This window comes from Salvelinus fontinalis, chromosome 3 (assembly GCF_029448725.1).
Source record: "Salvelinus fontinalis isolate EN_2023a chromosome 3, ASM2944872v1, whole genome shotgun sequence".
Lineage (NCBI taxonomy): Eukaryota > Metazoa > Chordata > Actinopteri > Salmoniformes > Salmonidae > Salvelinus > Salvelinus fontinalis.
In genome coordinates this window covers 60,982,028-61,054,116 of record NC_074667.1, presented here as the reverse complement: position 1 = coordinate 61,054,116, position 72,089 = coordinate 60,982,028, and the positions used below count along the sequence as shown (strand labels likewise).

The 72,089-nt window shown below is 45.7% G+C and overlaps 3 protein-coding genes and 1 pseudogene across 3 annotated transcripts in view; 2 read left to right on the top strand and 2 right to left on the bottom strand.

The window, feature by feature from the left end:
- The window catches only part of LOC129851257 (transportin-2), a 22,446-nt gene extending 6,806 nt beyond the window's left edge, over nucleotides 1-15,640 (top strand). The window contains exons 11-24 of the mRNA XM_055917672.1: nucleotides 956-1,127; nucleotides 1,428-1,580; nucleotides 1,693-1,918; nucleotides 2,178-2,349; nucleotides 3,172-3,366; nucleotides 4,497-4,655; nucleotides 10,249-10,336; nucleotides 10,495-10,593; nucleotides 10,873-10,968; nucleotides 11,509-11,584; nucleotides 11,693-11,792; nucleotides 12,976-13,050; nucleotides 15,184-15,316; nucleotides 15,498-15,640. Of these exons, the coding sequence (XP_055773647.1) occupies nucleotides 956-1,127; nucleotides 1,428-1,580; nucleotides 1,693-1,918; nucleotides 2,178-2,349; nucleotides 3,172-3,366; nucleotides 4,497-4,655; nucleotides 10,249-10,336; nucleotides 10,495-10,593; nucleotides 10,873-10,968; nucleotides 11,509-11,584; nucleotides 11,693-11,792; nucleotides 12,976-13,050; nucleotides 15,184-15,291 (1,719 nt within the window). The 3' untranslated portion in view covers nucleotides 15,292-15,316; nucleotides 15,498-15,640. The remainder of the gene's footprint in view (nucleotides 1-955; nucleotides 1,128-1,427; nucleotides 1,581-1,692; nucleotides 1,919-2,177; nucleotides 2,350-3,171; nucleotides 3,367-4,496; nucleotides 4,656-10,248; nucleotides 10,337-10,494; nucleotides 10,594-10,872; nucleotides 10,969-11,508; nucleotides 11,585-11,692; nucleotides 11,793-12,975; nucleotides 13,051-15,183; nucleotides 15,317-15,497) is intronic.
- Nucleotides 15,641-31,460: 15,820 nt separating this feature from the next.
- On the bottom strand, nucleotides 31,461-53,782 carry LOC129851256 (Na(+)/H(+) exchange regulatory cofactor NHE-RF2-like). The gene is made up of 6 exons (XM_055917671.1): nucleotides 53,092-53,782; nucleotides 50,168-50,473; nucleotides 33,745-33,954; nucleotides 32,609-32,762; nucleotides 32,228-32,448; nucleotides 31,461-31,635 (listed from the first exon to the last, which is right to left on the bottom strand). The coding sequence occupies exons 1-6, from the start codon at nucleotides 53,296-53,298 to the stop codon at nucleotides 31,474-31,476; spliced, it is 1,260 nt and encodes a 419-aa protein (XP_055773646.1). The 5' UTR covers nucleotides 53,299-53,782; the 3' UTR covers nucleotides 31,461-31,473.
- Nucleotides 53,783-66,784: 13,002 nt separating this feature from the next.
- Nucleotides 66,785-70,496, top strand: LOC129851573 (uncharacterized; annotated as a pseudogene).
- A 1,538-nt stretch (nucleotides 70,497-72,034) lies between these two features.
- LOC129851255 (alpha-2-macroglobulin-like) overlaps nucleotides 72,035-72,089 on the bottom strand; it is a 13,448-nt gene continuing 13,393 nt past the window's right edge. The window contains exon 37 of the mRNA XM_055917669.1: nucleotides 72,035-72,067. The gene's annotated coding sequence lies outside the window, so the exon portion shown is untranslated. The remainder of the gene's footprint in view (nucleotides 72,068-72,089) is intronic.

Sequence of the window (72,089 nt, the reverse complement as noted above, 5' to 3'; positions counted from 1 at the left end):
ACAACTAGAAAGAACCATGACTTAACGTTCCCTCCCTCCTCCCCCATCTTCCCTCCTCTCTCACTCTTTCCCCCCATCTTCCCTCCTCTCTCACTCTTTCCCCCCATCTTTCCTCCTCTCTCACTCTTTCCCCCCATCTTTCCTCCTCTCTCACTCTTTCCCCCCCATCTTTCCTCCTCTCTCACTCTTTCCCCCCATCTTTCCTCCTCTCTCACTCTTTCCCCCCCATCTTTCCTCCTCTCTCACTCTTTCCCCCCCATCTTTCCTCCTCTCTCACTCTTTCCCCCCCATCTTTCCTCCTCTCTCACTCTTTCCCCCCCATCTTTCCTCCTCTCTCACTCTTTCCCCGCCATCTTTCCTCCTCTCTCACTCTTTCCCCGCCATCTTTCCTCCTCTCTCACTCTTTCCCCCCCATCTTTCCTCCTCTCTCACTCTTTCCCCCCCATCTTTCCTCCTCTCTCACTCTTTCCCCCCCATCTTTCCTCCTCTCTCACTCTTTCCCCCCCATCTTTCCTCCTCTCTCACTCTTTCCCCCCCATCTTTCCTCCTCTCTCACTCTTTCCCCCCCATCTTTCCTCCTCTCTCACTCTTTCCCCCCCATCTTTCCTCCTCTCTCACTCTTTCCCCCCCATCTTTCCTCCTCTCTCACTCTTTCCCCCCCATCTTTCCTCCTCTCTCACTCTTTCCCCCCCATCTTTCCTCCTCTCTCACTCTTTCCCCCCCATCTTTCCTCCTCTCTCACTCTTTCCCCCCATCTTTCCTCCTCTCTCACTCTTTCCCCCCCATCTTTCCTCCTCTCTCACTCTTTCCCCCCCATCTTTCCTCCTCTCTCACTCTTTCCCCCCCATCTTTCCTCCTCTCTCACTCTTTCCCCCCCATCTTTCCTCCTCTCTCACTCTTTCCCCCCCATCTTTCCTCCTCTCTCACTCTTTCCCCCCCATCTTTCCTCCTCCAGGGAGATGTAGAGGAGGAGGATGACACCGTACCAGACAGTGAGCAGGACATCAAGCCTCGCTTCCACAAGTCACGCACCGTCACCCTGCAACACGAGGGAGGAGAGGGGGAGGAGGGGGAGGATCACGACGATGACGATGACGACGATGACACGCTCTCCGACTGGAACCTGCGTGAGTGGTTGAGGGATTGTGTGACAGCTCAGCTGACCAATCAGAGCCAGGGAAATGGGACTGGCAGCCAATCCCGCCAAGAGAGAAGATTTAGGGCCAGTGTTCTCAGTTGATGTTACTGATTACCCATGAAGACACACTCACACACCTGGTCTAAATCAGTCACTGTTTAACTAGCAGTGTAGGAATTGTTTTAACCTCTGTTTCTCTCTCTCTCTATTTCTCTCTATTTCTCTCTCTCTCTATTTCTCTCTCTCTGTTTTTCTCTCTCGTCTCTCTCTCTGTTTTTCTCTCTAACAGGGAAGTGTTCGGCGGCAGCGTTAGACGTGTTAGCTAACGTGTTTCGTGATGAGCTCCTCCCCCACCTGCTGCCCCTGCTGAAGGGCCTGTTGTTCCACCCAGACTGGGTCGTCAAGGAGTCGGGAATACTGGTGCTGGGGGCTATCGCTGAGGGTAACCCCTGACCTCCGACCCCTGACCTCCGACCCCTGACCTCCATCCTTTTTTATTTACTTAATGGAAGTAAAAGCATGTTAGTCACCCCCCCCCCCTCCTCTCTCCTCAGGTTGTATGCAGGGCATGGTTCCCTACCTACCAGAGTTGATGCCTCACCTCATCCAGTGTCTCTGTGATAAGAAGGCCCTGGTGCGTTCCATCGCCTGCTGGACTCTGTCCCGCTACGCCCACTGGGTGGTCAGCCAGCCCCCTGACTCCCACCTCAAACCCCTCATGACTGAACTCCTCAAGAGGATCCTGGACGGGAACAAGAGGGTTCAGGAGGCCGCCTGCAGGTGTGGGGGAGGGAGCGGCTGGTGGGGAGGGAGGGAGAGGTGGGGGTGTGTGTGGGAGGGAGCGGCTGGTGGGGAGGGAGGGAGAGGTGGGGAGAGAGTGGTGGGGGAGGGTTTTTGAATGAATAAAGATGTTGAACTGAAATTTAAGGTCTTGATGAGATACGGCAATGAATGAATGTTTCCTGCTCTCTCTCCCTCTGCCCCCTCCCCTTTCTCCCTCCCTCCTCTCTCCTCCCTCCCTCTCCACCCTCCCTCTCAGTGCGTTTGCTACCTTAGAGGAGGAGGCCTGTACAGAGCTGGTTCCCTATCTGAGCTTCATTCTGGATACTCTGGTCTTCGCCTTTGGAAAATACCAACACAAGAACCTGCTCATACTGTACGACGCTATAGGAACGCTGGCCGACTCTGTAGGACACCACCTCAACCAACCGGTTAGTACGTAGTTAGGCTAGATAAACACCCCTTCTAGTTACCCTCAGTTTCCCTTTCGGAGGACGGTAGTTAGTGTTCGGAGGACGGTAGTTAGGCTAGATATACACCCCTTCTAGTTACCCTCAGTTTCCCTTTCGGAGGACGGTAGGTAGGTAGTGTTTGGAGGACGGTAGGTAGGTAGTGTTTGGAGGACGGTAGGTAGGTAGTGTTCGGAGGACGGTAGGTAGGTAGTGTTCGGAGGACGGTAGGTAGGTAGTGTTCGGAGGACGGTAGGTAGGTAGTGTTCGGAGGACGGTAGGTAGGTAGTGTTCGGAGGACGGTAGGTAGGTAGTGTTTGGAGGACGGTAGGTAGGTAGTGTTTGGAGGACGGTAGGTAGGTAGTGTTCGGAGGACGGTAGGTAGGTAGTGTTTGGAGGACGGTAGGTAGGTAGTGTTCGGAGGACGGTAGGTAGGTAGTGTTTGGAGGACGGTAGGTAGGTAGTGTTTGGAGGACGGTAGGTAGGTAGTGTTTGGAGGACGGTAGGTAGGTAGTGTTTGGAGGACGGTAGGTAGGTAGTGTTTGGAGGACGGTAGGTAGGTAGTGTTCGGAGGACGGTAGGTAGGTAGTGTTTGGAGGACGGTAGGTAGGTAGTGTTCGGAGGACGGTAGGTAGGTAGTGTTTGGAGGACGGTAGGTAGGTAGTGTTCGGAGGACGGTAGGTAGGTAGTGTTCGGCTCATTTGTTTATATTTTTTCTATGACTCTGTTCCTGTTTTTGTTTTTTAAAAGTTTTAACCATCTCTCCTCTCTTTTCCTCCCCGTCTCTCTCTCTCTCTCCTCTAGGAGTACATAGAGAAGCTGATGCCTCCTCTCATAGCCAAGTGGAATGAGCTGAAGGATGAAGATAAGGACCTGTTTCCTCTGTTAGAGTGTCTGTCCTCTGTCGCTACAGCCCTCCAGAGTGGCTTCCTGCCCTACTGTGAGCCAGTCTACCAGCGCTGTGTTACACTGGTGCAGAAAACACTGGCTCAGGCTATGGTGAGACACACACACACACACACACACACACACACACACACACACACACACACACACACACACATATATGACAAAAAGTATGTGGACACCTACTCGTCGAACATCTCATTCCACAATCATGGGCATTAATATGGAGTTGGTACCCCCTTTGCTGCTATAACAGACTCCACTCTTCTGGGAAGGCTTTCCACTAGATGTTGGAACATTGCTGCAGGGACTTGCTTCCATTCACCCACAAGCATATTAGTGAGATCAGGCTCTGATATTGGACGATTAGGCCTGGCTCACAGTCGGCGTTCCAACTCATCCTAAAGGTGTTCGATGGGGTTGAGGTCAGGGCTCTGTGCAGACCAGTCAAGTTCTTCTACGCTGATCTTGACAAACCATTTCTGTATGGACCTCGCTTTGTGCACGGAGACATTGTCATACTGAAACAAGAAAGGGTCTTCCCCAAACGTGTTGCCACATAATTAGAAGCACAGAATTGTCTAGAATGTCATTGTATGCTGTAGCATTGAGATTTCCCTCCACTGGAACTAAGGGGCCCGAACCATGAAAACAGCCCCAGACCATTATTCTTCCTCCACCAAACTTTACAGTTATCACTATGCAGCATCCTATGATGGTGCCATTTTGAAAGTCTCTGAGCTCCTCAGTAAGGTCTGCACCTGTCAGCAACGGGTGTGACTGAAATGTCCAAAATCCACTCATGTGAAGGGGTGTCCACATACTTTTGTATTTACAGTGTCAAAGACGCACAGTTATCATCAGTGATTTAAAGATTGAGTGGTTTTTGATCTTAACTCTCTCTCCCCCTCTCCTCCCCCCATATGTATTAACTCTCTCTCTCCCCCCCTCAGATGTATTAACTCTCTCTCTACCCCTCTCCTCCCCCCCAGATGTATTAACTCTCTCTCTCCCCCTCTCCTCCCCCCAGATGTATTAACCCCCCCCCCCCCCCCCAGATGTATTAACCTTCTCCTCCCCTCCAGATGTATTAACTCTCTCTCTCCCCCTCTCCTTCCCCCAGATGTATTAACCCCCCCCCCCCCCCCCCCCCCCCAGATGTATTAACCTTCTCCTCCCCTCCAGATGTATTAACTCTCTCTCTCCCCCTCTCCTTCCCCCAGATGTACAGCCAACAGCCGGACCAGTACGAGGCTCCTGATAAGGACTTTATGATCGTGGCCCTGGACCTCCTCAGTGGTCTGGCTGAGGGCCTGGGGGTCCACGTTGATCAGCTGGTGGCCCGGAGCAACATCATGACACTACTGTTTCAGTGCATGCAGGTACGGGGGGTGTGTTTTCAGTGTTAACTCTACCTTTGTGTGAATGTCTAGGTCAGTGGTCACCAAGCGGTCAATCTCCATTTTGGGTCAGTCTTAGTGGAGGGGGCGGAGCTGTCTCCCTTTTTGGTGGAGGGGGCGGAGCCATCAGTCTTAGTGGAGGGGGCAGGCTGAGGGAGGGTCAGTCTTAGTGGAGGGGGCAGGCTGAGGGAGGGTCAGTTTTAGTGGAGGGGGCAGGCTGAGGGATGGTCAGTTTTAGTGGAGGGGGCAGGCTGAGGGAGGGTCAGTCTTAGTGGAGGGGGCAGGCTGAGGGAGGGTCAGTCTTAGTGGAGGGGGCAGGCTGAGGGAGGGTCAGTCTTAGTGGAGGGGGCAGGCTGAGGGAGGGTCAGTCTTAGTGGAGGGGGCAGGCTGAGGGAGGGTCAGTTTTAGTGGAGGGGGCAGGCTGAGGGAGGGTCAGTCTTAGTGGAGGGGGCAGGCTGAGGGAGGGTCAGTCTTAGTGGAGGGGGCAGGCTGAGGGAGGGTCAGTCTTAGTGGAGGGGGCAGGCTGAGGGAGGGTCAGTCTTAGTGGAGGGGGCAGGCTGAGGGAGGGTCAGTCTTAGTGGAGGGGGCAGGCTGAGGGAGGGTCAGTCTTAGTGGAGGGGGCAGGCTGAGGGAGGGTCAGTTTTAGTGGAGGGGGCAGGCTGAGGGAGGGTCAGTCTTAGTGGAGGGGGCAGGCTGAGGGAGGGTCAGTCTTAGTGGAGGGGGCAGGCTGAGGGAGGGTCAGTCTTAGTGGAGGGGGCAGGCTGAGGGAGGGTCAGTTTTAGTGGAGGGGGCAGGCTGAGGGAGGGTCAGTCTTAGTGGAGGGGGCAGGCTGAGGGAGGGTCAGTCTTAGTGGAGGGGGCAGGCTGAGGGAGGGTCAGTCTTAGTGGAGGGGGCAGGCTGAGGGATGGTCAGTTTTAGTGGAGGGGGCAGGCTGAGGGATGGTCAGTTTTAGTGGAGGGGGCAGGCTGAGGGAGGGTCAGTCTTAGTGGAGGGGGCAGGCTGAGGGAGGGTCAGTCTTAGTGGAGGGGGCAGGCTGAGGGAGGGTCAGTCTTAGTGGAGGGGGCAGGCTGAGGGAGGGTCAGTCTTAGTGGAGGGGGCAGGCTGAGGGAGGGTCAGTTTTAGTGGAGGGGGCAGGCTGAGGGAGGGTCAGTCTTAGTGGAGGGGGCAGGCTGAGGGAGGGTCAGTCTTAGTGGAGGGGGCAGGCTGAGGGAGGGTCAGTTTTAGTGGAGGGGGCAGGCTGAGGGAGGGTCAGTCTTAGTGGAGGGGGCAGGCTGAGGGAGGGTCAGTCTTAGTGGAGGGGGCAGGCTGAGGGAGGGTCAGTCTTAGTGGAGGGGGCAGGCTGAGGGAGGGTCAGTTTTAGTGGAGGGGGCAGGCTGAGGGAGGGTCAGTCTTAGTGGAGGGGGCAGGCTGAGGGAGGGTCAGTCTTAGTGGAGGGGGCAGGCTGAGGGAGGGTCAGTTTTAGTGGAGGGGGCAGGCTGAGGGAGGGTCAGTCTTAGTGGAGGGGGCAGGCTGAGGGAGGGTCAGTCTTAGTGGAGGGGGCAGGCTGAGGGAGGGTCAGTCTTAGTGGAGGGGGCAGGCTGAGGGAGGGTCAGTCTTAGTGGAGGGGGAAGGCTGAGGGAGGGTCAGTTTTAGTGGAGGGGGCAGGCTGAGGGAGGGTCAGTCTTAGTGGAGGGGGCAGGCTGAGGGAGGGTCAGTCTTAGTGGAGGGGGCAGGCTGAGGGAGGGTCAGTCTTAGTGGAGGGGGCAGGCTGAGGGAGGGTCAGTTTTTGTGGAGGGGGAAGGCTGAGGGAGGGTCAGTTTTTGTGGAGGGGGCAGGCTGAGGGAGGGTCAGTTTTTGTGGAGGGGGCAGGCTGAGGGAAGGTCAGTTTTAGTGGAGGGGGCAGGCTGAGGGATGGTCAGTTTTAGTGGAGGGGGCAGGCTGAGGGATGGTCAGTTTTAGTGGAGGGGGCAGGCTGAGGGATGGTCAGTGACCAAATACAGGCCAGTCAGTCCAATAGAATAAAGAACATCATTTCAGTTTAAGGTCACTCAGCTGTGCCTCACAAGTAATACAATGTTTATTATGATGTGGATGATGGTGTTTATTACCAGTGGATCATATCCTTCTGAAATGGTCTGAGTAGAACTACAGGGTGACTCAACCACAGCCAGTATGCAGTGATAATGTACTGGGCCTGTAGACTACTGCCCTCATTACTACACAGCTGGTTTTAATTGGTTCTGGGCCTGTAGCCTACTGCTCTCATTACTACACAGCTGGTTTTAATTGGTTCTGGGCCTCTAGCCTACTGCCCTCATTACTACACAGCTGGTTTTAATTGGTTCTGGGCCTGTAGCCTACTGCCCTCATTACTACACAGCTGGTTTTAATTGGTTCTGGGCCTGTAGCCTACTGCCCTCATTACTACACAGCTGGTTTTAATTGGTTCTGGGCCTGTAGCCTACTGCCCTCATTACTACACAGCTGGTTTTAATTGGGTCTGGGCCTGTAGCCTACTGCCCTCATTACTACACAGCTGGTTTTAATTGGGTCTGGGCCTGTAGCCTACTGCCCTCATTACTACACAGCTGGTTTTAATTGGGTCTGGGCCTGTAGCCTACTGCCCTCATTACTACACAGCTGGTTTTAATTGGGTCTGGGCCTGTAGCCTACTGCCCTCATTACTACACAGCTGGTTTTAATTGGTTCTGGGCCTGTAGCCTACTGCCCTCATTACTACACAGCTGGTTTTAATTGGTTCTGGGCCTGTAGCCTACTGCCCTCATTACTACACAGCTGGTTTTAATTGGTTCTGGGCCTGTAGCCTACTGCCCTCATTACTACACAGCTGGTTTTAATTGGTTCTGGGCCTGTAGCCTACTGCCCTCATTACTACACAGCTGGTTTTAATTGGTTCTGGGCCTGTAGCCTACTGCCCTCATTACTACACAGCTGGTTTTAATTGGTTCTGGGCCTGTAGCCTACTGCCCTCATTACTACACAGCTGGTTTTAATTGGTTCTGGGCCTGTAGCCTACTGCCCTCATTACTACACAGCTGGTTTTAATTGGTTCTGGGCCTGTAGCCTACTGCCCTCATTACTACACAGCTGGTTTTAATTGGTTCTGGGCCTGTAGCCTACTGCCCTCATTACTACACAGCTGGTTTGAATTGGTTCTGGGCCTGTAGCCTATTGCCCTCATTACTACACAGCTGGTTTTAATTGGTTCTGGGCCTGTAGCCTACTGCCCTCATTACTACACAGCTGGTTTTAATTGGATCTGGGCCTGTAGCCTACTACCCTCATTACTACACAGCTGGTTTTAATTGGTTCTGGGCCTGTAGCCTACTGCCCTCATTACTACACAGCTGGTTTTAATTGGTTCTGGGCCTGTAGCCTACTGCCCTCATTACTACACAGCTGGTTTTAATTGGTTCTGGGCCTGTAGCCTACTGCCCTCATTACTACACAGCTGGTTTTAATTGGTTCTGGGCCTCTAGCCTACTGGACAACCCTCATTACTACACAGCTGGTTTTAATTGGTTCTGGGCCTGTAGCCTACTGCCCTCATTACTACACAGCTGGTTTTAATTGGTTCTGGGCCTGTAGCCTACTGCCCTCATTACTACACAGCTGGTTTTAATTGGTTCTGGGCCTGTAGCCTACTGGACAACCCTCATTACTACACAGCTGGTTTTAATTGGTTCTGGGCCTGTAGCCTACTGCCCTCATTACTACACAGCTGGTTTTAATTGGTTCATGTTGCATAGGCTTATGTTTCAGTCATGTTTATAATGATACAATAATCTGACTGGTAGATCTCCTGATCTTGACTCAGAGGTTTGGGATCCACTGGTCCATCTAGTGTGTGTGTGTGTGGTAACAGACGCTGGCTGTATTTGATTGTATATAACCATTTCGTGTCATATATATCTATATATATATCTATGTAGACCATGTAGTTAACACACACATGTTATATCTCTATATAGACCATGTAGTTAACATGTTGTATCTCTATATAGACCATGTAGTTAACATGTTGTATCTCTATATAGACCATGTAGTTAACATGTTGTATCTCTATATAGACCATGTAGTTAACATGTTGTATCTCTATATAGACCATGTAGTTAACATGTTGTATCTCTATATAGACCATGTAGTTAACATGTTGTATCTCTATATAGACCATGTAGTTAACATGTTGTATCTCTATATAGACCATGTAGTTAACATGTTGTATCTCTATATAGACCATGTAGTTAACATGTTGTATCTCTATATAGACCATGTAGTTAACATGTTGTATCTCTATATAGACCATGTAGTTAACATGTTGTATCTCTATATAGACCATGTAGTTAACATGTTGTATCTCTATATAGACCATGTAGTTAACATGTTGTATCTCTATATAGACCATGTAGTTAACATGTTGTATCTCTTTATAGACCATGTAGTTAACACACACATGTTGTATCTCTATATAGACCATGTAGTTAACACACACATGTTGTATCTCTATATAAACCATGTAGTTAACATGTTGTATCTCTATATAGACCATGTAGTTAACATGTTGTATCTCTATATAGACCATGTAGTTAACACGTTGTATCTCTATATAGACCATGTAGTTAACATGTTGTATCTCTATATAGACCATGTAGTTAACATGTTGTATCTCTATATAGACCATGTAGTTAACATGTTGTATCTCTATATAGACCATGTAGTTAACATGTTGTATCTCTATATAGACCATGTAGTTAACATGTTGTATCTCTATATAGACCATGTAGTTAACATGTTGTATCTCTATATAGACCATGTAGTTAACACGTTGTATCTCTATATAGACCATGTAGTTAACATGTTGTATCTCTATATAGACCATGTAGTTAACATGTTGTATCTCTATATAGACCATGTAGTTAACACGTTGTATCTCTATATAGACCATGTAGTTAACATGTTGTATCTCTATATAGACCATGTAGTTAACATGTTGTATCTCTATATAGACCATGTAGTTAACATGTTGTATCTCTATATAGACCATGTAGTTAACATGTTGTATCTCTATATAGACCATGTAGTTAACATGTTGTATCTCTATATAGACCATGTAGTTAACATGTTGTATCTCTATATAGACCATGTAGTTAACACGTTGTATCTCTATATAGACCATGTAGTTAACATGTTGTATCTCTATATAGACCATGTAGTTAACACGTTGTATCTCTATATAGACCATGTAGTTAACATGTTGTATCTCTATATAGACCATGTAGTTAACACGTTGTATCTCTATATAGACCATGTAGTTAACATGTTGTATCTCTATATAGACCATGTAGTTAACATGTTGTATCTCTATATAGACCATGTAGTTAACATGTTGTATCTCTATATAGACCATGTAGTTAACATGTTGTATCTCTTTATAGACCATGTAGTTAACATGTTATATCTCTATATAGACCATGTAGTTAACACACACATGTTGTATCTCTATATAGACCATGTAGTTTACATGGTCTATATAGAGATATAACATGTTGTTAACACACACATGTTGTATCTCCAGGACACCATGCCAGAGGTGAGGCAGAGCTCCTTCGCCCTGCTGGGTGATCTGACCAAGGCCTGCTTCCCTCATGTTAAACCCTGCATCGGTAACCACCTATACGATCTCTCTCTTCATCTCTCTCTTCTCCTACTAACTGTGTAACTACCAGTCTATCATACTCCTTATGTTATGTACCGTCCTCCCTCTCTCTTCCCCTTGGCTTTCTCTCAATGTGTGTGTGTGTGTGTGTGTGTGTGTCCCCAGCTGAGTTCATGCCTATCCTAGGGACCAACCTGAACCCAGAGTTCATCTCTGTGTGTAACAACGCTACCTGGGCCATTGGAGAGATATGCATGCAGATGGGTGAGTCTTTCTGCGTGTAGGTTTGTACACGCAGATAATATGTACATGTGAGAGATGATTTATAATTACTTAGAATAATCATCCGTAAAAAAAAAAAATGTTGTTCTTTAATAAACAAAGCAATTGTCAGTTTCGATGCTGCTAGCATGAGTTATCTTAATGATATATTTCTCTGCTTTGGTTCTCTCTGTCTCCCCCCATCTGTCTCCATCTCTGTCTCCCCCCCCATCTGTCTCCATCTATGTCTCCATCTCTGTCTCTGTCTCCATCTGTCTGTAGGTGTAGAGATGCAGCCCTATGTGTCTCTGGTCCTGAACCAGCTGGTAGAGATCATCAACAGACCCAACACACCCAAGACCCTGCTGGAGAACACCGGTACACACACATACTGAACACCGGTACACGCACATACTGAACACCGGTACGCGCACATACTGAACACCGGTACGCGCACATACTGAACACCGGTACGCGCACATACTGAACACCGGTACGCGCACATACTGAACACCGGTACGCGCACATACTGAACACCGGTACGCGCACATACTGAACACCGGTACGCGCACATACTGAACACCGGTACGCGCACATACTGAACACCGGTACGCGCACATACTGAACACCGGTACGCGCACATACTGAACACCGGTACGCGCACATACTGAACACCGGTACGCGCACATACTGAACACCGGTACGCGCACATACTGAACACATGCGCAATCATTGGGTTTGTTTGACATTGTAGCTGATGCATTTTGGGTAAACTGTGACTGACTCATCTACAAATAATAATGAGCAGTTATTTATGATACAAAGTGATTTGTACATCAGCGTACAGGCCCAACTAGGCCCAACTGTACCTGCTGGGTGTTTGTACACATGAGTGAGGCTCCTCCCATTTTCTTCCAGCCATTACGATTGGTCGCCTGGGCTACGTGTGTCCTCAGGAGGTGGCTCCGATGCTCCAGCAGTTCATCAGACCGTGGTGAGTCTGTCACACATTTGACGAGACGTCTAGTCCTTCACGTCACTGATAATTATCAACATGTTTAGATTGCCTGGTATGTGACGCGGTGGTGTGTGTGTGTGACAGGTGTACGTCCTTACGGAACATCCGTGACAACGAGGAGAAAGACTCCGCCTTCAGAGGGATCTGCATGATGATTGGTGTAAACCCTGGGGGAGTGGTCCAGGTAAGAGGGAGGGACCTGCATGATGATTGGTGTAAACCCTGGAGGGAGTGGTCCAGGTAAAAGGGAGGGACCTGTATGATGATTGGTGTAAGCCCTGGGGGGAGTGGTCCAGGTAAGAGGGAGGGACCTGCATGATGATTGGTGTAAACCCTGGGGGAGTGGTACAGGTAAGAGGAAGGGAGATGGATGATGATTGGTGTAAACCCTGGGGGAGTGGTCTATATTCTACAGGACTATGCAGAACTAGGCTATATCCTACAGGACTATGCAGAACTAGGTTATATCCTACAGGACTAGGCTATATCCTACAGGACTATGCAGAACTAGGCTATATCCTACAGAACCAGGCTATATCCTACAGGACTAGGCTGTATCCTACAGGACTATGCAGAACTAGGTTATATCCTACAGGACTACGCAGAACTAGGTTATATCCTACAGAACTATGCAGAACTAGGCTATATCCTACAGGACTACGCAGAACTAGGTTATATCCTACAGGACTAGGCTATATCCTACAGGACTATGCAGAACTAGGTTATATCCTACAGGACTACGCAGAACTAGGTTATATCCTACAGGACTACGCAGAACTAGGTTATATCCTACAGGACTATGCAGAACTAGGTTATATCCTACAGGACTACGCAGAACTAGGTTATATCCTACAGGACTATGCAGAACTAGGCTATATCCTATAGGACTATGCAGAACTAGGCTATATCCTACAGGACTAGGTTATATCCTACAGGACTAGGCTATATCCTACAGGACTAGGCTATATCCTACAGGACTAGGCTATATCCTACAGGACTAGGTTATATCCTACAGGACTAGGCTATATCCTACAGGACTAGGCTATATCCTACAGGACTAGGCTATATCCTACAGGACTAGGCTATATCCTACAGGACTAGGCTATATCCTACAGGACTACGCACGTTATTTTGGTGTGTTTGATATTGCCTGTCGGGTGCTGAATTGCTGCGACCATGTCTGGCAAGTGAGCTGCGTCACACACCTAAAATCACATTGTAGCACTGCGGTTGGGTTTGGGACCAGGTGTTGGGAGTCAGACAGGAAGTCAGCAGCAGGGGTTGTGGTATGAAGAGAGCAGACCTCTACATGGAGACACAGTCCTTCTGTAGGGTGAAGTAACATCACAGAATGTGTCTCTCTGCAGGACTTTATCTTCTTCTGTGATGCCGTGGCGTCCTGGGTCAGCCCTAAGGAGGACCTGAGAGACATGTTCTACAAGGTGTGTGGAGGACCCAGCTCTCTCTGTCCCAAGTGGCACCTTGTTCCCTTCATCTGCACTGCTGTCGTGTACTATGGAAGGGGAGAGGCTGCCAATTAGGACGTGTCCTGGGAAAAGCTTTGCTTGGCCCAGATCCTTACTAATATCTGTGTGTGTGTGTGGGGACTGTATGATAGTGGGATGTTAACTTCTAGTTCCTCCCAATCCCGGATCCGGGAGCACCCCCCACAGTAAAAAAGCTGACTAGCATAGCCTAGCATAGCGTCACAAGTAAATACTAGCATCTAAATATCATTAAATCACAAGTCCAAGACACCAGATGAAAGATGCAGATCTTGTGAATCCAGCCATCATTTCTGATTTTTACAATGTTTTACAGGGAAGACATAATATGTAAATCTATTAGCTAACCACGTTAGCAAAAGACACCACTTTTTTTACTCCACCAGTTTTTTACTCCATCAGTAGCTATCACTAATTCGACTAAATAAAGATATATATATAGCCACTAACCAAGAAACAACTTCATAAGATGACAGTCTGATAACATATTTATGGTATAGCATATGTTTTTTTAGAGAAATTTGCATTTTTCAGGTATAAATCATAGTTTACCATTGCAGCCACTATCACAAAACTCACCAAAGCGACTAGAATAACTACAGAGAGCAACGTGTATTACCTAATTACTCATCATAAAACATTTCTTAAAAATACACAGCGTACAGCAATTGAAAGACACAGATCTTGTGAATCCAGACAATATTTCATATTTTCTAAGTGTTTTACAGCGAAAACACAATATATCGTTATATTAGCATACCACATGAGCTAACATCACCCCAGCATTGATTCAAGGCAAAAAGAGCGACAACGTTATCACCACCAAAATATATTAATTTTTTCACTAACCTTCTCAGAATTCTTCAGATGACAGTCCTGTAACATCATATTACACAATGCATATAGAGTTTGTTCGAAAATGTGCATATTTAGCATCACAAATCGTGGTTATGCAATGTAATCTGTCAAAACATGGCATGCATTCTGGCCGGCGCCATCTTGGAAAGGCACCTAAGTTTACGATTATTTATCGATTAGATTGACTAAAAAAATACAGGTTGGACAGCTAATGAAAGATGCATTGGTTATTAATGCAACCGCTGATTTAGATTAACGTTACTAGACATACAGTGTGCGTTACAGCCAGACTAGTGCCGCAATAATGGCCGACAAATGCGTTTACATTTTTCCACAAATACGGAATAAAATCATAAATAGCTCTTACTTTTGGACGAGCTTCCATCAGAATCTTGGGCAAGGTGTCCTTTCTCCAAAAGAATCGTTGCTTTGTTGTAAAATGTCCTCTTCAACTTCGGAACTAGCAGCTAACAATAGCTACGTGGCACACACATGTCCAAATCCTCAAAGCGCAATACTACGAGAATTCCGAAAATAGCAATATACTCGCATAAACTGATATAAATCGGTTTAAAATAACTTCGTTATGATGTTTCTAACACCTATATCGAATTAAATCACAGACGGGTATATCTTAGGCCGATAACAGGAGCTTTTGAGCATGCCATTCTGATGTCCTCTCTTGCGCCTTGACGAGGGTCCAAAAGAACGGACATGTCACTCCATGGCCTTTTATGAACTCTGTGAAATACGTAGAGACTCCATTCCACTTCTCATTGGTTACTGACATCCAGGGGAAGGCGGGTGCAGTTCATTTCGATCCATAGGGCACACACAGAGCTTTAAACTGATCTGAGAACAGAGACTATTTTTCTTACCTTCACATTTCCTGTCATGATTTTCGCTGTAGAAAGAGTTCTGGTTCACCCACAGACATAATTCAAACGGTTTTAGAAACTAGAGATTGTTTTCTATCCAATAGTTATAATAATATGCATTTTGTACGAGCAAGAATTGAGTACGAGGCAGTTTAATTTGGAAATGTAAAAAAAGAAATAGTGCTAACAGCTCCCCCTATTGACAAACATAATAGCAGATAATTATTTCAGACATATTGTTTCTGTTGTCATTTCTTTGTTGAGTAATCAAGGTATTTTCTCCTCTGTCTTCCCCTTTCTCTCTCTCCTCTTTCTTGCCCCCCCCCCCCCCCAGATCCTCCATGGTTTTAAGGACCAGGTAGGAGAGGAGAACTGGCAGCAGTTCTCAGAACAGTTTCCCCCCCAGCTGAAGGAGAGACTGTCTGCCTGCTACGGCGTGTAGAACCCCACCCCTAACCTAACGGCAGGTACACACTCACTTTAAATATGACCATTCCAATGTTATTTATGGCACTCCCTGGTTGTGATCCTCATCCAGAAATCTCTCTCGCTCTCCCCCTCCTTCCCTCTCCCCCTCCTTCCCTCTCCCCCTCCTTCCCTCTCTCTCTCCCCCTCTTCCCCTCCTTCCCTCTCTCCCTCCCTCTCCAGGTGAGCCAGTAGTAGAGGAGGAAGGTGAAAAGGAATCTCATCCATCTGTGTTAATGCCCTGAACTGATCTGGGGGGAGGGGGAGAGGGACCCATCACGCCATTGGCCGCTCCCCCTGACGGACGGCCCCCACGCCCTATGTATTTCTCCATAGCGGGAGGGTGGGCGGGACTTGGGGAGGGACAGGGGGACACCTCTAGATGAAAGATTAAGGGGACCCAACCAACACAGAGAAACCAACTAAGGTAGGGACAGATAGGGGGGGGTACCTACATTCAGAAGGAAAAGGTTCCAATACAGAAACAGGTAGGGACAGATAGAGAATGGAGAGTGAGGGAAAGAGAGAGGTAGGTAGGGGCCAGCTAGACTGCAGTAGAGAGAGGTAGGTAGGGGCCAGCTAGACTGCAGTAGAGAGAGGTAGGTAGGGGCCAGCTAGACTGCAGTAGAGAGAGGTAGGTAGGGGCCAGCTAGACTGCAGTAGAGAGAGGTAGGTAGGGGCCAGCTAGATTGCAGTAGAGGGGTGGGTAGGGGCCAGCTAGACTACAGTAGAGGGAAAGAGAGACTTAACAGATTTTTTAAAAATCAGATTGTAGAAAAAATACACCACACAGAGAGCCATAGACAGAGAGACAGGCACTCCCACAGTAAGACACACACACTTGCAATACCTAGAGCTTTGTGTAGATGGCGCTGTTAAACTAGTCAGACATACTCAGACACTACCAGTAAGGGATTAACAGTCAGTGAGGGACAGACAGCGTGTTGGGGACAGACAGCGTGTTGGGGACAGACAGGTAGGTGTCTAGCCTCTGTTGATTTCTGGGAGATGTCTCTTTTTTCTGGGGTAAAGGATATTCTATATGAATGAAAATTCATCCTGTTATTACTAGATCACTGGTTCCCTGCTGATCTCCTCCAACAAGCATGCTTTGTTTCTGTCCTTTTCCCTAAGGAATGCTTTCTTCATATTACTATCGTGAGAGAATTCTCATGTTCTCTTCTAGATAGACAGGGGATAACTAACCTCTTGGTTCATACGAGTCACCATTATAAGAGGGAGAGAAATAGGGTTTAAATAATACCTGTTATTCTTACGTAAGGTTAGGAAACTACAGATTACAGCCTCAAGATCACGTCTCTAGTTGTACCTGTTTGTGTGTCGTGTCTGAGTTTGTTTACCTATTGTTTACCGTACATGACACTGTTGATTGTTTTAATAAGGTAACGATTTAACACTTGACTCCTCCCACCCCATTGTCCTCCACCTGTAAACTGTGACCAACTGTGTGTGTTGCCATAGTGATATCTTGAGGAAAGAGATTAAACCCATAATTGTTTATCCTGATAACGTGTTACAAGAGGTCCATCTTTTGTTGCTTTTTGTTTATTTTTTTTATTTGCTGCTACTATTTTTTTGTTTCCATGGTGAGCTTAAATGAACACAAACAAAACATTGTTTATTTTTAGTTTTGTGGTTTTGCACTTTTTATTTTTTATTTTTGTATTAAGGATGTTTTTAACCTTCCCTCATAAAGGACATCTGAATTCTAACGTCCGTGTTCTATTGTTGTTCAGTGTAAAGTGTCTCTTGTTGTTCAGTGTAAAGTGTCTCTTTCTTACTGGCAAATAAAAAGTAGGAAAACTAATGGCAAATAAAAAGTAGGAAAACTAATGGCAAATAAAAAGTAGGAAAACTAATGGCAAATAAAACGTTTGTGAAACTGCGAGTAATCCGCACTTTTACAACGACTGACTGTGTGCTGACTGTGTGTGGGCACATGTTTGTATTTCCTAGGGAAAGGAGGTTGTAGCTGGAACTAGCCTACTGTGTGTGTCTGTGTGAGAATAGTGATGTTATCCTTTTACTATTCTTCACTTTGTTCCAAGATAAGAGCACAATATCCCTCCAGCAGGACAGCGGAGCCAGGACTCATACAGACAGATGGCAAACACAGAATTCCAACAGCCTACGTCCCAAATGCCACTCTGTCCCCTATATATATATTCCTCATAGGGCTCTGGTCAAAAGTAGTGACTTTTAAAGGGAATAGTGCCATTTTGGACACCGGCATAGAGTTGGATAGAGGGTGCACTTGAACAGAAACTGTTATTGAGAATGTGCCCGCGAGCCAACTTTATGTACAGTATAGACAGCTGTGAGGTTGTCAGCAGTTTGAGGCCAGGATTCAATCCGATCGCCCCTTTTTCGGCTAAGCACCTTTTTAAAGGCAATGTTCCCACGTTCGCGGAGACCGCATTCACGGTAAACGCTGCTTATGTCAGCTCATTTGGAAATGACCTTTTAAATGTCATGAGGCAGATCTATAAAGGATTTGAATGAATCCCAGCCTTAGTGTCATTAAAGGGGACGTTCAGTATTTTGGCTTTTGGCTTTTAAAGTTAGCTGAAGTTTTTAGTGGCTGTTTGAAAGAAAATGAAACCAGGGATTTCAGTTTCTCCTGAACCATTGTTCCTCACCCTGAAAGTATTCAATCTAACATTAAGTTGTAAAATCCTGAACTTCCCCTTTAATATCCATATCTCAACTTTAGTGAATTTGGACACATTTTGCACAGATAGATGTATAGATGACTGACTGACCAGGACTGTGATCATAGAAGCGATAAACTAATCAATGTATCATTCAACAAAGACAATCTACATCTCCCCCATTCTGCTATCTCTATTTCTATCATTTTAGATTTTAGATTTTCATGTTTTTGTATCCATTTAAATTTATTTAAAGATGTTTTTTTTGTCAGGTTTCAATGTTCTGCAGTAGATCGTTTGGACTCGTTATGATATTGTGATGACTTAATTGGTTAATTAATAAATGCAATCATCAAGTGTCTTTAGTAAATGAGGGCTCTAACTTAGGAACTTATAGAACTTAAGGCTTATTGAGGGAGGGAAGGCAGAGGGAGGAAGGGAAGGCAGAGGGAGGAAGGGAAGGCAGAGGGAGGAAGGGAAGGCAGGGGGAAGAAGGGAAGACAGGGAGGGAAGGCAGAGGGAGGAAGGGAAGGCAGAGGGAGGAAGGGAAGGCAGGGGGAAGAAGGGAAGACAGGGAGGGAAGGCAGAGGGAGGACAGAGGAAGGGAAGGCAGAGGGAGGAAGGGAAGGCTGTAGAAACAAGCATGTTCTTCATGTTCTGCAGAATGACTCTGATGTGCTCCAGTATTTCAATGGACTGCTGCTCTATGTCAATCTCTACAAACATTCAACTCATTTCTTTGTGGAAATAAATACATCAAGTTTCTTCTTCTTCCAATCTTTCCAACTGTCGCCTCCTTGTTATGTTAATGTCATAACCTTTGAACTGCGGCTGCATAAAACCTGTCGTGCGTCCCAGTCTGCACCCTATTCCCTATACAGTGCCCTACTGTTGACCAGGGTCCATAGGGCTCTGAAAGTAGTGCAGCAAAAAGGTAATAAGGTGCATTTAGGACGCTACCCTGTCTATTTTTCCACGCCGGGTGAATGTGAGCCATGACAGATGTCTGTTGTGTGTCACTGTTTTACAGGAAAGGAGAGAAGGGAAAAATGAGTGTGTCAGAGACGGAGAAAGACACTTTAGTCATGTTCCAGACCTCATTAATTTGGTAATGATGTCATATCCTGTCTGGGAACACAGACAGCAGTTTCCTGTACACAGAGAACTACGACATACCTGTGTGTTTGTGTGTGAGAGAGAAACTCTGTAGCTCAGTTAGAGAGCATGGTGGTAGAGCATGACGCTTACAACAGAAGGATAGTGGGTTCGATACATAAAATGTATGCATGACTGTAAGTGGCTTTGGATAAAAGCGTCTGCTAAATGGCATCTATTATTGAGGGACAGTAATGGACCTCCAGCACATAGAACACCCCCGGGCAATGTCATTTAGCCACTGTGAACATGAGAGACACACCCACACTGTTCACATGTGGGCTATGTCCCATTGCTACAGGGGACAGGGTTACACCTCACACCACACCAGCATCAATGAGAGGGGAAAGGAAACGTAATGGTTGATTATATGATACAGCATCAGGTGTTTCCAGGTATAGGTTAATATGAGGTGTCCAGGTATAGGTTAATATGAGGTTGCTAGGTCCAGGTATAGGTTAATATGAGGTGTCCAGGTATAGGTTAATATGAGGTTGCTAGGTCCAGGTATAGGTTAATATGAGGTGTCCAGGTATAGGTTAATATGAGGTTGCCAGGTCCAGGTATAGGTTAATATTAGGGTGCAAGGTATAGGTTAATATGAGGTTGCCAGGTATTGGTTAATATGAGGTTGCCAGGTTCAGGAATAGGTTAATATGAGGTTGTCAGTTCCAGATATAGGCTGATATGAGGTTGCCAGGTCCAGGTATAGGTTAATATGAGGTTGCCAGGTCCAGGTATAGGTTAATATGAGGTTGCTAGGTCCAGGTATAGGTTAATATGAGGTTGCCAGGTCCAGGTATAGGTTAATATGAGGTTGCTAGGTCCAGGTATAGGTTAATATGAGGTTGCTAGGTCCAGGTATAGGTTAAAATGAGGTTGTCAGGTCCAGATATAGGCTGATATGAGGTTGCCAGGTCCAGGTATAGGTTAATATGAGGTTTCCAGGTAAAGTTTAATATGAGGTGTCCAGGTATAGGTTAATATGAGGTGTCCAGGTATAGGTTAATACGAGGTTGCCTGGTCCAAGTATAGGTTAATATAAGGTTGCCAGGTATAGGTTAATATGAGTTTACCAGGTATAGGTTAATATGAGTTTGCCAGGTCCAGGTATAGGTTAATATGAGGTGTCCAGGTATAGGTTAATATGAGGTGTCCAGGTATAGGTTAATACGAGGTTGCCTGGTCCAAGTATAGGTTAATATAAGGTTGCCAGGTATAGGTTAATATGAGGTGTCCAGGTATAGGTTAATATGAGGTTGCTAGGTCCAGATATAGGTTAAAATGAGGTTGTCAGGTCCAGATATAGGCTGATATGAGGTTGCCAGGTCCAGGTATAGGTTAATATGAGGTTGCCAGGTCCAGGTATAGGTTAATATGAGGTTGCCAGGTCCAGGTAGTGTCCCCCTCAGATTGTATGCTATGCTTGCTGTATCAGGTGTTGCCAGGTTCAGGTAGCCTACAGGCTAATATGAGGTTGCCAGGTTTCAGGTATTCTCCCCCCCAGCCACTGAAAATCCCTGACAGACTGTGTGATACAGTATCAGGTTTCCAGGTCTGGGTAGCTGAATGGGTATGAATGAATGAGTTGCCAGATATTCCTACTGTATCAGGTTTACAGGTTTACAGGTTCTGTGTAGAGTTTCCCCCCCAGCCATTGGAAATCCCTGGCAATGTGATTGAGTTCATAATGTCCCAGAATCACTTCACCAGGAACCCCCCTGGCTACAGGTAACAGTCTCACTGTGTGTATATGTGTGTGTCAGATGAGGCTGGTAGGAGGAGCTATTGGAGGACGTGCTCATTGTAATGGCTGGAATGGAGTAAATGGAACGATATACAACACGTCAAACGTATGGAAACCACATGATGGACTCCGTTCCATTTACGTTCCTATAGCTCCTCCCACCAGCCTCCACTAGTGTGTGTGTGTGTGTGTGTGTGTGTGTGTGTGTGTGTGTGTGTGTGTGTGTCAATCGCCTAACCACAGACTATCGCTGCAGCGCAGCACCAGGATACCCTGCAGTAACCCTATCGTCTAAGCACAGCCTGGACGTGCCAAAATATGCCCTTTCTCCCTCCTTCCACTAAATGTACTCCTGCAGATGAAGAATGTTTCGGGCTATTCGTCACAATACGAAGCAATTCCGAGGGCGCTATGCGTCGTGGTCCGTTCACCGGTAAGGGCGCGTAGCCGCTTGGCATTCCAGCACTGAGAAGAAAGGGCTAAAGTTACTGGGGAGTAAATTGCTACTACATTGAACAATATCATTCACATCCCAATATATTCAACTAGATTTAAGGTGCTCTACAAAGTGTGGTATTTAGACCTAGTAATGTTAAAAAGCTACCACATCTCTGGTTATAGGACACTTACCGCGGTGAAGGGTTTTGTAAATGGGAAAAAAAATCCTGAACACTATTTACAATTTTTTAATTTTGACCTTGTTTTACTCCGTTTTTCTCGCGCTCTTTGGTGGCTCTGATGAAGGTTTTCGGTTAACCCGTCTATGACTGCAAGCGGGGCTGGAGCTGCTAATGTGTGTGCGAACAAAGGCAACGACAGCGCGCTCTGACAGGAAAGGGAATTCATTTTTATTGACGTCAGAGGCATAGGTCCTCCTTTCTCCGGAGAGATAGAGAGCGAGAGAAAGAGTATGTGTGTGTGTGTGTGTGTGTGTGTGTGTGTGTGTCCACAGCCAAACCAAATAAGAGATAAGTCAAGGAAACACCATAGTGAGGCTAAAGTCACTGTACAACTCCCCCCCCCCCCCTCTGTACAACTTTACCCCGTCCCACTCTCTCTATTCAATTTCAATTCAAGGGTCTTTATTGGCATGGAAAACATATGTTAACGTTGCCAAAGCAAATATAGGTTGCCCTTTTCTTGTGGCAACAGGTCACAAATCTTGCTGCTGTGATGGCACACTGTGGTATTTCACCCAGTAGATATGGGAGTTTATAAAAAATACAATCCTAAACTTATTTTCACAGCCCAAGCTCGTTTTTTTTCAGTTCCCAGTTGTCTTGAACGCACTAAAATCAGAGATTTCCCAGTTCCAAGTTTCTAGTTGTTTTGAATGCGGCAGAAGTCGAGCTGGATTGACAGCATGGCCAATGTATTCAACCTTCTCTGGCCCATGGTGTTGGGTGTGAATGTTTATCCCTTTAAACTTGGAAAAGAGACCCTTTCAGACAGATGTTTAAACCCTTAAACCCAGACTTGGACCACACAGCCTCTCCACCGAACAGCAGGCAGGGGAAACAAAATAGTGATTGCTTTGCAACGCTTGCAGGTAGCCATTGATTCCTTCCAAACCACTCATTGTTGAATTCAGACTTGTTGTATAATGTTTATGTCCAATGGCCGATGAGCACCGATACGTTTTATCGATAATTTCTCTTCATATGACAAGGATTGAAAAGGATTTGCCAGTAGGTTGTCGATGTGATTCATGATGATGACTGCTTGTCTAGCTCGCCAGCTAAGACTGTGAATGTATGATGTTGTCATGATCAGCCCAATCAAAGCTACAGTAGATATAATGTGAGTTGACATCATTTTATCTGTGACCAATGACCTTGAGCCTTCTTGGAAGGGCACTTCTAATGTAAATCTATGGCAGCACCCAAGGGAGCTTGAATTGCCTAGCTCTCCCTGCCAAATTAGTGTCCCCATGAACTTAGTGTCCCCATGAGTGACAGAACACTGAGCCAATCAAGGTGCAACTATAGAGACGATAACTAACCCCTACGCTCTGTATATTCCGCTGCTGCCCCTCCACCACAGACAGCACTGAGCCAATCACGGTGCAACTATAGAGACGATAACTAACCCCTACGCTCTGTATATTCCGCTGCTGCCCCTCCACCACAGACAGCACTGAGCCAATCACGGTGCAACTACAGAGACGATAACTAACCCCTACGCTCTGTATATTCCGCTGGCTGCCCCTCCACCACAGACAGCACTGAGCCAATCACGGTGCAACTATAGAGACGATAACTAACCCCTACGCTCTGTATATTCCGCTGCTGCCCCTCCACCACAGACAGCACTGAGCCAATCACGGTGCAACTATAGAGACGATAACTAACCCCTACGCTCTGTATATTCCGCTGCTGCCCCTCCACCACAGACAGCACTGAGCCAATCACGGTGCAACTATAGAGACGATAACTAACCCCTACGCTCTGTATATTCCGCTGGCTGCCCCTCCACCACAGACAGCACTGAGCCAATCACGGTGCAACTATAGAGACGATAACTAACCCCTACGCTCTGTATATTCCGCTGGCTGCCCCTCCACCACAGACAGCACTGAGCCAATCACGGTGCAACTATAGAGACGATAACTAACCCCTATGCTCTGTATATTCCGCTGGCTGCCCCTCCACCACAGACAGCACTGAGCCAATCACGGTGCAACTATAGAGACGATAACTAACCCCTACGCTCTGTATATTCCGCTGCTGCCCCTCCACCACAGACAGCACTGAGCCAATCACGGTGCAACTATAGAGACGATAACTAACCCCTACGCTCTGTATATTCCGCTGGCTGCCCCTCCACCACAGACAGCACTGAGCCAATCACGGTGCAACTATAGAGACGATAACTAACCCCTACGCTCTGTATATTCCGCTGCTGCCCCTCCACCACAGACAGCACTGAGCCAATCACGGTGCAACTATAGAGACGATAACTAACCCCTACGCTCTGTATATTCCGCTGCTGCCCCTCCACCACAGACAGCACTGAGCCAATCACGGTGCAACTATAGAGACGATAACTAACCCCTACGCTCTGTATATTCCGCTGCTGCCCCTCCACCACAGACAGCACTGAGCCAATCACGGTGCAACTACAGAGACGATAACTAACCCCTACGCTCTGTATATTCCGCTGGCTGCCCCTCCACCACAGACAGCACTGAGCCAATCACGGTGCAACTATAGAGACGATAACTAACCCCTATGCTCTGTATATTCCGCTGCTGCCCCTCCACCACAGACAGCACTGAGCCAATCACGGTGCAACTATAGAGACGATAACTAACCCCTACGCTCTGTATATTCCGCTGCTGCCCCTCCACCACAGACAGCACTGAGCCAATCACGGTGCAACTATAGAGACGATAACTAACCCCTACGCTCTGTATATTCCGCTGCTGCCCCTCCACCACAGACAGCACTGAGCCAATCACGGTGCAACTATAGAGACGATAACTAACCCCTACGCTCTGTATATTCCGCTGGCTGCCCCTCCACCACAGACAGCACTGAGCCAATCACGGTGCAACTATAGAGACGATAACTAACCCCTACGCTCTGTATATTCCGCTGGCTGCCCCTCCACCACAGACAGCACTGAGCCAATCACGGTGCAACTATAGAGACGATAACTAACCCCTACGCTCTGTATATTCCGCTGCTGCCCCTCCACCACAGACAGCACTGAGCCAATCACGGTGCAACTACAGAGACGATAACTAACCCCTACGCTCTGTATATTCCGCTGCTGCCCCTCCACCACAGACAGCACTGAGCCAATCACGGTGCAACTATAGAGACGATAACTAACCCCTACGCTCTGTATATTCCGCTGCTGCCCCTCCACCACAGACAGCACTGAGCCAATCACGGTGCAACTATAGAGACGATAACTAACCCCTACGCTCTGTATATTCCGCTGCTGCCCCTCCACCACAGACAGCACTGAGCCAATCACGGTGCAACTATAGAGACGATAACTAACCCCTACGCTCTGTATATTCCGCTGCTGCCCCTCCACCACAGACAGCACTGAGCCAATCACGGTGCAACTATAGAGACGATAACTAACCCCTACGCTCTGTAAATTCCGCTGCTGCCCCTCCACCACAGACAGCACTGAGCCAATCACGGTGCAACTACAGAGACGATAACTAACCCCTACGCTCTGTATATTCCGCTGCTGCCCCTCCACCACAGACAGCACTGAGCCAATCACGGTGCAACTATAGAGACGATAACTAACCCCTACGCTCTGTATATTCCGCTGCTGCCCCTCCACCACAGACAGCACTGAGCCAATCACGGTGCAACTATAGAGACGATAACTAACCCCTACGCTCTGTATATTCCGCTGCTGCCCCTCCACCACAGACAGCACTGAGCCAATCACGGTGCAACTATAGAGACGATAACTAACCCCTACGCTCTGTATATTCCGCTGCTGCCCCTCCACCACAGACAGCACTGAGCCAATCACGGTGCAACTATAGAGACGATAACTAACCCCTACGCTCTGTATATTCCGCTGCTGCCCCTCCACCACAGACAGCACTGAGCCAATCACGGTGCAACTATAGAGACGATAACTAACCCCTACGCTCTGTATATTCCGCTGCTGCCCCTCCACCACAGACAGCACTGAGCCAGTCTGGAACACCTGCATGTTGGAGCTGCATGACTCAACAAAGAGACCATGTTTGTATGCGGCTTTATTAACTCAAGGATTTTTTTGTTTCGTGTTTACATTGTTTGCAAACTGATATGTGACACCAATTAATGCCAAAATAACATGCAAAACAGGCAAAACAAATATAATTATAATATATATATTTGGCTAAACAGGTGGGGCTCAAAACTAACTAGCAGAGGATATGAACAGATGTGGCTACATGCAGCTCTTGCTTTGATCTCAAAACAGCTCATCTAGTCACGACCGCTGGTTCTGTAAAGACAGGCACGTTCAACGTGAATGGCACATATTGTATGTGTGTGTGTGTGTGTGTGTGTGTGTCCTCCGTCTCCTCGTCTCCTCGTCCTCGTAAAGAGAGAGAGAAAGAGACAGGTGGTCTCCATGTGTTCCTGTCTGACTTGTACAGTTTACATTACTGCTCATTAACACTCACTGATGAAAGACAACACACACTATGCTGTTGAAAGACTGTCTGCCAGTCTATATACATTGCCATGTGTTAACATGATCCCTCTAGTCTAGAGGCTACAGATATATGGTAAATATGTGATAGTGTGTGTGTGAGTGGAGTGTGTGTGTGTGAGTGTGTGTGTGAGTGGAGTGTGTGTGTGTGAGTGTGTGAGTGTGAGTGTGTGTGTGTGTGTGTGTGTGTGAAGAGCTGCTCTGTACCATCAAGCTAAATAAACCAGCACGAATGAAAGTCATGGGGGGAAATGAGGCTGAACGCTACACTATGCACACGCACGCGATAACACACACCAGCGCCCCCACACACACACACACCCACGCGATAACACACACCAGCGCCCCCACACACACACCCGCGTAAACACACCAGCGCACACATACACACCCGCGTAAACACACACCAGCGCACACACCTACAGGGAGAGAGAGAGAAAGAGTGTCTGTGTGTTTGTGTGTTTACACGTGCACTTCTTTTATGTGTGTGCCTTTTCATGTGTGTACATGTTAGACTTCCTGTTTGTCTGTACAGTGTTTGTCCTGTTCAATGCTGTTGTTTCCCCTTCTAGCAGATATTGTGTGTCTGTGTGTGTGTGTGTGTGTGTGTGTCATTAAGCAGCTGTTGTTCAGGCTGCTCTATCACTTCCTGCAACATCGCCCCCCAGGTCTAGGATCAGGTACAACCACTCACAACCAATGTGCGCAGCTCCCCAGGGACTGCTGCTGCGCAGAAGAAAAATCAGCCCGCGCAGAGAAGCACGAGATTGAACCTCCCTCAACTTTCTAGTTTCCCCCGTTAGTTAACACTATCAACGTTTCCCTCTACTGTGGGAATTGGGATCGAATCAACCCAATATTAGCTACTTTCAATGCAACATACCGAAACAAAACCATCGATTCAAGAGACTTGTCATAGGCAGAACGCATCAGAGTAGGATTCTATTGCATTGCAAGTCACGACTCAGGCCGGTGCGCCATAACCAATCAGAGCTGCAGTAGGCCTATATGCAAATAAACCACTGCCATATATGTGCCATTCACGTTGAACGTGCCTGTCTTTACAGAGTCAGCGGTCGTGACTAGATGAGCTGTTTTGAGATCAAAGCGAGAGCTGCATGTAGCCACATCTGTTCATATCCTCTGCTAGTTAGTGAGTTATTAGCCCAGTTATAGATACGTTTGAGTCAGCAATGAGGGAGCGGTTGCTTCCGACAAGACACAACACGTGTGCATTTCTAGACATCTTTGAAAAGTGACTCAGTTTAATAAGAGCTTTTTTGTCTACAAGGGGCAGTGTTGTATTTTGAGACAGGCTTGAATAAGCTAAGTAGCCAATAGGCAGAGGGTAGCATAATTTGTCTGATTCTCTGTAATAACGGTATGAGAATAATAATGCATTTTATTTCATAAAATGGTTTCTTGCATCAAACGACTCATCAACATTTTCAGTCGCCTCCTTGTCTGAAGGACAAGTGGATAAACAGGTTCATGTCAAGCCCTGAATGTTTTTATCACAAGTCTCATAGAATGTACGCCTACATTGAACACCACACACTGGCTGCTACTGTAGGCTGAATGACAGAACAGGTTAAAATGTTATGGGATGCATTTTCTCCATTGTTTTTGATGGTAGGCCCCTCTGGTAGGTCTACAGATAGACACAGTGGGCTACTTGGTCACTGTTAAAACAGTCCATTAAAGCAGGCACAGCCTCAGTGTTCACAGTAAACGCGCACTGGAATTTGCTCAGCGCCGGAAAGAACATTAGAGGGAACAACTCTGCTGTTAAGGCTCCTCTATCACTTCCTGCAGCACGGCCCCCCTTAGACACAGGTCTAGGATCAGGTTACACCACTCAGTACTCAAGCATTAATCATTAGGGGAGTCTAATACACAGCTGGTCTTACATCAGTGTCTATGGGCAACTTCATCCTACTTCTGGGGTGTAATTCAGAGACGTGAAACACTTTGAACGTTGCATATAGAAATGGATTGAATAGAGTTCACACCATTCTCTGTTCTATCGGACAGGCAATAATTTCTGTTCTGCATGATACATTTCTATCTGAATGTTCTGTCGGTTACATCCTCCTGAGAAGACCCCTGTTTAGCATGTCTCTGTTTAATCAATGAATCAAACGGTATTTTTACAGTACATTATTTACACCGCGGTTGGTTCAATGTGCTTTAACGTTATAATAAAGGATGCTCCTGTAATTCATTGGCTGGGGAGTTGTCTCCATCTGGTGACCACAGCGTGTAACTGCACATCTCTGAGCTAGTGAGACCATACACTTGTTCCTGCTTTCACTTTTCACATGTCTACATGTTTGGCATCACTGCCTTTGACAAGTGGGATCTATCTACCATATATCACTATAAAATATGTGAGAAAATGTCCCCTCAAAACACATTTAAGAACTATTCTAGATCATATTGATTGTAAAGAGATGGTGCAACAAAAGAGAAACCATACCATTGCTCATCTACAACGATACATTAAAACAATACATAACCACAGTGTTATACATTTATTTTGTCATTTTATTTCATATTAATGTCCAGTCCGCGTTGTGCTCATATAATAGCCTTAGTTACAGTAGATACAAATTTATAACTGGAGATATGATCAAATTAAATGTAACTTAGTTACATTAGATACAAATCTACAACTGGAGCGATGATCAAATGAAAAGTAGCTTAGTTACAGTAGATTCATATCTACAACTGGAGAGATAATCAAATTAAAAGTAACTTAGTTACATTAGATACAAATTAACAACTGGAGAGATTATCAAATTAAAAGTAAGGCCGGGATTCAATCCGATCACTCTTTGTCAGCTATTCACCTTTTAAAGGCAATGTTCCCGCGATCGCAAAAGACCGCATTCACGGCAAATTCTGCATATGTCGGCTCAATTGTTAATGACCTTTAAATGTCAAGCGTGCTACAACGCAGTTCTAGCGCTGATCTGATTGAATCCCGGCACTGCGACATCGTTCTGCACTGAAACTAGCTTAGCCTCGTATCCAACTTGTCAAATCAACTAAAATGGATTCATTTATTCATTCCTCTCAAAAGAGATGAATGTTTGAGGACAATGAAAGTGTGATGCAACCACAAACAATAATATGATTAAACAAATATAAACAAATCTAGAGCTTAACCTGGCTCCTCACATTTCTTCCTTCAACTCAGAGTTCTGTTCTGGACAGCAGAGACAGACAACGCTAACTGAGTGTGTCTTACTTTATAACCGGGAATTGTAACAGAATAAAAACCAAATATTTAAATACTAGAAGAACACAGTTTGTAAACAAATTGCTAATAATATCATAGAATAATATAACTCAGTCATAATCACATAAATAGTGTTTTTATCTTAATGGCCAACCGTTCAGGCATTTGTTGGCCTACACATTCACACACGTCTCTCTCTGCAGTTTAGGCAACATTTATGCAGTAGAGTTCAATCAACCCAATGCAACCCACTTCCCTATGTTCCTCCTCTTCACTCATTTACAAATGACTTTAGTAACTCGTATCTCTTCATCTGAAAATCCATTGAGATACTGGATTCTCTCTCTCTCTCTGTCTCTCTCTCTCTCTCTCTCTCTCTCTCTGTCTCTCTCTCTCTCTGTCTCTCTGTCTCTCTCTCCCCCTCTGTCTCTCTCTCTCTCTCTGTCTCTCTCTCTCTCCCCCTCTGTCTCTCTCCCCCTCTCTCTCTCTCTCTGTAATAGAGTTGGATTTGTAACCTCCCTGGCAGCCTGAACTGTCTCTACACGCGTGACGCCCATCACACTCATTGGAGCGTTTGTCTCTGTTTCTCAGCGTCAGACTCTCTTCATCTCACGGTCAGATGACTAATTCATCCCTCAGTCTGTCCATCATTCAGACGTCCGTGTATATGACGTCATTCAGACGTCCGTGTATATGACGTCATTCAGTCGTCCGTGTATATGACGTCATTCAGACGTCCGTGTATATGACGTCATTCAGACGTCCGTGTATATGACGTCATTCAGACGTCCGTGTATATGACGTTATTCAGACGTCCGTGGATATGACGTGATGTGGTTCCTACCTACCTAATTTATACATCTTAGAAGCTCGCTTCTATACTCTCAAAAGTGCTCTGTAGAACCATTTGTCCCTGTAGAACCCTCTGGAAAAGGTTCCAGGTAGAACCAGGTCAGGTCAGACGAAACCCCTTTAGGTTCCAAATAGCAACCTTTCAAGAGTTCTATTTGGAACCAGAGGTTCTATTTGGAACCAGAGGTTCTATTTGGAACAAGAGGTTCTATGTGGAACCAAAAAGGGTTCAATATGATCTGAAAAGAGTTCAGTCTGGAACTCTGGATAATAGTGGTCGGCAGCGCAGTCTGGTGAGACCGTAGAGTTATTGTGCCTTGGAGTTAGGTGTTAGCGCAGCATCTGCTGTGTCCGTGAGAGGAAGAGACTCGGCCACAGGGGTCACATCTGTAGGCCGGCCCGGATGCTGTGGTGTCCTGACCTTCTTACCTCAGTCAGATCTAATACAACTAGGATCAGATCCTTCCCTCTACATTTCATTGTATTCATTATGACATAAAAAAACTGAAAACTGATCCTAGATCAGAACTCCTACTTTGAGATACTTTGTGGATACAGGCCCACATCTCAGTCTTTTGGGAAACAATCAACCCTGTTTTTCTGTGGAGGGTAAAGAGGTGGGGTGGGGTTCGGTGTGTGGCGGTTGGGCCAGTGAATGTCTCTTACTAGTTGCTGTAGAAGGACAAAAAACTTTCAGTAAAGTCACAGCTCCGAGAAATGTTTAGTAGCCATGGAAACAAAGTGCCAAATGTAACCGAGTCAATTATCCTGGCTAAATAAACAACATGGTTTATCCTCATCCTAAGGTACTGTAATAATCCATAGTAGTGGCATATGGAGGTATAGCAGACATGAGACGATCATGGCTGCTCATGGTCACGTGATGAGGTAGCCCCGCTTGTGACTTCACAATTAGTGTTGGCCCTCAGACCATAGGAAATTTCCTCTTTGTCTAATGGTTCAGATGTTGGTTTGTCCCGTGGGAGACCAGGGTTCAAATCCTGCTGGGGACAGAGGCTTTCTGTGGTTTTCACAGAATTGTTTAGGAGCCTTTTTTCTTGATTGGCTGGTGAAGCTCTGTCACATGACACACCATAACGAACGTCAGCCGTGCGCAGCGGTGTTAGTTCTATCGCCTCTCACCTAAGAACATTGGCTGCCATTTTCTATTAATTTCCCACGATTAAATTGTCTCCGGGCTGATGATCTACTGCGCACGGCCAACAGTAGTTATGGTGTGTCCTTGTGACAGATCTTCACCAACCTTGAAGGACTTAAGAACATTGTCGTGAAGGTTCTGTGTGGTTCTCAGAAGTTGCTGAAGATCTCCTGTTTCTTGCTCCAGTCCATAGGGGGCGCTCTCTTCTTGCCGTGTTGGGCCCTCTCTTTGGCCTCTGCTGCCGTGGGGCTCAGATGCAGTCCGCTGTCCAGGAACGGGTCCGAAACACGCCGCTCATAATCCTCAGGGACCTAGAGAGAGACACGTACGCAGGCATGCACACACACATGTATTCAGAGACACGTACGCAGGCATGCACACACACATGTATTCAGAGACACGTATTATTTGAGTATCTGATATTTAAACTTTTTTTTGTGTATTTTAGTATTTTTAAAATACACAGCCCAAAACAAGTACTTTTATTTGAGTATTCTAATGGTTATTTGTAAAAACCAAATTGTATTTGAGAGTAATTTCAAATACTTATTTCAAATACTATTTTCAAATACCTGAGTTAAATGTATGGGAGTGTGTTTGAGTCAGTGTATTTGAGTATTTTCAAAATACATAAAAAATATTAAACTACTTTTCTTTTCAAATAAAATATATCTGAATACTTACTTTGAATGTATGTGAAAGTAACTGAGATATCTGAAATAGTATTTGAACCCAGTTCTGCACATATTACATACATGTTACATATTACATACAACAAACCATAAACTAGCTACAGGACACACACACACACACACACACACACACACACACACACACACACACACACACACACACACACACACACACACACACACACACACACACACACACACACACACACACCTGAATGCTCATATCTGAGCTGCTGAATTCTGATTGGGTAGTCGAGCCACGTGAGTACTGGGATGCTGAACTCCCATTGGTCTGTGAATTGGGCGAGCCGTTTGTGATTGGTGAGCCCATCAGGGTGACATTGATGATTGGTGGATCCATTGGAGGGAGGTCAGTGGTTGAAGAGGGGGTGGGTGGGGCGCTGTCTGTCATTGGCTCGTCCACATAGACCTCTGGAACACAGGAACAAACCACATGAGCAACTTGACAGAATCCTTAGAGATGAATCCTTCAAACTGAAATGAGTTTGTGGTCATTAATGGTTTAGATGCAAATATGGATTTCTGTCCTTAAAAAAAGAGAGAGCGAAAAGAAAGACAGACATCCTTTGACCTTTGACATGTGTGCTGGTGGGCGTGACCCCGAGCCTCTTGAACAGCTCGTCTGTTTCCGCGTCGACCACCAGTAGGCATGTCTCGTCCCCCCCGCCACGTATAAACGACACCACCTCTGAGTGTCTCAACGCCTCGATGTTCACTCCATTCACCTGGGGGAGGAGAGCAGGATGAATTCATGAGTGAATGGATGGATGTTATGAGCCACATTTAAAATGCTTATAGAGTTTATAGAGCTGCCTGAACCATTTGCCTCCATTTACCTGGGGAGGAGAGGAGTAGTTTTACAGGCAGACATTGGAAATAACAATTTGTTCTTCACTGACCTGCATGAATCTCTGTCAGGTCTAATCTCTGATTTATACATCTAGGACTGATTTTAAACTGGATTTGAAAATACTTGCTTTATTGCAAAATGTATATATTTTTTGTGTGTGTGTGTCAATTGTGACAAAAAATGTATGTATATGATTACTACCAAGTTGGTTTTTAGCAAGTTACACAAAGCTGCAGTTACACAACCTGTCCAGCGGTTGGCACATGACTCCAGCCCCTGTGACTGGGATGTACGCAAGAGAGAAGGCAGTGATCTGTAATCTGATTTAGTTCAACTCCGTGGCAACTTTAATTTAGCATATCTCTCTCTCGCTCTCTCTCATCCTACACATTCCTACTGTGTCCTGAATCACAAACACATACACAAATGCACCCCCACTCTCCCTCCCTCCCTCCCTCCCTCCCTCCCTCCCTCCCTCCCTCCCTCCCTCCCTCCCTCCCTCCCTCCCTCCCTCCCTCCCTCCCTCCCTCCCTCCCTGCCTCCCTGCCTGCCTCCCTGCCTCCCTCCATCTCTCCCTCCCACACTAACCCTACAGGGTAACCTAACCTGCCAAAGTCCATGTAATCAGCTCTTATCTAAGCTAATCTCATCTGTGTGTGTGTGTGTCTGAGGTAACACACACACACACACACACACACACACACACACACACACACACACACACACACACACACACACACACACACACACACACACACACACACACACACACACACACACACACACACACACTCACACACACACACACACACACACACACACACACACACAGACTCTCTCTCTCAATCTGGCCCTACCTCCACCAGCCTGTCCCGGGGTCTGAGGTCTGCGTGTTGGGCGGGGGACCCGGGGTCCACGCTGCGTATGAACTGTCCTCGCCGTGTTCTGTCACTGTGCAGGTTGAACCCGTATCCCAGCTCCCCCTTCACCATGTGACACAGCCGGGGGAGGAGCTCCACTGTCGCCATGGGAAACTCTGTATCTAACGACGCTGTCTCCGATGGCAACTACAGAGAGAGAGACAGAGAAAGAGAGAGAGAGAGAGACAGAGAGAGAGAGAAAGAGAGAGAGGAAACACAATGAAAGAAAAAGTTTGACATTGTAATTTAAATTTAATTTGGTTCAGTAGTGGTGGAACGTAACTCAAGAGTATTCTGATGACAGCTTTGAGATTGAAGACCATAACAGACAGACAGTGAGTGAAGACCATAACAGACAGACAGTGAGTGAAGACCATAACAGACAGACAGTGAGTGAAGACCATAACAGACAGACAGTGAGTGAAGACCATAACAAACAGACAGTGAGTGAAGACCATAACAAACAGACAGTGAGTGAAGACCATAACAAACAGACAGTGAGTGAAGACCATAACAAACAGAGTGAGTGAAGATCATAACAAACAGACAGTGAGTGAAGACCATAACAGACAGACAGTGAGTGAAGACCATAACAAACAGACAGTGAGTGAAGACCATAACAAACAGACAGTGAGTGAAGACCATAACAAACAGACAGTGAGTGAAGACCATAACAAACAGACAGTGAGTGAAGACCATAACAAACAGAGTGAGTGAAGACCATAACAAACAGACAGTGAGTGAAGACCATAACAGACAGACAGTGAGTGAAGACCATAACAAACAGACAGTGAGTGAAGACCATAACAAACAGACAGTGAGTGAAGACCATAATAAACAGACAGTGAGTGAAGACCATAATAAACAGACAGTGAGTGAAGACCATAACAAACAGACAGTGAGTGAAGACCATAACAGACAGACAGTGAGTGAAGACCATAACAAACAGAGTGAGTGAAGACCATAACAAACAGACAGTGAGTGAAGACCATAACAAACAGACAGTGAGTGAAGACCATAATAAACAGACAGTGAGTGAAGACCATAACAAACAGACAGTGAGTGAAGACCATAACAAACAGACAGTGAGTGAAGACCATAACAAACAGACAGTGAGTGAAGACCATAATAAACAGACAGTGAGTGAAGACCATAATAAACAGACAGTGAGTGAAGACCATAACAGACAGACAGTGAGTGAAGACCATAATAAACAAACAGTGAGTAAAGACCATAACAGACAGACAGTGAGTGAAGACCATAACAAACAAACAGTGAGTGAAGACCATAACAAACAGTGAGTGAAGACCATAACAAACAAACAGTGAGTGAAGACCATAACAAACAGTGAGTGAAGACCATAACAAACAGACAGTGAGTGAAGACCATAACAGACAGACAGTGAGTGAAGACCATAACAAACAGACAGTGAGTGAAGACCATAACAAACAGACAGTGAGTGAAGACCATAACAAACAGACAGTGAGTGAAGACCATAACAAACAAACAGTGAGTGAAGACCATAACAAACAAACAGTGAGTGAAGACCATAACAAACAGACAGTGAGTGAAGACCATAACTAACAGACAGTGAGTGAAGACCATAACAAACAGACAGTGATTGAAGACCCTGACAGACAGACAGTGAGTGAAGACCATAACAGACAGTGAGTGAAGACCATAACAAACAGACAGTGAGTGAAGACCATAACAGACAGACAGTGAGTGAAGACCATAACAGACAGACAGTGAGTGAAGACCATAACAAACAGTGAGTGAAGACCATAACAAACAGACAGTGAGTGAAGACCATAACTAACAGACAGTGAGTGAAGACCATAACAAACAGACAGTGATTGAAGACCCTGACAAACAGACAGTGAGTGAAGACCATAACAAACAGACAGTGAGTGAAGACCATAACAAACAGACAGTGAGTGAAGACCATAACAAACAAACAGTGAGTGAAGACCATAACAAACAAACAGTGAGTGAAGACCATAACAAACAGACAGTGAGTGAAGACCATAACTAACAGACAGTGAGTGAAGACCATAACAAACAGACAGTGATTGAAGACCCTGACAGACAGACAGTGAGTGAAGACCATAACAGACAGTGAGTGAAGACCATAACAAACAGACAGTGAGTGAAGACCATAACAGACAGACAGTGAGTGAAGACCATAACAGACAGACAGTGAGTGAAGACCATAACAAACAGTGAGTGAAGACCATAACAAACAAACAGTGAGTGAAGACCATAACAAACAGTGAGTGAAGACCATAACAAACAGACAGTGAGTGAAGACCATAACAGACAGACAGTGAGTGAAGACCATAACAAACAGACAGTGAGTGAAGACCATAACAAACAGACAGTGAGTGAAGACCATAACAAACAGACAGTGAGTGAAGACCATAACAAACAAACAGTGAGTGAAGACCATAACAAACAAACAGTGAGTGAAGACCATAACAAACAGTGAGTGAAGACCATAACAAACAGACAGTGAGTGAAGACCATAACAAACAGACAGTGAGTGAAGACCATAACTAACAGACAGTGAGTGAAGACCATAACAAACAGACAGTGATTGAAGACCCTGACAGACAGACAGTGAGTGAAGACCATAACAGACAGTGAGTGAAGACCATAACAAACAGACAGTGAGTGAAGACCATAACAGACAGACAGTGAGTGAAGACCATAACAGACAGACAGTGAGTGAAGACCATAACAAACAGTGAGTGAAGACCATAACAAACAGTGAGTGAAGACCATAACAAACAGTGAGTGAAGACCATAACAAACAGTGAGTGAAGACCATAACAAACAGTGAGTGAAGACCATAACAAACAGTGAGTGAAGACCATAACAAACAGTGAGTGAAGACCATAACAAACAGACAGTGAGTGAAGACCATAACAAACAGACAGTGAGTGAAGACCATAACAAACAGACAGTGAGTGAAGACCATGACAGACAGACAGTGAGTGAAGACCATGACAGACAGACAGTGAGTGAAGACCATGACAGACAGACAGTGAGTGAAGACCATAACAGACAGTGAGTGAAGACCATAACAAACAGACAGTGAGTGAAGACCATAACAGACAGACAGTGAGTGAAGACCATAACAAACAGACAGTGAGTGAAGACCATAACAGACAGTGAGTGAAGACCATAACAGACAGTGAGTGAAGACCATAACAAACAGACAGTGAGTGAAGACCATGACAGACAGACAGTGAGTGAAGACCATAACAGACAGACAGTGAGTGAAGACCATAACAAACAGACAGTGAGTGAAGACCATAACAGACAGACAGTGAGTGAAGACCATAACAGACAGACAGTGAGTGAAGACCATAACAAACAGACAGTGAGTGAAGACCATAACAGACAGTGAGTGAAGACCATAACAAACAGACAGTGAGTGAAGACCATAACAAACAGTGAGTGAAGACCATAACAAACAGACAGTGAGTGAAGACCATAACAAACAGACAGTGAGTGAAGACCATAACAAACAGACAGTGAGTGAAGACCATGACAGACAGACAGTGAGTGAAGACCATGACAGACAGACAGTGAGTGAAGACCATAACAGACAGTGAGTGAAGACCATAACAAACAGACAGTGAGTGAAGACCATAACAGACAGACAGTGAGTGAAGACCATAACAAACAGACAGTGAGTGAAGACCATAACAGACAGTGAGTGAAGACCATAACAAACAGACAGTGAGTGAAGACCATAACAAACAGACAGTGAGTGAAGACCATGACAGACAGACAGTGAGTGAAGACCATAACAGACAGACAGTGAGTGAAGACCATAACAAACAGACAGTGAGTGAAGACCATAACAGACAGACAGTGAGTGAAGACCATAACAGACAGACAGTGAGTGAAGACCATAACAGACAGACAGTGAGTGAAGACCATAACAAACAGACAGTGAGTGAAGTTGTCAAAAGTAAAATCAGTAGCTATATAGATGTATATGTAAGTTATTAGTTCAACTCTTCAGATCTATTTCACTGAGACCCTACCTACCTACCTACCTACCTACCTACCTACCTACCTACCTACCTACCTACCTACCTACCTACCTACCTACCTACCTCAGGCCCAGGGAAAGGGATGGATGGATCTGCCAGTGGTCTTACCATGTGTCACAAATGTCAACCTATTTCCGATATAGTGCACTACTTTAGACCAGGGCCTATAAGGTGCCTTTTGGGGACAGGTCTTCAGAGTAGGCAGGCTAAGTGGATATAGCTAAAGCTCTCAGTCAGAACCAATGACTGGACCATAGTCCTATATACAAAATAGAACCTGGTTGTTTTCCCCACACTAAAACAGTTTGCCTTTTTTAAACATATGAAAAATATATATTTTTTCATAATTATATATATTTCAGCAGCTTAGGGGGAGAGAAAAATGCATTAGCCCAAAAATCTATAGTTGATGAGATTATTGAGATAGAGTGAAGGAGGCGTGTGTTGTTGCAGAGACCCGTGTACCTCTCTCCCTCACACGCTAAGACCCCCCCCCCCCCCCCCCCACACACACACACACACCCTTCTCTGTCCCCGTCCTAACCCGTTCTCTCTCGCTGATCCAGAGTTGAAACAGGGATAATGTCATGGTAATGTGATCAGTCTTCTATAAGCGTGACCCAGTACTCTTTGTGGGACTCCACCAGAGTACCTGGAAACACACACACCTACACACATACACAATGTGGATGTGTGTGTCGCTGTCTATCACAGTTCGTGCCATGTCAACAAACCAGAACACCTTGACGACTGGTTGCCATGGCTGACAGGGTGTTTAAGGTAAGTTGGAGTGTTAATGCTCCAGGACATGGGAGGGAGGGAGGGAGGGAGGGAGGGAGGGAGGGAGGGAGGGGAGGGGGGGGTGGAGAGACTTCTGATGTCTTGGTTGGCCTCTTTATGTCCTCCCTACACCAGCTAAATCCAGAACCATATAGACACTCTATATCTGTCTCTGTCCTAATCAACCAACCAACACACACCAGTCCCAAAACATCTGTCTGGTTCCAACATCAAACTGACCTCAAAGCTCAAAGCCTGTCTATCTCCCTGGAGGGTATTTATTTGGGGGTCAACTGGGGAATATCTCTGAAGTCACAGTTTTCCATGGCAAGGAAGAGGAGGCTGAAGAGGAGGCTGAAGAGGAGGCTGAAGAGGAGGCTAAAGAGGAGGCTAAAGAGGAGGCTAAAGAGGAGGCTAAAGAGGAGGCTGAAGAGGAGGCTGAAGAGGAGGCTGAAGAGGAGGCTGAAGAGGAGGGTGAAGAGGAGGCTGAAGAGGAGGCTGAGTCAGGATTAGATGTGTGATGAGGGTCAGGGTTAAATTAGTTTCCTGCAGCAACAGAATTAGAAGTCTAGATAATGACTGTTGGAGTTGGAGGTGAGAGATCAGCCCGTAATAGATACCAGTAACCAGACCGCCAGATTGATCAGCCCGTAATAGATACCAGTAACCAGACAGTCAGATTGATCAGCTGGTAACCAGACAGTCAGATTGATCAGCCGGTAATAGATACCAGTAACCAGACAGTCAGATTGATCAGCCCGTAATAGATACCAGTAACCAGACAGTCAGATTGATCAGCCGGTAACCAGGCAGTCAGATTGATCAGCCGGTAATAGATACCAGTAACCAGACAGTCTGATTGATCAGCCGGTAATAGATACCAGTAACCAGACAGTCCGATTGATCAGCCGGTAACCAGACAGTCAGATTGATCAACCGGTAATAGATACCAGTAACCAGACAGTCAGATTGATCAGCCGGTAATAGATACCAGTAACCAGACAGTCAGATTGATCAACCGGTAATAGATACCAGTAACCAGACAGTCAGATTGATCAACCGGTAATATATACCAGTAACCAGGCAGTCAGATTGATCAGCCCGTAACCAGACAGCCAGATTGATCAGCCAGTAACCAGACAGTCAGATTGATCAGCCGGTAACCAGACAGTCAGATTGATCAATCGGTAATAGATACCAGTAACCAGACAGCCAGATTGATCAATCGGTAATAGATACCAGTAACCAGACAGCCAGATTGATCAATCGGTAACCAGACAGTCAGATTGATCAGCCGGTAACCAGACAGGCAGATTGATCAATCGGTAACCAGACAGTCAGATTGATCAGCCGGTAACCAGACAGCCAGATTGATCAATCGGTAACCAGACAGTCAGATTGATCAGCCGGTAACCAGACAGCCAGATTGATCAATCGGTAACCAGACAGTCAGATTGATCAGCCGGTAACCAGACAGCCAGATTGATCAATCGGTAATAGATACCAGTAACCAGACAGCCAGATTGATCAATCGGTAATAGATACCAGTAACCAGACAGCCAGATTGATCAATCGGTAATAGATAACAGTAACCAGACAGTCAGATTGATCAGCCGGTAACCAGACAGTCAGATTGATCAACCGGTTATAGACACCAGTAACCAGACAGTCAGATTGATCAGCCGGTAATAGATACCAGTAACCAGACAGTCAGATTGATCAACCGGTAATAGATACCAGACAGCCAGATTGATCAACCAGTAATAGATACCAGTAACCAGACAGTCAGATTAATCAACCGGTAACCAGACAGTCAGATTGATCAGCCCATAATAGATACCAGTAACCAGACAGTCAGATTGATCAACCAGTAATAGATACCAGTAACCAGACAGTCAGATTGATCAGACAATAATAGATACCAGTAACCAGACAGTCAGATTGATCAGCCGGTAATAGATACCGGTAACCAGACAGTCAGATTAATCAACCAGTAACCAGACAGTCAGATTGATCAGCCAGTAATAGATACCAGAAACCAGACAGTCAGATTGATCAACCGGTAACCAGACAGATTGATCAGCCCATAGTAGATATCGGTAACCAGACAGTCAGATTGATCAGCCGGTAATAGCTACCGGTAACCAGACAGCCAGATTGATCAACCGGTAACCAGACAGTCAGATTGATCAGCCGGTAACCAGACAGTCAGATTGATCAGCCGGTAACCAGACAGTCAGATTGATCAGCCAGTAATAGATACCAGAAACCAGACAGTCAGATTGATCAACCGGTAACCAGACAGATTGATCAGCCCATAATAGATATCGGTAACCAGACAGTCAGATTGATCAGCCGGTAATAGCTACCGGTAACCAGACAGCCAGATTGATCAACCGGTAACCAGACAGTCAGATTGATCAGCCGGTAACCAGACAGTCAGATTGATCAGCCAGTACTGGAGCAGAGTGTTCCTATGAAGATAACAGTCTGGTTATGTAATGCAATAAGGGCGTCTGCCAGGATAACACAATATGCTACGGAACAATGCACGCTGTGTGTGGGTGTGTGGGTGTGCTACAGAACAATGCACTTTGACTAGAGTATATCAGTCATCTGTGATAGACGTAACATACGTAACATCACACAATGGAGTTTTATGGAACGACGTACGTGTGTGTGTGTGTGTGTGTGTGTGTGTGTGTGTGTGTCTGCAGATAAATGAAAAGCATTAGGCATAGAGGTGATGACCATCACATGGTGAACTATTTATAGTTCTAGAAATTAATTTCAACAAATACACTGTCTCTGTAACCCCTCTAACTAAACCATACTGTCTCTGTAACCCCTCTAACTAAACCATACTGTCTCTGTAATCCCTCTAACTAAACCATACTGTCTCTGTAATCCCTCTAACTAAACCATACTGTCTCTGTAATCCCTCTAACTAAACCATACTGTCTCTGTAATCCCTCTAACTAAACCATACTGTCTCTGTAACCCCTCTAACTAAACCATACTGTCTCTGTAATCCCTCTAACTAAACCATACTGTCTCTGTAACCCCTCTAACTAAACCATACTGTCTCTGTAATCCCTCTAAACCATACTGTCTCTGTAATCCCTCTAACTAAACCATACTGTCTCTGTAATCCCTCTAACTAAACCATACTGTCTCTGTAATCCCTCTAACTAAGCCAACTTCCTACGGGTTTCAATCAGAGCCACATAGCACTTGTAATGTAAAAGTACTTTATGATTGAGTTGAAATCTGCAGCGTTTATCGTGAATATGATCTCATTAACGGTAGTTCAATGGACTCGTCGCCAACATGCCATATACAGTGCATTCGGAAAGTATTCAGACCCCTTGACTTTTTAAAACCTTTTGTTACGTTACAGCCTTATTCTAAAATTCCCTCATCAATCTACACACAATACTCCATTATGACATCACAATACTCCATTATGACAAAGCAAAAACAGGTTCTTATACATTTTTGCAAATTTATAAAAAATAAAAAAACTGAAATATCACATTTACATAAGTATTCAGACCCTTCACTCAGTACTTTTTTGAAGCACCTTCGCAGTGATTACAGCCTTGGGTCTTCTTGGGTATGATGCTACAAGCTTGGCACACCTGTATTTGGGGAGTTTCTCCCATTCTTCTCTGCAGATCCTCTCAAGCTCTGTCAGGTTGGATGGGGAGTGTCGCTGCATAGCTATTTTCAGGTCTCTCCAGAGATGTTCGATCAGGTTCAAGTCCGGGCTCTGGCTGGGCCACTCAAGGACATTCAGAGACTTGTCCCGAAGCCACTCCTGCGTTGTCTTGGCTGTGTGCTTAGGGTCGTTGTCCTGTTGGAAGGTGAACCTTCGCCCCAGTCTGAGGTCCTGAGCGCTCTGGAGCAGGTTTTCATCAAGGATCTCTCTGTACTTTGCTAAGTTCATCTTTCCCTCGATCCTGACTAGTCTCCCAGTCCCTGCCGCTGAAAAACATCCCCACAGCATGATGCTGCCACTACCATGCTTCACCTTTGGGATGGTGCCAGGATTCCTCCAGACGTGATGCTTGGCATTCAGGCCAAAGAGTTCAATATTGGTTTCATCAGACCAGAGAATCTTGTTTCTCATGGTCTGAGAGTCTTTAGGTGCCTTTTGGCAAACTCCAAGTGGGCTGTCATGTGCCTTTTACTGAGGAGTGGCTTTCGTCTGGCCACTCTACCATAAAGGCCTGATCGGTGGAGTGCTGCAGAGATGGTTGTCCTTCTGAAAGGTTCTCCCACCTTCACAGAGGAACTCTGGAGCTCTGTCAATTTCGAGTCTCATAGCAAAGGGTCTGAATAATTATGTAAATAAGGTATTTCTGTTTTCGCTTTGTCATTATTGGGTATTGTGTGTAGATAGATTTTTTATTTTTTATTTTATTTATTTCACCTTGATGAGGTAAAACATGAATTGAATCAATTTTAGAATAAGGCTGTAACATAAAACACCTTGAAAAAGTCAATACTTTTATTTTATTTTTATACTTTCCGAATGCACTGTAGATGTGAAGTAGGCCACAGACAGGGGAACATGGATATAGCAACAGTTGTGTCTGTCTGTGCTACCAGTCTGTTAAACAACGCCCTTCCTCCTGCTTCATTTAATCTCAGAGTGTATTGTAGAAGCTACAGTACAGTATGTGTGTCATCTGATAGGGCTGCATCAGTTCACCAGTAGTGACGCAACACCCTTCACACCTCCACAGGTAGGCTACAGGGTGAAGAACATGCAAACAGGAGACAAAAGGGAGAGGATGTGTTCTGAGTGTGTGTGTGTGTGTGTGTGTGTGTGTGTGTGTGTGTGTGTGTGTGTGTGTGTGTGTGTGTGTGTGTGTGTGTGTGTGTGTGTGTGTGTGTGTGTGTGGCGACAGAGAATGAGCAAGAAAAGGAGAAAGGGGGGAGAAATATCTGCTCGGCATTCAAAAATGCCTGTAGAATGTTGGGCCACCCACCAGTTTGAATACCTGTACAATGTTGGGCCACCCACCACAGTTTGAATGCCTGTACAATGTTGGGCCACCCACCACAGTTTGAATACCTGTACAATGTTGGGCCACCCACCACAGTTTGAATGCCTGTAGAATGCTGGGCCACCCACCACAGTTTGAATACCTGTACAATGTTGGGCCACCCACCACAGTTTGAATACCTGTAGAATGTTGGGCCACCCACCACAGTTTGAATAGCTGTAGAATGCTGGGCCACCCACCACAGTTTGAATACCTGTAGAATGCTGGGCCAACCACCACAGTTTGAATGCCTGTAGAATGCTGGGCCACCCACCACAGTTTGAATACCTGTAGAATGCTGGGCCCCCCACCACAGTTTGAATACCTGTAGAATGCTGGGCCCCCCACCACAGTTTGAATAGCTGTAGAATGCTGGGCCACCCTCCACAGTTTGAATACCTGTCGAATGTTAGGCCATCCACCACAGTTTGAATACCTGTGGAATGCTGGGCCACCCACCACAGTTTGAATGCCTGTAGAATGCTGGGCCACCCACCACAGTTTGAATGCCTGTAGAATGCTGGGCCACCCACCACAGTTTGAATACCTGTAGAATGCTGGGCCACCCACCACAGTTTGAATACCTGTAGAATGCTGGGCCACCCACCACAGTTTGAATGCCTGTAGAATGCTTGGGCCACCCACCACCATATTCCCTATTTAATGCAACACTTTTGACCGGGGTCCATAGGTTAAAAGTAGTGCACTATATAAGGATTAGTGATGTGTAGTTCGTGAACGATTCCTTCTTTTTGAACGATTATTTTTACTGACTCGAGAGTCATGATTCGTTTTTCTGAGTGACTTGTTCATTTTAGTCTGTCGTTTGACCCGCTTGTGCTGGCTGCAATGAGTCCTTCAGTTGCATGAAAAGCCAGTTTCTGCTTGATCTGGAGGCTCTGTATGGAGGGTGTGACGCAAAAGCGGAGCCCCCAGAGGCACGCAGGGGCCAAATTGAGCTCCACTCCGCATCGATGTTGTAACAATGTGGAGGGCTCCATATATCTTTGCATTGACATGATTGGTTGAAGGTAGGTCGGGGTGGGAGCTCCTGTATAAACGCAAACTCACTTCCTTGACAACTTCCTCCAAAACAGCTCTGCTCAACAGCTCAAGAAGTATGAGTTCCCTGACTTTTGCAGAGTCTGTATCACCGTAAGTGCTGCACGGCCAATGTAGATACTGACCATGCAGCGGCTCTAACACAAGCTCCTTTGGCTCAGCGGCTCGAGTTTATATCTCAGTGCCCGCGAGACGTGCTCCGACCACCAACTGTCTGTCATATTTACGCGCAGGAAAATAGATCATGAGAAGAAACCTACATGTTTAGAACTGAAAAGGTGCTATAATTAATGCAATTAATTGATTATTGAATGTTTTGATGGAAACCGTTTTGCTCAACAAACTCAATGACTAATCTTACTGGGGAGGCTGCAGTTCGCGAACGACTTTACCACCTTGCCTGGTTACCTAGACTACATGCTCCGGTCCAAACGCTATGCCCCGCCTATGGACGTTACTTCTCCGCAATGAGAAAGTATGTAGCGAAAGACAGAGCCGCGGAAGAGTCGTCAGGCTACTAATCACCCGGCAGTCAAGCAATGCATTCCGCCAAGAGTCGTTCACAATCTAGTCCGGTTTCAAATGTATCAATAAATAATCTTACTTGTATGCCTAGCAATCAACAAATGTACATTGTTTAAAGCACACGTTTACAAATCTCAGCCACAAATGACAGCTCCAATACCCCCCTATGGTGAACTAGAGGATTGTAGAATCATGACTCTTTCGAGTTTTCTATTCGCCGGTAACGGGGCCTGCGGACTCTGAGCATTACTGCCTCAAATGAATGAAATATGAGTTATTTTAATTAAAAGATCTTAGTTAGTAAAAAGAGCCAAACTTCCCATCACTATAACAGGGATCTTTAGTTTGGGGGTTTTCGCGTCCTAAAGGACACCGGTTTGGACCGGAGCCTGACCAGATGATCAAAGGAACAACAAAGCCCTGAGGTTCTAAAGGACATTATGACACCTGAGATCTTTGAAGAAACCCCCCCCTGTATCCTTTCAAATATCTCTGTACATGGACACGAAACCAGTTGTAAATGTATCAGATTGTGATTGGGTTATATTGTCACCTTGGGAACAGAGAGGCTTGAAATAAACAGAGACACAAAGGTATTGAGAGTATTTTTTGCTGACAAGTCAAAAAGGGGTGGTGAGTGATGGGTGCTGTAAGAACAGGTACCACGGAGAGACTGTGTGTACCTGACCTGCTCTAGTCCATGGACAGACTGTGTGTATCTGACCTGCTCTAGTCCATGGACAGACTGTGTGTATCTGACCTGCTCTGGTCCATGGACAGACTGTGTGTATCTGACCTGCTCTAGTCCATGGACAGACTGTGTGTATCTGACCTGCTCTGGTCCATGGACAGACTGTGTGTATCTGACCTGCTCTGGTCCATGGACAGACTGTGTGTATCTGACCTGCTCTGGTCCATGGACAGACTGTGTGTATCTGACCTGCTCTGGTCCATGGACAGACTGTGTGTATCTGACCTGCTCTAGTCCATGGACAGACTGTGTGTATCTGACCTGCTCTAGTCCATGGACAGACTGTGTGTATCTGACCTGCTCTGGTCCATGGACAGACTGTGTGTATCTGACCTGCTCTGGTCCATGGACAGACTGTGTGTATCTGACCTGCTCTGGTCCATGGACAGACTGTGTGTATCTGACCTACTCTGGTCCATGGACAGACTGTGTGTATCTGACCTGCTCTCGTCCATGGACAGACTGTGTGTATCTGACCTGCTCTCGTCCATGGACAGACTGTGTGTATCTGACCTGCTCTGGTCCATGGACAGACTGTGTGTATCTGACCTGCTCTGGTCCATGGACAGACTGTGTGTATCTGACCTGCTCTGGTCCATGGACAGACTGTGTGTATCTGACCTGCTCTGGTCCATGGACAGACTGTGTGAATGTGACCTGCTCTGGTCCATGGACAGACTGTGTGTATCTGACCTGCTCTGGTCCATGGACAGACTGTGTGTATCTGACCTGCTCTAGTCCATGGACAGACTGTGTGTATCTGACCTGCTCTAGTCCATGGACAGACTGTGTGTATCTGACCTGCTCTGGTCCATGGACAGACTGTGTGTATCTGACCTGCTCTGGTCCATGGACAGACTGTGTGTATCTGACCTGCTCTGGTCCATGGACAGACTGTGTGTATCTGACCTACTCTGGTCCATGGACAGACTGTGTGTATCTGACCTGCTCTCGTCCATGGACAGACTGTGTGTATCTGACCTGCTCTCGTCCATGGACAGACTGTGTGTATCTGACCTGCTCTGGTCCATGGACAGACTGTGTGTATCTGACCTGCTCTGGTCCATGGACAGACTGTGTGTATCTGACCTGCTCTGGTCCATGGACAGACTGTGTGTATCTGACCTGCTCTGGTCCATGGACAGACTGTGTGAATGTGACCTGCTCTGGTCCATGGACAGACTGTGTGTATCTGACCTGCTCTGGTCCATGGACAGACTGTGTGTATCTGACCTGCTCTAGTCCATGGACAGACTGTGTGTATCTGACCTGCTCTGGTCCATGGACAGACTGTGTGTATGTGACCTGCTCTAGTCCATGGACAGACTGTGTGTATGTGACCTGCTCTGGTCCATGGACAGACTGTGTGTATCTGACCTGCTCTGGTCCATGGACAGACTGTGTGTATCTGACCTGCTCTGGTCCATGGACAGACTGTGTGTATCTGACCTGCTCTCGTCCATGGACAGACTGTGTGTATCTGACCTGCTCTAGTCCATGGACAGACTGTGTGTATCTGACCTGCTCTAGTCCATGGACAGACTGTGTGTATCTGACCTGCTCTAGTCCATGGACAGACTGTGTGTATCTGACCTGCTCTAGTCCATGGACAGACTTTGTGTATCTGACCTGCTCTAGTCCATGGACAGACTGTGTGTATCTGACCTGCTCTAGTCCATGGACAGACTGTGTGTATGTGACCTGCTCTAGTCCATGGACAGACTGTGTGAATGTGACCTGCTCTAGTCCATTTCTGACGGCTGATCTAATCCCCTCTAACTCTGATCTCTCCTCAACAACACAGGTGTGTTTGACCGCAGAGTGGGAGGTAGAATAAGATAGAGAGAGTGTGTGTGTGTGTGTCTGTGTGTGTGTGTGTGGTTGCAAATAAAAAACACCTTACCAACACAGATAACAGCTATATGCCGGAAGCTCGATTAATCACAAACAATCTCTCTCTCTCTCTCTCTCTCGCCGCTCGTTCATTCACTAGCAGAAATACACAGATTTAAACAGATTCCAATTCAGGCACTGGTCACAGTATGTAAGATTTAAACCAGGTGCCTGTCTGATCCTGATTACCTGACAGGTAAAACAACGCTGTCCTCTTCCCTCCTCTCCTCTCCCCTCCCCTCCTCTCCTCTCCCCTCCTCTCCTCTCCCCTCGCCTCCTCTCATGTCTGTCTGTCTATATTTATTCCAACTGGGTCAGACCAGTTTACCACCTGTTTCTCCAGACCAATTCACTCTCCTCCTCTCAGAGTACACAGTGAATTCCCATATTCATAAAGTGTCTCAAAGTAGGAGTGCTGATCTAAGATCAGTTTCACCTTGTTTTTTGGGGTCTTTTTACCCATTTTTCTCCCCAATTGGTAATTACAGTCTTGTCCCATCGCTGCAACTGCCCTATGAACGAGAGAGAGAGAGAGAGAGAGAGAGAGAGAGAGAGAGAGAGAGAGAGAGAGAGAGAGAGAGAGAGAGAGAGAGAGAGAGAGAGAGAGAGAGAGAGAGAGAGAGAGAGAGAGAGAGAGAGAGAGAGAGAGAGAGAGAGAGAGAGAGAGAGAGAGAGAGAGAGAGAGAGAGAGGAGAGAGAGAGAGAGAGAGAGAGAGAGGAGAGAGAGAGAGAGAGAGAGAGAGAGAGAGAGAGAGAGAGAGAGAGAGAGGCGAAGGTCAAGAGCCATGCGTCCTCCGAAACACGACCCTGCAAAGCCGCACTGCTCATTTAACCCGGAAGGCAGCCGCACCAATGTGTCAGAGGAAACATCGTACAACTGGTGACATAAGTCAGCTTGCACGTGCCCTGCCCACCACAAGGAGTTGCTAGAGTGCGATGGGACAAGGAAATCCCGGCCGGCCAAACCCTCCCCTAACCCGGACGACACTGAGCCAATTGTGCGCCGCCTCATGGGTCTCCCGGTCACGGCCGGGTGTGACACAGCCTGGGATCAAACCCGGGCCTGTAGTGATACCTAAAAACCGCTGCGCCACTCGGGAGGTAAGTTTCACCTTTTAGATTATAATGAATAAGACTACATGGACAGGTGGGGACCTGATCTAGGATCAGTTTAGCCTTTTAGATCATAATGAATAAGACTACGTGGACAGGTGGGGACCTGATCTAGGATCAGTTTAGCCTTTTAGATTATAATGAATAAGACTACATGGACAGGTGGGGACCTGATCTAGGATCAGTTTAGCCTTTTAGATCATAATGAATAAGACTACATGGACAGGTGGGGACCTGATCTAGGATCAGTTTAGCCTTTTAGATCATAATGAATAAGACTACGTGGACAGGTGGAGACCTGATCTAGGATCAGTTTAGCCTTTTAGATTATAATGAATAAGACTACATGGACAGGTGGGGACCTGATCTAGGATCAGTTTAGCCTTTTAGATTATAATGAATAAGACTACGTGGACAGGTGGGGACCTGATCTAGGATCAGTTTAGCCTTTTAGATTATAATGAATAAGACTACGTGGACAGGTGGGGACCTGATCTAGGATCAGTTTAGCCTTTTAGATTATAATGAATAAGACTACATGGACAGGTGGGGACCTGATCCTTGATCAGCACTCCAACTCCTACACACTTTGTGGATACAGACCCTGCAATTCAAGTTAGGAGCTGAACAGCTTAACTGAAAAGGAAGGGTTAACTATTGTAACCCTGGTATAATAGTGAGACAATTTAAAAAAAAACATTTAGCATACACTGTTATCCAAAGTGGTTACAGTAGTGTGTCCATAAATTTGCATGCTGGCTCCCCCCCATGGGAATCGAACCCACAGCCCTGGCGTTGCAAGCACCATGCTCTACCAACTGAGCCACACAGGACCTGCAGTGGACACTCTTGCAGCCAGTCCCAAATCGTTCCCTATCCCTTCACCTTGGCCCTAACCCCTCGAGGTTAGTGTGCCTAAAGGTGTTAGTAGGTTGAGCTTCCACCTTACAGATGTGAAAACACTGAAGGGTTGGGGCCAAGCGGAGGGAGGTAACGAACTGGGACCGCCGAGCAGCGCTAGCTTCACTAGAAATGAAATACAACTGTTTTTGTGCTTAGAGAGGGACCAAGTATCCCCACTGAATAGATACCATCTACCCTACCACATCACCTACCCTTTCCTTGGTGCCAATCATCAGGCTTGACGTCGGCGATCGTGTATCCATCCTTCTGGGTGAGGCAGAGGTGTGTTTGAGTGCTTTAGTGAGGATGTGTATGGGTGAGGGTGAGAGGACTTCCCCCTGGGCTACAGGGGAGGCTGAGGGGGAGGTGAAGGGGGAGGGCCGGGGAGAGAGATTGCCCATCTCAACGGCGAGGTCCTCTGTGCAGGCCAGCCCGTGACTACGCAGGTAATCATCTGTCTCTTTGTCGATGACCAGCAACCTGGTCCGATGCTCCACTGCTCTGATACGATACACTACCTAGGGGGAAGAGGGTGATAGAGACAGCAACACAATTAGACCCAACCAAATCATGAGAAAACAAAAAGATCATTACTTGACACATTGGAAAGAATTAACAAAAAAAACAGAGCAAACTAGAATGCTATTTGGCCCTAAACAGAGAGTAGACAGTGGCAGAATACCTGACCACCGTGACTGACCCAAACTTAAGCTGTACTTCCTAACCTCCTGCTCAATGTATGACCATATTAGAGACACGTATTTCCCTCAGATTACACAGATCCACAAAGAATTTGAAAACAAACCCGATTCTGATAAACTCCCATTTCTACTGGGTGAAATACCACAGTGTGCCATCACAGCAGCAAGATGTGTGACATGTTGCCACAAGAAAAGGTCAACCAGTGAAGAACAAACACCATTGTAAATACAACCCATATTTATGTTTATTTATTTTCCCTTTTGTACTTTAACCATTTGTACATCGTTACAACACTGTCTATAGACATAATATGACATTTGTAATGTCTTTATTCTTTTGGAACTTCTGTGAGTGTAATGTTTACTGTTCAAGTGTATTGTTTATTTCACTTTTGTATATTATCTACTTCACTTGCTTTGGCAATGTTAACATATGTTTCCCATGCCAATAAAACCCATTGAATTGATTTGAATTGAATTGAGAGAGAGGAAGGGAGAGAGGAGAGATAGAGGGAGATAAAGAGAGAGGGGGAGAGGAGAGATAGAGGGAGATAAAGAGAGAGGGAGGAGGGGAGAGAGGAGAGATAGAGGGAGATAAAGAGAGAGGGAGGAGGGGAGAGAGGAGAGATATAGGGAGATAAAGAGAGAGGGGGGAGAGGAGAGAATAGAGATATAGGGAGATAAAGAGAGAGGGGAGAGAGGAGAGATAAAGAGAGAGGGGGAGAGGTGAGATAGAGGGAGATAAAGAGAGCGAGGAGAGAGGAGAGATAGAGGGAGATAAAGAGAGGGGGGGAGAGGAGAGATAGAGGGAGATAAAGAGAGAGAGGAGAGAGGAGAGATATAGGGAGATAAAGAGAGAGGGGGAGAGGAGAGAGGAGAGATATAGGGAGATAAAGAGAGAGGGGGGAGAGGAGAGAGGAGAGATAGAGGGAGATAAAGAGAGAGGGGGATAAATTATTAACTACTTTCACATTTTTGTTGAACCGTTCATAGTCATGTCAATAAAGCACAAATTGTGAGAGGGAGCGACAGATGGATTAGAGAGAGAAAAACAATGGAGAGGAAAGTAAGGAGAAGAGAGGGAAAGAGATGAAAAGGAGGATGAGAGAAGATATTTTAGATGAGGTGATGAATAATGACAGAGCCAACAGAGGACAAGGAAGAAGGGAGAGAGAGAAACAGAGAGTAATGGGTTAACATGGAGAGTAGGGTTGTCAATTCCAGTTCAATTAAGAAAGTAAACCAAATTTCCAATTCCAAATTTTCCTCATTGAAAAGCATTGAAGAGAATTAGAATTTCAGTGTAGGCTACTTCCTGAATGGGCTGGAATTGAACTGGAATTGACCCCAACCCTGCTGGAGACAGGGGTAGTTAAAGGGTTAAAAGGTGATCCGACCACATCTCGGGCAAATAGCTGTTGGTGTGACAACCTCAACCCAGTTTCAAAGACCTGAGTTTGTTTTTAACACAACTAACACACACAGTCTCAGCTCCACAATACCTTCCATTGATTCCCATGACAATAAGGACCCATTTGACCCAGTTCACTGTCCATCCCTTAAGGCTACGGGAAGTTCGTCTGTAATGTCTTTTTCGTTATGTGTCGGACACCAGGAAATCTAGATGTCACCGTTGACGTCGGCTAAATGGGATCTAATCACATCTAAATCTGAAGTGGGCAAACAGGTAGAAGGTAACCTGTTGTTTGTGGTTCACACGCATACTGTAACACACACACACACACACGCACACACTCAAACGGACACAAACACTCGAGTCGCACTCACACACACACACACACACACACACACACACACACACACACACACACACACACACACACACACACACACACACACACACACACACACACACACACACACACACACACATATATATACACATACACACACACACACAGAGAGAGAGACAAAAGAGAGAGAATACCTGACAACTGTGACTGACCAAAAACGAAGGAAAGCTTTGACTATGTACAGACTCAGTGAGCGTAGCCTTGCTATTGAGAAAGGCCGCTGTAGGCAGACCTGGCTCTCAAGAGAAGACAGGCTATGTGCCCAATGCCCACAAAATGAGGTGGAAACTGAGCTGCACTTCCTGCACTTTCTGCCACGAGAAAAGTGGAACAAGTGAAGCACAAACACCATTGTAAATACAACTCATATTTATGTTTGTTTATTTTCCCCTTTGTACTTCAACTATTTACACATCGTTACAACACTGTACATACCCATAATATAACATTTGAAATGTCTCTATTATTTTGAAACTTTCGTGAGTGTAATGTTTACTGTTAATTTCTGATTATTTCACTTTTGTTTATTATCTATTTCACTTGCTTTGGCAATGTATACATATGTTTCCATGCCAATAAAGCCCTTTGAATTGACATTGATTTGAGAGAGAGAGCACTCACTTGATGGTGCGTCTCGTCTTCCACGTTTTCCCCGTTCACTTCCACGACCCGGTCCCCCGCGCGCAGCCCCGAAAGCTCCGCGGACGAACCGGGTACCACTTTCCGTATGAACTGTCCGCCTTTATTCCGCTCGCCGTGAAGGTGAAAGCCGTACCCGCGCGGCCCTTTCGTTAGGAAACAAAGCCGTGGTCTCAGCTCCCACTCCATTCTATAGAATGTCCGTGTGAAAAATCTAGAGTCCGATGAAAATCTGAAGTTCCTCAAACCGGGAACCAGGTTAGGTTCGGCTACCTAGCCCAGGTAGGGCGGGAGTTTCAGTCCGAAGGAACGATCACAGACATCCGCGGCCCAAAACTCCCCTTTCACCATGATGATGCGCATTGGTGTGACTGTGCTGAACACAGACAAAAGTATCCAAACCACAAAGTAAAAGGAAAGAAATATACACGTTGGCTACTCAACAGGAGGAGAGATGTCAATCAATCCGAAATAGCAGCATACAGTCTAACACTAACCTCCAGTCCCCGGGGCTGGAAAAAAGATAACCGGAAAGTTGTTCAACTAGGACACTGTCGTTAGTTAAATTACCGTAGATTACCTCGAGCCTACCCGAGGGTTTATCCAGAAGATCAAAGATTAAGGAATAGCGGCTTCACACACACACAGGCACACACACAGTAGCCTAAATCCCCGTCAGTGTGTGTGTGTGTGTGAGAGAGAGAGAGAGAGAGAGAGAGAGAGAGAGAGAGAGAGAGAGAGAGAGAGAGAGAAGGCGATCCTGTCCCACTCCGCGCTACAGTGGCAATGAGGAATAGCAACAGGTGCCTCTGCGTTCCATTCTGTTCGCACCTGTACAGCGCGACTCACTCCGCTGTAAAAACACTCCTGGGAGAAATATGATGATACATTGCCCATATAGGCTAAAAGAGATCCATGAAGCGCTTATATACCTGCTGCCCGAGTCCCACGCCTGATAATACATATATTTCCCGTTATATAATCTGGATACACTGATCTAAGGTCAGTTTTGCACACCCCAGTCTAATGGTTAAGGTCGGGGTTGAGGGAGAGTGATCTGATCCTAGATCTGTGTCTATGAGCAATTTCTACTTGGAGGCAGGTAGTTTGATGATTGCGACCTGGATTAGAGGGAAGTCTTCCTCATCTGTTCGCTGTGAAAGAAAGAGACCGAGGAAGAGAGGCTGAGAGAGAGAGGAAGAGAGAGATAGAGATAGAGAGAGTACACTTAAAATTAGGGGTTCAACAAGGGTTCTTCTAGGATCCTAAAAGTTCTTTGAAGAACCTTAGGGTTCTTGACACTGAAAATGGCTCCCAAAAAGGTTCTTCTAAGAACCCCATAGGAGGTGGGGTTCCTCGTGGAACCTCCTTAGTTGTTGGGGTTCTTGCAGGAACCTAACTGCCCAACTGAAACATTTGGATTTGAATTTGAAAGGACAGCAGGTGCAGGAACTTAACTGAAGAATGTAAAGATCCCCTCAATGTAAGGTACGTTTTCTCCCTTGTATGATCTGAATTGATATTGTTTTATGATGATGCCATCTATCTTTTCATATTTGTGCAAATCTTTCAAAAAAAAAAGAAAATGGACACAATTCAGTGGATATCAATCAACAAAGAGGTGAGAATATGTAGGCTATAGGAATATGTACTGTAGGCTATAGGAATATGTTGAAGGCTATAAGAATATGTTGAAGGCTATAAGAATATGTTGAAGGCTATAGGAATATGTTGAAGGCTATAAGAATATGTTGAAGGCTATAAGAATATGTAGGCTATAAGAATATGTTGAAGGCTATAAGAATATGTTGAAGGCTATGAGAATATATTGAAGGCTATAAGAATATGTAGGCTATAAGAATATGTTGAAGGCTATAAGAATATGTTGAAGGCTATGAGAATATATTGAAGGCTATAGGAATATGTTGAAGGCTATAAGAATATGTTGAAGGCTATGAGAATATATTGAAGGCTATAGGAATATGTTGAAGGCTATAAGAATATGTTGAAGGCTATGAGAATATGTTGAAGGCTATAAGAATATGTTGAAGGCTATGAGAATATATTGAAGGCTATAGGAATATGTTGAAGGCTATAAGAATATGTTGAAGGCTATGAGAATATGTTGAAGGCTATAAGAATATGTTGAAGGCTATGAGAATATGTTGAAGGCTATAAGAATATGTTGAAGGCTATGAGAATATATTGAAGGCTATAGGAATATGTTGAAGGCTATAAGAATATGTTGAAGGCTATGAGAATATGTTGAAGGCTATAAGAATATGTTGAAGGCTATAGGAATATGTTGAAGGCTATAAGAATATGTTCATTGGTATGTTATGCAGATCACGTACCATCCTCCTTCCTTACCTCTTCAATGAATATCCCATAAGCCTCTACATTATGGACAAGGCATGTGTATGAAAACCATTATCAAAACAGTTTATTTCATTCACATTCACCACAAAAACCAAGGTATGAATACTGTCGTGTTGTGTTAATCATCTGTATAATTACTATTTTGGGGATTCACAGACTTCACCCTCCCTACAGGAAACCTGTTCGATCACCATTCACTGCAAAATCACTATCGCTATGGATACGGAGAACGTCAACACATCAACATCAACACACCAGAGGACAAACCCATTGGACTTGGGGCTCTGCTGGGACTTCACCTCATATTTACATTTTTTATTTATTTAACTTTGCCATTAAAATCATAATAAACACTGAGAACTAAAATATTGTGTTGTTGTTGTTATTGTTATGCGTATTAATAATAATAGTTAAAACAATATTCTGGTTATTTGAGGATCCATTAAAAGGGGTTCTTTAAAGACCTTAAAGGGGTTCCCCCACAGTTTCAACTTGAAGAACCCCTAAAGGATACTCCAGGAACCTTTACCTTTTAGAGTGTAGTCTGTAGATAAGAAATAGCATTAAATGAACAGGCTATTGTTGTATAAATGTGTTTAATAGTCTACACAGGGTTGAGTGGGCTATTCAAATGGCTGCCTAGTGTTCTTAAAGTCTACACAGGGGTACAATTAGGTTAGAAGTTAAAAGTTGGGTTAGGTTTAAAAGTTGGGTTAGGGTTAAAAGTTGGGTTAGGGTTAAAAGTTGGGTTAGGGTTAAAAGTTGGGTTAGGTTTAAAAGTTGGGTTAGGGTTAAAAGTTGGGTTAGGTTTAAAAGTTGGGTTAGGTTTAAAAGTTGGGTTAGGTTTAAAAGTTGGGTTAGGGTTAAAAGTTTTGTTAGGTTTAAAAGTTGGGTTAGGTTAAAATGTTGGGTTAGGTTTAAAAGTTGGGTTAGGTTTAAAAGTTGGGTTAGGGTTAAAAGTTGGGTTAGGGTTAAAAGTTGGGTTAGGGTTAAAAGTTGGGTTAGGTTTAAAAGTTGGGTTAGGTTTAAAAGTTGGGTTAGGTTTAAAAGTTGGGTTAGGTTTAAAAGTTGGGTTAGGTTTAAAAGTTGGGTTAGGGTTAAAAGTTGGGTTAGGGTTAAAAGTTGGGTTAGTGTTAAAAGATGGGTTAGGTTTTAGGTAAGTTTTAGATTTGGATTAATTGTTTTGCAGGTCATCAGTGTCCTTATTGTGTCTCCCGGGCTGCAGTGTCCTTATTGTGTCTCCCGGGCTGCAGTGTCCTTATTGTGTCTCCCGGGCTGCAGTGTCCTTATTGTGTCTCCCGGGCTGCAGTGTCCTTATTGTGTCTCCCGGGCTGCAGTGTCCTTATTGTGTCTCCCGGGCTGCAGTGTGCTTATTGTGTCTCCCGGGCTGCAGTGTCCTTATTGTGTCTCCCGGGCTGCAGTGTCCTTATTGTGTCTCCCGGGCTGCAGTGTCCTTATTGTGTCTCCCGGGCTGCAGTGTCCTTATTGTGTCTCCCGGGCTGCAGTGTCCTTATTGTGTCTCCCGGGCTGCAGTGTCCTTATTGTGTCTCCCGGGCTGCAGTGTCCTTATTGTGTCTCCCGGGCTGCAGTGTCCTTATTGTGTCTCCCGGGCTGCAGTGTCCTTATTGTGTCTCCCGGGCTGCAGTGGCTATACAGTCCTATCAGTGAGATTCAGTGGAAAACTAAGTAAATATAGTTGAAGTAAATAGTTGATGTAGGACGAGGGTAAATATCCTTCCAGGATGTTTGCTTCCTGGATACTCATCAGAGCTCATCAGAGCTCTTACTGCCTAATCACACATGTTTAAGTTATTGTAATTAGGTTATAATAATCTCTCGTGGATGGACTATGTAAACATAAATGGTGCTTCTGATCAAATTACGCAAGATTTTAGTTGTGGGTTACCCGAGATGAAGTATAACTGTGTATAGGGGACTCTTCCATGATGGATTAGACCAATAGGCCTACAGTTGTTGGATGCTATAGAATCAAATAGTAGGGAAAAATACTCATCCAACCCTCTTCAGAACACAGGAATACTCATCCAACCCTCGTTAGAACACAGGAATACTCATCCAACCCTCGTTAGAACACAGGAATACTCATCCAACCCTCTTCAGAACACAGGAATACTCATCCAACCCTCTTCAGAACACAGGAATACTCATCCAACCCTCTTCAGAACACATGAATACTCATCCAACCCTCTTTAGAACACAGGAATAGTCATCCAACCCTCTTCAGAACACAGGAATACTCATCCAACCCTCTTCAGAACACAGGAATACTCATCCAACCCTCTTCAGAACACAGGAATACTCATCCAACCCTCTTCAGAACACAGGAATACTCATCCAACCCTCTTCAGAACACAGGAATACTCATCCAACCCTCTTCAGAACACAGGAATACTCATCCAACCCTCTTCAGAACACAGGAATACTCATCCAACCCTCTTCAGAACAGGAATACTCATCCAACCCTCTTCAGAACACAGGAATATTCATCCAACCCTCTTCAGAACACAGGAATACTCATCCAACCCTCTTTAAAACACAGGAATACTCATCCAACCCTCTTCAGAACACATGAATACTCATCCAACCCTCTTCAGAACACAGGAATAGCATAACATTGACTCTAAGTTTGATCTAGTAAAAAACAGAACCAAGACCAAGTAATAGGAATAATAGGCAATAGTCTCCTAAGTGTCTTATTCTGACCCACTGTACAGCAGCACCACCTGGGGGACAGTTATATAAATGAATTTCACACCATGCCACAAAATAAAGAGCACATTTCTAATAGATTTTTGTTGTTATTGTAAAAAGCAATATGATATTTACACGAAAGAAAATGTAATTTTCCTTAAAGTACATGTATATTTTATCACTAATGTTACGGCCCCGACTATAACGACAAAACACTTAAATACATGTAATTTTGTCCTTGAAACCTTTAATCAAAATACTGTAGAATTCCATTCATTCCTATGGAGGAATGCTCCTACTGGGGAGTGCCAATATGGTAGACCAGCGGTTTCAAAGCATAGAGAATGATAGAGGCCTCTAGTGGCCAAAAGGCTGTATAGCATGGGCAGCACCATTTAGAGCTTCCACCTGTTTTATGTACTCAACTGGGTGGGACTTCCAACTTCATTGGCTGATCACTCCTGGTGACCATGTTGGAGTGATGTCCTACCAGGACAGCCAATCGTGAGAAAGAAAATTGACTACTTCAAAATGGATATTGCCTCATGCTGTCACAGATGCTATAGAGTACCACAGTATTAGTCATAATACCCATAAAACCTAGTGGTCAAACAAGGAAATGGTTATCATAAAGAACTACAGGTGCCATGATGATCTGGACCAGACTGCTGAAACGAGGAAAATTTAAGAATCTCTGGATTAACTATCTAATATTAGCTAAATTTAGTCATGAATAAATTGGATAAATGTCTTTAAATGGACAATTCTGTGAACTGTCTTGTGCAATATTTAAATTGACACAATACCTGTTAGCAAAGGTGTCAGCTAGAGATGATGTGCAGGAGCTTGCAGGGATTTGTAGTTTTGCATGATGTCTACTTTGATGCTAATTAGCATCTTTGAATCTGAGAGTAAATAGAGACTAATATATTGATAAAAGTCAACTTGTCCGAGAGAAATTTACACGGTTATCAAAACATCACGCCAGGGTAAGCCTACACAAAACATCATGCCAGGGTAAGCCTATACAAAACACAGCCCTTATTTGAAGTGTTTCTGCTGATGTAAATACATTTGATGTTGATTTAGAATAAAAAAAATTGACTACAGCAAATTGGAGATTGCCTCAATGGCTCTGCCCGTGCGCTCACAGACGCCATAATGGGAACGATATGGGGATTTCTCTATTATTCTCTATGATCTCAACGGAGTCATGGGGAAGAGCTCAATTGCATACTCGTCGCGTCCTCTTTCCTCGTCTCCTTCTCAAAACCCATTGGGGGAAAAGGTCAGAGGTGCGGGACCTTTGGCTTTCTCATCCAATGGGTTGAGGAGGAGAGAGGACGTGAGGAATATACAATTGAGATCTTCCCATGTGCAGTGTGTCTGAAAGTAGGCGTTACGAAAGATGTGGGTGGATCAACGGAAGTGTGTGTACGGAAAGCGAAGCAGCTAATTGGGTAGATTTGTTGCCACTAAAGAAAGTTGAGTGGCTGATTGGGCTGCACAACTTGATAAGCCAGTGTAGCATATTAGCTATTCTCCTAACGGACTAAATTAATTATCCTAACCTGCTATGTTAGTTCTCCTAACCTACTAAATTAATTATCCTAACCTGCTACGTTAGTTCTCCTAACCTACTAAATTAATTATCCTAACCTACCAAGTTAATTATCCTAACCTGCTACGTTAGTTCTCCTAACCTGCCATATTAATTATCCTAACCTACCAAGTTAATTCTACTAACCTACTAAATTAATTCTCCTAACCTGCTACGTTAGTTCTCCTAACCTGCCATATTAATTATCATAACCTGCTACGTTAGTTCTCCTAACCTGCCATATAAATTATCCTAACCTGCTACGTTAGTTCTCCTAACCTGCCATGTTAATTATCCTAACCTGATACGTTAGTTCTCCTAACCTGCCATATTAATTATCATAACCTCCTACGTTAGTTCTCCTAACCTGCCATATTAATTCTCCTATCCTGCCGCGTTAATTCTCCTAACCTGCCATATTAATTATCCTAACCTGCAATGTTATAGATAAAAGGATAAATAGTGTACTGTTTTTAAACATGTGCATGTTTTTTCTCCTCTGACAATACAAAAGCTGATTCAAACTGGGGTTGGCAGGTTTCAAAAGACTTCTGCAGTAGGAAACACATGACTTATCCTCAATGAAAGGTGGCTATCGAGGAGGCGAGGACACACTGCTGGACCACTCGACCACTTATCGGTTTCTGGGTCACGGAGCAGAGAGGACGGAGGGACGGTCTTTTGCTCAAGCAAGAATCTCCCCAAGTATGCAGTTACCCATACTTGTCTCAATGGCCAATACATATGCCTGGTTCATAAACAAATGGGAGTGGATAAACAAATGGGAGCCGTTCAAGTGGATTTTTCCCAGTCCTATGTGGTAATTTCCCACTTCCTACTTGGATACGAACGCATCAATAGTGTAAGCAATTCAGGGTTTATATAGGCCTACAATGATCTGCCCCGGGAGGAGTTTGTTCATGGTGATACGGGATTGCATTCGTTTTGTAACCGGGCTGCCTTCCGGCATGAGCCAGGTGCCGCCAAAGGCAAAGTCGGTTCAAAACAAGGTTAAGCACGCGGAGTAATGATTTAGGATAGTTCCATATGCATGTCATAGGCCCAACTGTTCGGTCTTACATTTACATTTAACATTTAAGTCATTTAGCAGACGCTCTTATCCAGAGCGACTTACAAGTTGGTGCATTCACCTTATGATATCCAGTGGAACAACCACTTTACAATAGTGCATCTAACTCTTTTAAGGGGGGGGGGGGTTAGAAAGATTACTTTATCCTATCCTAGGTATTCCTTAAAGAGGTGGTGTTTCAGGTGTTTCCGGAAGGTGGTGATTGACTCCGCTGACCTGGCGTCGTGGGGGAGTTTGTTCCACCATTGGGGTGCCAGAGCAGCGAACAGTTTTGACTGGGCTGAGCGGGAGCTGTACTTCCTCAGAGGTAGGGAGGCGAGCAGGCCAGAGGTGGATGAACGCAGTGCCCTTGTTTGGGTGTAGGGCCTGATCAGAGCCTGAAGGTACGGAGGTGCCGTTCCCCTCACAGCTCCGTAGGCAAGCACCATGGTCTTGTAGCGGATGTGAGCTTCAACTGGAAGCCAGTGGAGAGAGCGGAGGAGCGGGGTGACGTGAGAGAACTTGGGAAGGTTGAACACCAGACGGGCTGCGGCGTTCTGGATGAGTTGTAGGGGTTTAATGGCACAGGCAGGGAGCCCAGCCAACAGCGAGTTGCAGTAATCCAGACGGGAGATGACAAGTGCCTGGATTAGGACCTGCGCCACTTCCTGTGTGAGGCAGGGTCGTACTCTGCGAATGTTGTAGAACATGAACCTACAGGAACGGGTCACCGCCTTGATGTTAGTTGAGAACGACAGGGTGTTGTCCAGGATCACCCCAAGGTTCTTAGCACTCTGGGAGGAGGACACAATGGAGTTGTCAACCGTGATGGCGAGATCATGGAACGGGCAGTCCTTCCCCGGGAGGAAGAGCAGCTCCGTCTTGCCGAGGTTCAGCTTGAGGTGGTGATCCGTCATCCACACTGATATGTCTGCCAGACATGCAGAGATGCAATTCGCCACCTGGTTATCAGAAGGGGGAAAGGAGAAGATTAATTGTGTGTCGTCTGCATAGCAATGATAGGAGAGACCATGTGAGGATATGACAGAGCCAAGTGACTTGGTGTATAGCGAGAATAGGAGAGGGCCTAGAACAGAGCCCTGGGGGACACCAGTGGTGAGAGCACGTGGTGCGGAGACAGATTCTCGCCACGCCACCTCGTAGGAGCAACCTGTCAGGTAGGACGCAATCCAAGCGTGGGCCGCGCCGGAGATGCCCAACTCGGAGAGGGTGGAGAGGAGGATCTGATGGTTCACAGTATCAAAGGCAGCCGATAGGCCTAGAAGGATGAGAGCAGAGGAGAGAGAGTTAGCTTTAGCAGTGCGGAGCGCCTCCGTGACACAGAGAAGAGCAGTCTCAGTTGAATGACTAGTCTTGAAACCTGACTGATTTGGATCAAGAAGGTCATTCTGAGAGAGATAGCAGGAGAGCTGGCCAAGGACGGCACGTTCAAGAGTTTGAGAGAAAAGAAAGAAGGGATACTGGTCTGTAGTTGTTGACATCGGAGGGATCGAGTGTAGGTTTTCAGAAGGGGTGCAACTCTCGTTCTCTTGAAGGCGGAAGGGACGTAGCCAGCGGTCAAGGATGAGTTGATGAGCGAGGTGAGGTAAGGGAGAAGGTCTCCGGAAATGGTCTGGAGGAGAGGGGATAGGGTCAAGCGGGCAGGTTGTTGGGCGGCCGGCCGTCACAAGACGCGAGATTTCATCTGGAGAGAGAGGGGGAGAAAGAGGTCAAAGCACAGGGTAGGGCAGTGTGAGCAGAACCAGCGGTGTCGTTTGACTTAGCAAACGAGGATCGGATGTCGTCGACCTTCTTTTCAAAATGGTTGACGAAGTCATCCGCAGAGAGGGAGGGGGGGGGGAGGAGGAGGATTCAGGAGGGAGGAGAAGGTGGCAAAGAGCTTCCTAGGGTTAGAGGCAGATGCTTGGAATTTAGAGTGGTAGAAAGTGGCTTTAGCAGCAGAGACAGAAGAGGAGAATGTAGAGAGGAGGGAGTGAAAGGATGCCAGGTCCGCAGGGAGGCAAGTTTTCCTCCATTTCCGCTCGGCTGCCCGGAGCCCTGTTCTGGCAAAGAGCCAGAACAGTCTTGATACATAGTCTTGATACAATCCCCAATACATGCTTTAGCTGCCTTTCCAATATTGGAAACCATTTAATCGAAAAGACATGTATGATCCTGAACGATGCACCATGCCGCCTTGTTGACTATTATGACCGGGCAGCGCAGATTACTGTTCCATTTGAGAAGGCGTTCCTCCCTACCGGTTTTGCCCGTTCACGTGCACCCCGGTTCAGCCTAATCGAACGCCTTCAATATCCAGCAGGTGTGCGCACTTAGTAACCAGAAAACAAATCCGGAACTAGCCGCGCACCTGCACCTGTTGTTCTTCCGGCGCCGAAAAGAGATGGCTGCCTCGCTTCGTGCTCCTTGGAAAATATACAGTATTTTGTTTTTTTACGTGTTATTTCTTACATCGGTACCCCGGGTAATCTTAGGTTTCATTACATACAGTCGGGAGGAACTACTGAATATACGATTAACGTCAACTCATCATCGTTCCTACCAGGAATATGACTTTCCCGAAACGGATCCAGTGTCTTGCCTTCCACACAATACAATGGATCTGATCCCAGCCGGCGACCCTGTGCGACGCCGAAAAAGGGGAAAACGTGGCGGTCTCGTGGTCAGGCTTCGGAGACGGGCACATCGCGCTCCACTCCCTAGCATACTACTCGCCAATGTCCAGTCTCTTGACAATAAGGTTGATGAAATCCGAGCACGGGTAGCATTCCAGAGAGACATCAGGGATTGCAACGTGCTCTGCTTCACGGAAACATGGCTAACTCAAGGGACGCTAACGGAGTCGGTGCAGCCAGCTGGTTTCTCCATGCATCGCGCCGACAGAAACAAACATCTTTCCGGTAAGAAGAGGGGCGGGGGGGTATGCCTTATGATTAACGAGAAGTGGTGTGATCATCATAACAACACACAAGAACTCAAGTCGTTCTGTTCACCTGATCTAGAACTCCTCACAATCAAATGTCGACCGCATTATCTACCAAGGGAATTCTCGTCAATCATAATCACAGCCGTATACATTCCCCCCCAAGCAGACACATCGATGGCCCTGAACGAACTTTATCTGACTCTTTGTAAACTGGAAACCACACACCCTGAGGCTGCATTCATCGTAGCTGGGGATTTTAACAAGGCTAATCTAAAAACAAAACTCCCTAAATTCTATCAGCATATCGATTGTGCTACCAGGGCTGGAAAAACACTAGACCATTGTTACACTAATTTCCGCGACGCTTATAAGGCCCTCCCCCGCCCCCCTTTCGGAAAAGCTGACCACGACTCCATTTTGTTGATTCCAGCCTACAAACAAAAACTCAAACAACAAGCTCCCGCGCTCAGGTCTGTTCAACGCTGGTCCGACCAATCTGAATCCACGCTTCAAGACTGCTTCGATCACGCAGATTGGAATATGTTCCGCATCGCGTCCAACAACAATATTGACGAATATGCTGATTCGGTGAGCGAGTTCATTAGGAAGTGCATTGACGATGTCGTACCCACAGCAACGATAAAAACATTCCCAAACCAGAAACCGTGGATTGACGGCAGCATTCGCGTGAAACTGAAAGCGCGAACCACTGCTTTTAACCTGGGCAAGGTGACCGGAAGCATGACCGAATACAAACAGTGTAGCTATTCTCTCCGCAAGGCAATCAAACAGGCCAAGTCTCAGTACAGAGACAAAATCGAGTCGAAATTCAACAGCTCAGACACAAGAGGTATGTGGCAGGGTCTACAGTCAATCACGGATTACAAAAAGAAAACCAGCCCCGTCGAGGACCAGGATGTCTTGCTCCCAGACAGGCTAAACAACTTTTTTGCCCGCTTTGAGGACAATACAGTGCCACTGACACGGCCCCCTACCAAAACCTGCGGGCTCTCCTTCACTGCAGCCGAGGTGAGTAAAACATTTAAACGTGTTAACCCTCGCAAGGCTGCAGGCCCAGACGGCATTCCCAGCCGCGTCCTCAGAGCATGCGCAGACCAGCTGGCTGGTGTGTTTACGGACATATTCAATCAATCCTTATCCCAGTCTGCTGTTCCCACATGCTTCAAGAGGGCCACCATTGTTCCTGTTCCCAAGAAAGCTAAGGTAACTGAGCTAAACGACTACCGCCCCGTAGCACTCACTTCCGTCATCATGAAGTGCTTTGAGAGACTAGTCAAGGACCATATCACCTCCACCCTACCGGACACCCTAGACCCACTCCAATTTGCTTACCGACCCAATAGGTCCACAGACGACGCAATCGCAACCACACTGCACACTGCCCTAACCCATCTGGACAAGAGGAATACCCATGTGAGAATGCTGTTCATCGATTACAGCTCAGCATTTAACACCATAGTACCCTCCAAACTCGTCATCAAGCTCGAGACCCTGGGTCTCGACCCCGCCCTGTGCAACTGGGTCCTGGACTTCCTGACGGGCCGCCCCCAGGTGGTGAGGGTAGGTAACAACATCTCCACCCCGCTGATCCTCAACACTGGGGCCCCACAAGGGTGCGTTCTGAGCCCTCTCCTGTACTCCCTGTTCACCCACGACTGCGTGGCCATGCACGCCTCCAACTCAATCATCAAGTTTGCGGATGACACTACAGTGGTAGGCTTGATCACCAACAACGACGAGACGGCCTACAGGGAGGAGGTGAGGGCCCTCGGAGTGTGGTGTCAGGAAAATAACCTCATACTCAACGTCAACAAAACAAAGGAGATGATTGTGGACTTCAGGAAACAGCAGAGGGAGCACCCCCCTATCCACATCGACGGGTCAGTAGTGGAGAAGGTGGAAAGTTTTAAGTTCCTCGGTGTACACATCACGGACAAACTGAACTGGTCCACCCACACAGACAGCGTTGTGAAGAAGGCGCAGCAGCGCCTCTTCAACCTCAGGAGGCTGAAGAAATTCGGCTTGTCACCAAAAGCACTCACAAACTTCTACAGATGCACAATCGAGAGCATCCTGTCGGGCTGTATCACCGCCTGGTACGGCAACTGCTCCGCCCACAACCGTAAGGCTCTCCAGAGGGTAGTGAGGTCTGCAGAACGCATCACCAGGGGCAAACTACCTGCCCTCCAGGACACCTACACCACCCGATGTCACAGGAAGGCCATAAAGATCATCAAGGACAACAACCACCCAAGCCACTGCCTGTTCACCCCGCTATCATCCAGAAGGCGAGGTCAGTACAGGTGCATCAAAGCAGGGACCGAGAGACTGAAAAACAGCTTCTATCTCAAGGCCATCAGACTGTTAAACAGCCACCACTAACATTTAGCGGCCGCTGCCAACATACTGACTCAACTCCAGCCACTTTAAAAATGGGAATTGATGGAAATTATGTAAAAATGTACCACTAGCCACTTTAAGCAATGCCACTTAATACAATGTTTACATACCCTACATTACCCATCTCATATGTATATATACTGTACTCTATATCATCTACTGCATCTTGCCATCTTTATGCAATACATGTACCACTAGCCACTTTAAACTATGCCACTTTATGTTTACATACCCTACAGTACTCATCTCATATGTATATACCGTACTCTATACCATCTACTGCATCTGCCATGCCGTTCTGTACCACCACTCATCCATATATCTTTATGTACATATTCTTTATCCCTTACACTTGTGTGTGTGTGTAAGGTAGTAGTGTGGAATTGTTAGGTTAGATTACTGTTGGTTATTACTGCATTGTCGGAACTAGAAGCACAAGCATTTCGCTACACTCGCATTAACATCTGCTAACCATGTGTATGTGACTAATAAAATTTGATTTGATTTGATTTGCAGGATATTTAAGAGGACGTGACCGAGTCTCATTTCTAAATCGATATACAAATCGCGGTGGTGAGTATACATAGACCACAGGTGTTATGGCATTTTGTGGTGCAATCATTATTCCCATAACAGGGCGGCGATTAACTTCTAATAAATTAACACCTAACATTTTTTACATTCATCTGATCTTTTACAGGCTATACCAAATGCACTCTAAATGGGTTTAGTAACATAGTAGACTATGCACACTAGACTAACATTGATTTTGTTAGTCACTCTCACTCATCATTAAAATGGCATAGTCATGGGGGAATATCTAGAATTGATGGAAATAAAAGTGCATTTGGCCACTTTCTGCCCATTGGCAAAATTGGTATAATTGCATGAAATGGATCATACAATTGTTCAGTTCTTTGCCCAATGGTAGAATGACAGGAAATGAACTTGCAGTAGGCAGGTCTTCCATGTAGGAATACTGGGTCATAACGGTGGTTTATTCTTCTCCTTTAGTCATGGTTCTTCCTGGGCTTCAGGTTTGGAGATGGATACTCTTTGCCTGCATTCACTGGCTTTGTGTCTGTCAAGAGACTCTAAGACCGTAAGTCAATCTGCACTCACAAGTTAGAATTTAGTGATCAGACTTGCTTCTCTCCTCTGGGTTTAATGTTCTTTTAGAGCAATTTTTCCATCTACTCTTTCTGCAGATCTTTATCCCCCTGTGTATTTCACCTGGCTTTGTGTTTAGAGGTATCCTGTCATTGGGTAGTGATTGTCCTGTTGCCGGGTGTGTTCTTTGTAGGGTTTACATGGTAGCCATTCCTGCAGTGATCCAGGCAGGCTCAGAGGCCAAGCTTTGTGCCAGCCTTCTGCAGCCCAACGAGACCCTGGTCATGACCCTATCTCTGATGGCCGACGGGCAGAACAAGAGACTTCTCCACCAGAGTTCTGACCAAGAGTTTCACCGCTGTTTCCAGTTTCAGGTCAGCCCAGCACTGGTGGACATCTAGAGCCATTCCAATAAGAGTGTACTGCTCAGCTGTGATGCATCGCTTAGGTTCTTTGTGCAATGCCAGCTTATTTTATGGGAAATGTCAGTGGTGGCCTACCAGAACTTTTCTGTGATTCAGGTGCCAATTTGTACCAGGTTTTGATTGAATGCTAGTATATACTATCGAGACAATTTATATTTGTAACTTACAGTATGCTGAATGGGATCCCTGCAGGAGTCAAACGCTCTACCTTGAAGTTGCTAGTGGCACGCTCTTACCAGCTGGGCCACACGGCACCACATTTTTAATGTCCTATGTTATCGGTCCGTTAGTTCACCGGTGTTGCCCTGTTTCCGTCCCTGACAGGCCCCTCACGTGAAGAGCGACAAAGTGCAGAACTTTAAGGTGGAGGTTCGAGGGGAAACATTTCTATCCACAGAGGAGAGAAGGGTCATGATCAAACCCTACAGCCCCATGACGTTCATCCAAACGGACAAACCAATCTACAACCCAGGACAAACGGGTAATGTTACAGCCGGTAGTCTGGTTGCTAAGAAACAGGACAATTAGGTGTTGGCATGTTCTGTAATGGTTTACTCCAGGGTTTTGACCTTTTTGGGCCCCTGACTCCATTTTGATATCAAGTTTTCCACGACCCCACCATGTTCCCTTTGTTTATTTGATGCTGTAACCGTATTACAATGAAGTACTGGAAATTCAGGGAGTTCGATTAGACTGAACGGTCATTTCAAATGCTCGATCATATTGTCAACAAGGCAGCATGGTGCGTACAGTAATTCAGGAACATAGGTCTACAACATGTTTTCTATCCGTCAAATGTTTGCATTTTCAAACATTGGGAAGGCAGCTGAAGCACATATGGGGGTTTTATCAAGACCAAACACTTTTAGGCCTATGTATATGAAAACTCCTAAATCATTACTCCGCGTGCTTTTGTACACTGCTGCAACTCGCTGTTTGTTTGTTACCTATGCGTAGTCACTTCGCCCCCACCTACATGATGATTACCTCAACTAGCCTGTGGACTCGGTACCGGTGCCCCCCGTATATAGCCTCGTTATTGTTATTCTTATTGTGTTACTTTTTATTTTTAGTCTACTTGGTCAATATTTTCTTCTTCTTGAACTGTACTGTTGGTTAAGGGCTTGTAAGTCAGCATTTCACGATAAAGTCTACACTTGTTGTATTCGGCGCATGTGACAAATAAAATTTGATTTGATTTGCCTACATCACTTTGTTTTGAGCCGGCTTTGAAAGGGGCACCTGGCTCAGGCTCCAGAGGCATCCCGGACACTCCTTCCACCGGGGTAACGCAGGACAGATCATTGAATCCCCTCCTATCACAGCCGTTAAACTCTGTAACTGTTTTAAAGTCACCATTGGCCTCATGGTAAAATCCCTGAGCAGCTTCCTTCCTCTCTGGCAACTGAGGACGCCTGTACCTTTGTAGTGACTGGGTGTATCGACACACCATCCAAAGTGTCATTCATAACTTCACCATGTTGAAAGAGATATTCAATATCTGCTTTTTATTTTTACCCATCTACCAACCCATCTGCTCTACTTTGTGAGGCATTGGAAAACCTCCCTAGTTTTTGTGGTTGAATCTGTGTTTGAAATTCACTGCTCGACTGAGGGAATTTACAGATAATTCTATGTGTGGGGTACAGAGATGAGGTAGTCATTACTGCACACAGTGAGTACATGCAACTTATGTGACTTGTTCAGCACATTTATTTAGGCTTGCCATAACAAAGAGGTTGAATACTTATTGACAAGACATTTCAGCGTTTTATTTGTAAAAAAATACATAAATAAAAAACAATTCCACTTTGACATTATGGGGTATTGTGGGTAGGCCAGTGACCAAACAAATCTCAGTGTAATCCATTTTAAATTCAGGCTGTACCATGTGGAAAAAAGTCAAGGGGTGTGAATACTTATGAATAAAACCTTGACATGTCTTCTCTCCTACCCCCCCTCCTCCAGACCAAGGTGAAGTACCTGAAGCAGACGTCAGTGATGCTCCAGAGGGAGTTTAGAGGGGTACATCCCTAACACAGTGGAGGGCCTGGTACGACTACCTGGAGTAGGACCCAAGATGGCTCACCTGGCACCAGGTCTCTGGCATAGGTAGGTATGGCTCACATATAGAACTACAAATCCCATACTCTAGTCTGCATGTTATGTGGTGTGGTCTGATCAAGTGCAGAGTGGCAGTTCTATTGGATTATATAGTGGGCGTCTTTATAATGGGATTTTTGTTGTTTTTATTGTGTGTGTGTAGGCGTGGACACGCACGTCCACCGTATCTCCAACCGGCTGGGATGGACGAGAGGTGGGACCAAGAACCCAGAGGAGACACGCAAGGCCCTGGAAGACTGGTTACCAAGGTGACACCACTTCCTGTACCTCTGACCCATCAGGTCACTCGTTAACCAGTCACTGACCAATCAGATCCCTTACAGCAGGTAAGGGAAACATTTGGCCTTGTGATTTCTGTCCGACATGATTTGATGAAGACGGGGATGGTGATTGATGATCTTCCTCTCTCTTCCCCGACACAGGGATCTATGGAGTGAGATCAACTGGTTGCTGGTGGGGTTTGGTCAACAGGTGTGTCTACCTGTCAATCCTCTCTGCTCTGTGTGTCTGAACCAGCACAGCTGCCCCTCCGCCCATCAAGCCAAGAGGCCTACAGCTGGGTCACCTCGCTCACCACACTCCCAAGACCTCCAGGGTTAAGCTGGAGCTTGGTTTGGGGTTACCACCCCCCTCAGCCACACCTGTCAAAGAGGAACCTCTGGCTACTACCCTCTCGCCTCTGCTGCCCAGAAAGAGGAAGTCCAAAGCCAAAACCTTCTCTACATGATACGACAGAAGGGGGTAGAATCCCTATAGAGATATAGGGACCTTGTCCCAATTCTCTCTCCTTCCTCCCAAAGTGTACACGTGTCACTTCCCTTGACTGATGTGAGATATGGTGGTAACTCCTACTAGCCCAGTGGTATTAACTTCCTTAGCAGGGAGACCATTTGACAGAATTTCTGTGCACTATTTATTTTGCTAGAATTTCTCACAACACCCAAAACAAATAACCTTTTAATCATTACATTAAAAAGACACCAATAAATGTTCAATAAAATTATTTTTCAAATGATCTCAAACATGTATATTGTCCCATACAATAATGTTAATCCCAAAACAAAAGCGACCTGACAATTTTGTTAATTTATCCTTTAACTAGGCAAGTCAGTTAAGAACAAATTCTTATTTACAATGACAGCCTAGGAACAGTGGGTTAACTGCCTTGCTCAGGGGCAGAACGACAGATTCTTGTCAGCTCAGGGATTCGATCTAGCAACCTTTGTTACTGGCCCAACACCCTAACCACTAGACTACCTACAATACCACTGATAATCCTTGCAGATATACCAGAGTGACTAAGACGTGTCGGGGTCAGAGGTCCATTTGGAATTAACAATGTGAGTAAAGCTCAGTGCCACAAGTGATTGAGTTCCCCCAGGAGACTACAGGGTGGTTTGGTGACCACTGCCTGGCAGATCTATTGTTGCGTACTGTCCAATCAAGAGGGCTCGTTAAATCTTCTGAACCAAAACATCTGGTATTGTACCGCCATCTAAAGTAGAGCGATGGCTTAGTTTGACAACCCAGAACACCTCCTTTCTTTCCCATTGTCAGGCCATAACCACTGCTTTTTAAAAAAGTACTGTTTTCACAGCATGTTTGCATACGTTTCTTTCATAGAATTTAGTGAGTCGTGTTGTCAGTAGGGCTCTATAGTATCTGTTGGGTCATCAATTGTTCTGTTAATCTCATTGATTTGTGAGGTGTTTACCACCACATCTTGCCTTGTCCACACCATTCATCAGGAGATCACAGCCAGGACTCATGCTCTTGTAAGACATTAATGTCATTTAGTGGCATTATGTCCTGACCCATTCCCTGATGAGAACTAAAAGAACCAGGCCTCCATGTCACAGACTGAGGAACAAAAGAGATGAGAACCCAAAGTTGTGTACAATATTTACACCTTTGTACAGTTGGCGACCCTGATTAACAGCACAGATGGAAACTATACCTCCAGAGAGCTGCTCTGTTTACTGTACCCCCAATCACATTGCTTCATGAGCCCCAGGATGAACAACACTGCCTCACAATATTCACCTCAGTGACAAAATACTCCAGAAAAGGGTTCTAATGAAAAGCTTTATTTGCAGTTCCATAGTTTTACTTCAGCACTTGAAAGACGTCTCAAGGGTTGCAGGTGTGACCTCAATGGCATCTTCTTCCATCTGTCGAGGAGCAAGTACATTT

Coding starts and splice junctions, on each gene's coding strand:
- LOC129851256 (XM_055917671.1), bottom strand. CDS start 53,298: ATGGAGTGGGAGCTGAGACCACGGCTTTGTTTCCTAACGAAAGGGCCG. Junction 32,449..32,608: donor CACCAGCACACATGTCAAAG/GTCAAAGGATGT, acceptor CCTGTGTTCCAG/AGGTCTATGTGGACGAGCCA. Junction 31,636..32,227: donor GCTCAGATATGAGCATTCAG/GTGTGTGTGTGT, acceptor GTCTCTCTCTAG/GTCCCTGAGGATTATGAGCG.